Source organism: Quercus lobata, chromosome 3 (assembly GCF_001633185.2).
Source record: "Quercus lobata isolate SW786 chromosome 3, ValleyOak3.0 Primary Assembly, whole genome shotgun sequence".
NCBI classification, from domain to species: domain Eukaryota; kingdom Viridiplantae; phylum Streptophyta; class Magnoliopsida; order Fagales; family Fagaceae; genus Quercus; species Quercus lobata.
In genome coordinates this window covers 59,745,193-59,817,281 of record NC_044906.1, presented here as the reverse complement: position 1 = coordinate 59,817,281, position 72,089 = coordinate 59,745,193, and the positions used below count along the sequence as shown (strand labels likewise).

The 72,089-nt window shown below is 32.7% G+C and overlaps 4 protein-coding genes across 6 annotated transcripts; 2 read left to right on the top strand and 2 right to left on the bottom strand.

The window, feature by feature from the left end:
• The first annotated feature begins 7,650 nt into the window (after positions 1 to 7,650).
• Positions 7,651 to 14,706, top strand: LOC115981894 (type 2 DNA topoisomerase 6 subunit B-like). 3 transcript variants are annotated; one of them, XM_031104322.1, is made up of 12 exons: positions 7,651 to 7,734; positions 7,819 to 7,927; positions 8,217 to 8,300; positions 8,462 to 8,488; positions 8,943 to 9,051; positions 9,134 to 9,209; positions 9,911 to 9,931; positions 10,259 to 10,455; positions 10,683 to 10,827; positions 12,442 to 12,635; positions 12,959 to 13,085; positions 14,158 to 14,706. In XM_031104322.1, exons 1-12 carry the CDS (start codon positions 7,699 to 7,701, stop codon positions 14,464 to 14,466), a joined length of 1,434 nt encoding a protein of 477 aa, XP_030960182.1. In that variant the 5' UTR covers positions 7,651 to 7,698; the 3' UTR covers positions 14,467 to 14,706. The 3 variants fall into 3 exon arrangements, with proteins under 3 accessions (XP_030960182.1, XP_030960185.1, XP_030960184.1); XM_031104325.1 differs by lacking the exons at positions 7,651 to 7,734; positions 7,819 to 7,927 and having other exon boundaries at positions 8,213 to 8,300; positions 8,975 to 9,051; XM_031104324.1 differs by lacking the exons at positions 7,651 to 7,734; positions 7,819 to 7,927 and having other exon boundaries at positions 8,213 to 8,300; positions 8,936 to 9,051.
• Positions 14,707 to 20,907: 6,201 nt separating this feature from the next.
• LOC115982566 (galactinol synthase 1-like) lies at positions 20,908 to 23,785 on the bottom strand. Its single transcript, XM_031105189.1, has 4 exons — positions 23,293 to 23,785; positions 22,262 to 22,582; positions 21,520 to 21,654; positions 20,908 to 21,372 (listed from the first exon to the last, which is right to left on the bottom strand). Exons 1-4 carry the CDS (start codon positions 23,629 to 23,631, stop codon positions 21,154 to 21,156), a joined length of 1,014 nt encoding a protein of 337 aa, XP_030961049.1. The 5' UTR covers positions 23,632 to 23,785; the 3' UTR covers positions 20,908 to 21,153.
• Positions 23,786 to 27,555: 3,770 nt separating this feature from the next.
• On the bottom strand, positions 27,556 to 32,121 carry LOC115982565 (galactinol synthase 1-like). Its single transcript, XM_031105188.1, has 4 exons — positions 31,597 to 32,121; positions 29,903 to 30,223; positions 28,149 to 28,283; positions 27,556 to 28,000 (listed from the first exon to the last, which is right to left on the bottom strand). Exons 1-4 carry the CDS (start codon positions 31,933 to 31,935, stop codon positions 27,782 to 27,784), a joined length of 1,014 nt encoding a protein of 337 aa, XP_030961048.1. The 5' UTR covers positions 31,936 to 32,121; the 3' UTR covers positions 27,556 to 27,781.
• Positions 32,122 to 43,922: 11,801 nt separating this feature from the next.
• On the top strand, positions 43,923 to 63,948 carry LOC115981177. Its single transcript, XM_031103346.1, has 4 exons — positions 43,923 to 44,337; positions 44,429 to 45,072; positions 45,166 to 45,175; positions 63,894 to 63,948. Exons 1-4 carry the CDS (start codon positions 43,982 to 43,984, stop codon positions 63,946 to 63,948), a joined length of 1,065 nt encoding a protein of 354 aa, XP_030959206.1. The 5' UTR covers positions 43,923 to 43,981.
• Positions 63,949 to 72,089: the final 8,141 nt, after the last annotated feature.

Genomic DNA, 72,089 nt, shown 5'->3' with positions numbered 1-72,089 from the left:
TAATAGTTGAAGGTTGAAAGATTTAAACTCGAGATATTTTGGAATAAGTCAACCAAATGAGTTAAAACCTAAAATCTATTGCCAGTTGGCACCTAAAGTTTGCTAAGTGAACCTTTGCTAAAGTTTTGAATTATTTCTTTTCATAAGTGAACCAGAAATATATTATTAAACAAATAAGAGATTGGAAAAACAAAAACAAAATAAGGAACAATTGTCCGATCACGCATGCCTGGTGAGTCTTTTTCTCCTTTGGGTAAGAAAAACGTGTAGCAAAAAGATTGAAAGCCAATTCTATATAATGAGCGTTCAATAATTTTCCTATGATAAGACTGTCTATACCAACTCCTCTCCATCACATTGACTTGGGCAAAATCAAGACAGCCGAGCAAATTGAGAAAACACACTGATTCATGTGAACAGTGAACCCTTGTCTCTACTCTAATTTTACCCTCCAAAACCAAATCCAACTTCTTCTAACTTGGATCTGTTTGAGATTCGTTTATTTTGCTGAAACTGAAAACTTTTGCTGAAAATACTATAAATAAAAGTAAAAGTTAGTTGAAATAGTACAGTGAGACACATAAATAATACTAAAAGTGTAATAGAGCTCATGAATAGTAACAAAAATAAGCTGAATAGTAAAATAAACTAACTTTTTAATTTGGAGCCAAACGCACACTTGGTCAATGACATTGATTTCACGTTTCAACAAGGCATGGGTAGTTATGTAGAGTGGGCTAATACTATAATGGAAAATTATTATGTATTCTGTAAGTATATTCTTCTTTCTCATATCACGTAGATCCCATAGTAAGTGAGACGTGACCTATATGAAAAAGAGAGAATATATTATCGAAGTACATAATAACAACCCTACTATAATGAAATAAGCCGTATACAAAATTGAATGATTAATTTCTACCCTCTATCTACTACTTGATTCTCCTCCTAATTAATGTATATAAATTATTATTGTACTCTGCCTGAAATGGTTGACTTTCTTCATGTAGATCCCATAGTAAGTGAGACGTGACCTATATGAAAGAGAGAGAATATATTCTTGAAGTATATTATAACAACCCTACTATAATAAAATGACAAAACTTAGGTACAATACCTTAAGTGCAGTTCCTTAAATTCCCCTCTTAAGATTCTGACATGTGGATACTTAACTAAAAAATAAAGTTCCATCACATGATAAAAAATCCACTCGGCAAAATCTTAAGAGAGGAACCTAACAAATAGCAACTAAGTATTGTATCTAAGTCTTGCTCATAATAATAAAAAAAAAACCGTATACAAAATTGAATGATTGATTTCTACCCTCTATCTACTACCTGATTCTCCTCCTAATTAATGTATATAAATTATTGTTGTACTCTGCCTGAAATGGTTGACTTTCTTCATGTAGATCCCATAGTAAGTGAGACATAACCTATACGAAAGAGAGAGAATATATTCTCGAAGTACATAATAACAACCCTACTATAATAAAGGGCTAAAATTTAGATACAATACCTTAGGTGCAATTCCTTAGGTTTCTCTTTTTAGATTTTGACATGTGAATATTTAACTAAAAAATAAAGTTCCATCTCATAAGAAAAAATCCACATGGTAGAATCTTAAGAGGGGAATCTAATGAATAACACCTAAGTACAATATCTAAGTCTTACTCATAATAAAATAAGCCGTATACAAAATTGAATGATTGATTTCTACCCTCTATCTACTACCTGATTCTCCTCCTAATTAATGTATATAAATTATTGTTGTACTCTACTCGAAATGGTTGACTTTCTTCATATAGATCCCATAGTAAGTGAGACGTGACCTATATGAAAGAGAGAGAATACATTCTCGAAGTACATAATAAACAACCCTACTATAATAAAAGGACAAAATTTAGGTACAATACCTTAGGTGCAAGTCCTTAAATTCATCTCTTAAGATTTTGACATGTGGATACTTAACTTAAAAATAAAGTTCAATCCCATGAAAAAAAATCCACATGATAGAATCTTAAGAGGGGAACCTAATGAATAGCACTTAAGTACTATATCTAAGTCTTACTCATAATAAAATAAGCCGTATACAAAATTGAATGATTGATTTCTACCCTCTATCTACTACCTGATTCTCCTCCTAATTAATGTATATAAATTAGGCGAAAACCATATTTTCGTCCCTATATTTTCACGCGATTTCCACTTTAGTCCCTATCTTTTATTTTCACTGCTTTTAGTCCCTATTTAGAAAAACGCCTTTCATTTTAGTCCGTTCCATCAATGCCCTAACGGCAAAGTCCTACGTGGCAAATGGAACTATTAAAATAATAATAAAATATTTTATTTTGACATTAAAAAATGCCACGTCAACATCTAAATTAAAAAAAATAATTTATTAATTTAAAATAAATAAAAAATTAAAAACAAAAAATCATGTTAATTGTGATCTAAATGTATCTTGAACAAGAACAACAATAACACAAATCCAGATTTAAGAACACAAACCCATAAATTAAAATCCAAAAATTAAAAATCTCAAAATCACCATTCTCTCAAACCCAACAAAATCATCAAATCCTAAAGCCCCAAAGTACCAAATCAATCCAAAAATACAACACAACCAATCCAAACAAAAAAATCTCAAACCTAGAAAAACATATCTCAAGCAAGTTGAACCCAGCAAACCCACCTCAAGCAAGTTGGATTTTAATTAAACAGAGCCTCGCATCAAACCCACTTTGCTTAACTTCACTCGCATCCTCCACAACCTCTACAACTCCAAGCAAGACCTCAAAGCCTACACTATCCACCCTCGCCATGAAAGCACCGTCAAAGATCACGGCTTGCCCATAGTCGAAGACATCATGGCCTTCGATTGGGTCGCCCCCAATCTTCATCTAGCAATCACACCTAAACCCAAACTCGGGTTCACAATTCGAGTCAGCTTCTTCAAACTAAAGAAAGAAGAAGAGAGCAAAGATGTAAAAAAATCAGAGATACTTAGGGTTTTAAAAGAAACGAAGGATGTTTTGTTGTTGGGGCTACAAAAACAAATTAGAAAGTTGAGATAACACAGAAACACATGCTCAGAGAGAGAGAGAGAGAGAGAGAGAGGTCCTCGTGGTACCTCGGAGCCTTCATAGCGATTGAGGTTGGTGTTATTTTGCTACAACCCTAAAAACCCATTTTCAATTTCTTCTTAATTCTTCAATTTGTTTCCATTTCCGCCTTGTATTTCCATGTTTTCAATCATAAAGCTTCAATCTTGGAATTCAAAGAGTTGAATTATTTGGTTTTTATTATCTCTTTATATTTTGAGGATTTCTTTTTTACTTTTGATATTTGGGTCTTGTTGGGGATGTTAAGCCATGATATTAAGTGAGTTTGAGCTAGAAATTTTGTATAAATAAATGGGATTTGTTTTAATATGGAATTGAATTTGTCAAATTGAGTGGTAAACTCAAAGGGTTCAGGTGATCTCTCAGGCAATGGTCTTAGCATTTGGTTCAAGCGGCTACTTAGAAGTCTTTCAATCATAATTTGACCTATGTTATGTGGGTTTCAATCATAATTGTTGTTGGTTGTGTTGTATTTTTGGATTGATTTGGTACTTTGGGGTTTTAGGATTTGATGATTTTGCTACGTTTGAGAAAATGGTGATTTTGAGATTTTTAATTTTTGGATTTTAATTTCTGGGTTTGTGTTTTTAGATCTGGGTTTGTGATCTTGTTCAAGACACACTTAGATCTCAATTCATGTGATTTTTGGGTTTTAATTCTGTTTTTATTTTTTTTATTTAGTTAAAATTAATAATTTTTTTTAAAAAAATTTAAATGCTAACGTGGCATTTTTTAATAGCAAAATAAAATTCTTTATAATTATTTTAATAGTTCCATCTGCCATGTAGGACTTTGCCGTTAGGGTATTGACAAAAAGGACTAAAATGAAAGGCGTTTTTCTAAATAGGGACTAAAAGCGGTGAAAATGAAAGATAGGGACCAAAGTGAAAATCGCATGAAAATATAGGGACGAAAATGTGATTTTCGCCTATAAATTATTGTTGTACTCTGCCTGAAATGGTTGATTTTCTTCAGTGTAGTGTACTAGTGCCAGAACTCATAGTTTGACTTGGCATTTTTTCTTGAGGTAAGACCAACCGATTTGTTACTTTAGAATTAAGATAATGGTACAGAGGTTGGTAAAACAAAACTATAATATGACCAGCTTAATCAGGGAACTGCATTAAAGTTTTGGTTACGGGTAATTACATTTGGAAGGGGAAAAAATTAATATTATGCTTTGATATCCTTCTAATTTAATTATGTGACAAAATAGTATTCAAAACTATCTGTAAACATGGCACCCACAAGAGAATCAACAACAACGCCACTTTAGACATGGGTCTATCGCATCATTTTTTTTTTTGAAAAGGGGGTCTATCGCATCATTAATGGGTTGATATTGGAATTGGAAATATGACCAAAGTCAGGAATCCAATTTCCAATACTTCAAAGTACTCAGTTTCGTTTTCAATCTCATTATAGATTTATACTATATAGTCCACTTACTCTTGATTCTTAAATATACTATATATATTAATAATAAATAAATAGTCCACTTATTCTTCCATCTCCATGGAAAGCAAACCGTTGGCCCAACTAGTTTGACGTTTGACGTTGCCTTTGTTTAAAGATGGGAAAATGGAATGTGAATTCGTTCATGCGTAAGGATTGGGGAGAGAGAGAGAGGCAAACAAAGGGGAACGGGTGCGGACTTTTGATTTTTGACCGACCTATTAAATGGTGACGGAGGAAATTATTCATGTGTAGATTTTGTAGTATGACTTTATTAATTAGTCATTTGACTTTCTTAAAAAAAAAAGTGATTTGTTTTAGTATAATTACACACATATGGTCTTATAAATCATTACATAGTAGGTAGGAGGAAATTTCTCAAACTGGCCGGGAACTAATCCTTGTCTATCTAGAAATGATACTATTGATTGGACAAAGTTTGAAGAAATCTTCTTTGACTCACTATATAACGATTTATATGTATATTATTTAATCAAGTCACACAATTCATTAAAAATGTAATGAGACTAAAAATACAAGTGGATGATCAATTCAACTGCCACATAGTGGGCTAGAGAAAAATTCATTACAAAATGTATGAAGGTAAATATTTTCCTCTATGATTGGGAAAATTGCACTAGCCTCCCTTGAAGTTTTTTGTTAGTACACTCACCTCCTCTCCTCTCTACTTTGTAATAAGACACACATCTTTTCTAAAATGCAAACTATTTATATCAACTTCTCTTAAATGATTGAAAAAACATGCACTAAAAATCCTATTTAGAAAAAAAAAAAACTTTGAAATTTTCAAATTTCCTAATGGAGGGGTGTGGATGATAGTTTAAGTGGAGGGTATACTATGAAATTCAAGATTTTTTTAAGTATTTTTTTTTCTCAATTATTCGGGAGAGTTCTATTTAAATACTTTGCATTTTAAGAAATACTAGTCGTTAACCCGTGTGATGCACGAGAAAGTTTCTTAGAGGATAGGGTTAGCTTGCACGGTGGAGTCATACCATGGCTACCAGAGTTTGTTCCTAAGGTTGGACTCAAAATTGTCAAAAATGGTTGTGAGTGCGGCTCATTTTAATCACAAATACAAACATAAAAACTATTTAAAAATCAAATAGATGAACCACAATACAATGAAAAGTCAAATTCTCAAACTTTGATAAAATTGCTGTTGCTCTTGGCTTAATAATTGGTAATATTAAATTACATTAACACTTATCTTAAAATAAGTAAGTTGCTGAATTAAATAAATTCTACTCAGTTCAAGACACAACAGTAAATTTTATAGTGAGGCTAAACTGTCTGCTATACAAAAGCTAATTGGAAATTATGTTTCAAACAAAACATATGTATGCACATTTATGTTACCAATATCAACATGTAATACAAAGTTTAAAGAAAATCAAACCAACCCATCAACAAAAAAGTAAATAATCGCTATGTTTTTTCTAGAACAATTAGGTAAACAACCATTTCACTATTTCAATAAGGATGGAAAGTTTTCTATTAGATTATCCTAAATACTTCTGATACAATTTTACAGTCATTTGGAAAACAGTTATTTAAAAAGAAGAGAGAGATAGAGAGGTTCATTTGGACAATGAACACCTCTCTATCTTGCTATGATCAAATCAAGCCTGCTTCATTTAGTAAAAGCTGAAATTTCCTATTAGCACAGATGTTTCCTGTAGTAAAATTTGATATATTGAAAGGATCCAAAATTGAGGGAAAACCTATATTAGGGTTTCGAGTATTGATAAAAACCAATTCTAAATCAAAACAAAATCTGAACCAATTTCTTAAATCAAAATCAAACAAAATAGCCGAACCTATATCCTATTAAACACCCAAAATTAATATAAAAGATTTTACCTGTAGCTGTTCCAGTAGTCTAATGTTAGGTTGGTTCCTACGTATGGGTCTTGCAGTGTTTGTTGGGCTGAGTTTGTGTTTGCGTTTGAAGGAGGGACGGAAACTGAGAAATAGGTTTTTGTATCGGGTTTTGTTTAGGAGTTGAAGAGAGTAAATTTTATCGGGTTTGTTTTGGGGAGAAATAGTTATTGGGTTAGAAATAGTTACGGTGTTTAGGGTTTTAGTTATTTTTTTTTTTATTATTTTTTTTTTTTAAGCCTTGAACTTTTAAGGGTGATCATGAGAGAGAGAGAATTGGTCCTTCTCCAGTATTGGTTTGGCTGCAGGGTTGTGTAGGAATAGGAGAGGGAGGGAGATAGCTACGGTGGCAAGTAGGACAGGAGGTGTGGGAAGACAACCACTGTTGAATGCAGTTCACGTGGAAGCCATGGTTACACCTTCCTAACACACGAATCCCCTCTCCCTCCACGAACTCTGACAAGCAAATCGCACACTTTGCTTTTGTTCCAGCCAGCTTCATCCCTGTCGAAAACACCAAGCTCGAACTTACAATTAACGTATCAGCTGCCTCTTTCTCTAGCGTGCTCTTTTACTCATCATGTTGTACTTCTTGTTGATTTTGGGGTAGTGGTTGTTGGTGATTATTGCCACCATGACGACGTCGTAGGAAGCAGCAAATGGCGGAGTTGAGAACCAAAGCACATATGAGTGCGCAGAGGAGGACGATGAGGACTATGGCCACGTTTGCTTCAAAATCCCAAGAATTAGAGTACGGCTGCCAAAAATAATGCTGATGTATTAATAGTTTTATTTTTTTAGGGTTTTTTTTAATAGTTTTATTTTTTTTTTAAATAATGTTGATGTGGAAAAATGTGGGAGTTTCAAAAGTTTCGGTTTTTAAATAATACTGATGTGGAAAAATATGGGAGTTTCAAAAGGTTCGGTTTTATATATATATATATATATATATAGACAATTCTTTTATTCTATATATGAGTGTAACAAATAATAATGGAAAAACTTGGGGAAATAAGTTCAATTTACCCCTTTGTGATTGGAACTATAAACGTCCTTGCAAGTTTGGGCTGTGCGACCGCAGGCCCATTATATTTAAGTTTGAGTCAGGCCCATGTTACTCAATTCAGCCTTGTCTCTCGCCTTTTCAAAATCACCCTTCGGCTCCCAAATTTTGCTCGCAATCGCGCGGGAAAATTCCTTCACAGAGTTTCTCTCCAATGGAGTTTGCTTCAGTTCACCCAATCTGTCTGCATGTAAGTCAAATTCTCCAATCCCTAAAAAGAAATCTCCAATTTCTTCATCGATCGCAACCCATTTCTGATATCTATTGCTTACAGTTAATTTCTTCTGCGATTCAAAGATGCCGATTGTCCGAAGATTTATGCAGACTCTCTGTTGTTCTCAAATTCTCTCCAAATTCCGATCCTCTCCTTCTTCGCATTTCAAGTAACTCTCTCTCTCTCTCTCTCTCTCTCTCTCTCTCTCTCTCTATATTAATTTGATTTTACTTTGAGTATTGTGATAAATTTGCAAAATCGCTCATAGTTTCATAATGTCGCAGAGAAGGTAACAGAGGCTAAAACTACGTCGTTTTAATTCGAATATTGTCGATAAACGTTTCCTTTTTTGGCTAAGTGAATTTCTAAATTGATTCTTAAGAGATTACATTTGAGAAGGATCAGAGGTGTGTGACAAGAGGGATTTTTTTTTTTTTTTTTTCCTTCGTAATGAGCAGTTTCGGATACCGGGATTGGAAGCTGCCTGGAGGAGTTTCAGGACTTGAAGTTTCCGAGGGAAGCCGTTATTGCCGAAAAGTGGGGTAAGTAGAGAGAACTGAGGTTCAATTAATGCTAACATTGGCTGTAGTCGTTTTCGTGTTGGAAAAACTGTATAGTTATTTGAATTTGTGGGGAGAAATGCTTTTGTTTATATGTGATTGTTTGATGGGTGGTTTGATTGGTTTCTGGCATTGTGATGCAGATGGAGTGCTTTCTGTCAGAACTACTAGTAAGTTTCGTTTTCTAAGGGTAATTGTGCTTTGATGTGATATAAGAACTTTTCTGAAAACAACTACTTTTATGTACTATGAGCAAGGTTGTTTATGAATTACTTCGTGATTGTGTTTCACACACGTTTGGTTTAGGGTTATCTGTTAATTTCCATTGACCATGTGAATGAATTATAGTAATTCTTGGAACCGAGAAGGCCAGATTCTTGTGGTGCGTTTGGATAGCAGGATTTGGGCATGTGAATTTGGATTTGAGTGATTAAAATCCAAGGCATTTCAAATCTATTGATTTAAAATTCAATTCCAAATTCAAGTTTCCAAAGCAACCTTGAAAATTCTTATTTGAATTCATATATATATATATATATATATATATCTATATATATTATTTCGTTTCGTTTAAATGTTTAGCATCTATTTTAGTGTTGCTGGTGTTAATTGTGGAGATTGCAGGCATATGTGACAATGAGGTATTTAATTATCAGTTAAATCTAAAAGAAAGTGCGTCTGCGAGGAGGCTGACTAGGCTACCTTCAAACCCTAAGAATGGTGTGAAATTCAGGCATGGAAGTTAATTGAACTTTTAAGTTGTTGATTTATAGATTACCTTGTCAAAATTATTTGATGATTTTTTTTTTTCCCAGTGGGACCGAAGTATGTCTTTCCATCTCTGAAAGTCTTGATGTTTTACTGGCGGAGATCAATTGTTTCTTTCAAAAGGTCTGTTATCCCTATTCTGCAGATTCAGTTGTTTCTTTTCTGTCAAACAATGTAGGTTTATAATTGTAACTTGCTTTTGACTATCTGCAAATACCTGATCAGATTGCTTGTCAACTTTTGAATATTTATTGTTGTCTTGCAAAAAAAAAAAAAAAAAAAAAAAAAAAACACATACATGGTCTTGAAAATGATTAAAGAAAGGACTTGAGATTACAGTGATGTAGTATTGTTTATGTTGAACATCTCTCTCTCTCTCTCTCTCTAATATATTTGACAAGGCTAGCGGTTAAGTTAATGGAAGAATTTAAGATCACAGTGACTTAGTATTATTCTTGCTGGGACATAGTTCTTTTGTTTTTACATGGCTAGTAGTGGTTGAATCAAGTTAAGTGTTGGATGCACTTTTAAAGCAATTTGAGGATCCTGAAAATCTTAGTTGATTGGAATATGGTGTCTTTTGTTCTAATTGATTGATAATAAATTGCTTCACTGTTTACATTTCTTAACTCACTTTCCATACTTCTTATTTCTTAACTCACTTTCCATACTTCTCTGTCAAGTGCTTGATTGATAATAGATTGCTTCAATGTTACATTTCTTAATTAACTCACTTTCCATACTTCTTCATCAAGTGCTTGTTGAAAACCTTTTCTTCAGTTTTCTCTTTATTTACTCTAATCTGTTCCCTATTGGTTTTGCAGATGCTCGTTCTAAAGATTCCTGTGAGTCCTATTTACTATTCTTGCTTTACGTAATAAAGATTTTCATGTTATTAATTATCTAGTACTTCATGAAAAGAACTGAAGATATTTTTTACTTTTTTTTAAGGCTTAAATGTTTTTTATTTTTATTTTGGGTAAACAATGGTGACCTTTAAGAAATTGTTGATGCTGCTAGAAAATCTCCTCTTATAACTTTGAGCTTGATTAATTTTGTGTAATATTTATTTCATACTTTTAACATTCAATAAGAGAAGGATCATGCAAATTTGTCTAGTTGTGATATTCACAATGACACTAACTAATTGATAACCTTTATTTTTTGTCCAGAATGTTGCGTATGAATTGGTAGTTGAACATGATGATGCTTCTGGATTGCAATATGAAAATGTCTTTCTAGCAAATGAGTCCAATCCCTTACATTTTTCAGCCTCAAATCTTGAACGTTTGAAGTCAGGCTTTGAAGATTATATTTTAAAGCATGGAAATAGCTCAAGTAAAAAGTGTGGCTCTTGCTTTCCAAGTTTGTAAGTTCATACACCAAATTCATGCTTATGTTCCTATTTATCTTCTGGACTCCACTTGCATTGATTCGGGAGAAAAGAGGATGAATCAGGCAAGAGTTATTAATTCCATTATTGCGTGGTTAGCTTTATTCTTTGTAAAATATTGCATGCTTAATCATGTGAATATTAATTTCAATAATTTGTAAGCCTCTACTTGATGATCTATCTATTTATGAACCTCTGGTTAGGGAGCATCTCAAGGTTGGGAGTGGAATAGCATGCTGCACAGAAGGCCTTAGGAATACTGAACTGGTGATGGAAGCTGTCATTTTGATAAGTGAAATATCAGAGCCAACAAGTAGTTGCTTCAGACCATGTGGTGCTAACAGTGAGGTATATTTCTTCTCTTCAAGTTTACATTGTTTCAGCTCTTTTATAACAAAGGATAACTATGAAATATATCTTGTTAAAATGTGAAGCCTGATTGGAAATTGGATCACTTGCATTTGCTTGTATTCTGCATAAGAATCATTAAAGCCCAGCTATGTAACCTTTTTTTGCTATAGAACTTTATGATTATAAATTCATTTGCCACTGAATGCAGAAGTTGCGTGCTAGATATATTTGTAAAATGTTGTTTTTTTTACCACACCTGTTATAGCTCATGGTTTGATTTTTCTTCATAATTAATTCCTGATCGAATATATAATGACAGAAGATGTAACTTCCATGAACTTATTCAAAAAAATGTAAGTTCCATGATACGATCAGGTACAAAAGGCATAGAGTAAGATCTATGAGCACTAATTCAGAAATATTATTTTTTTGGTTCCAGAGAGCCTAAATATGTCAGTGGCAAGGATGTTATCAATCAACCTTTTTTTTTCCTTTTCATTTATATAAATGTGTCTGTGCAATAAGATGTTGAATTTTAGGATTTGTTTGTATATAGAGGCCAAACGGTTATTGAATAACAAGCAAATCAGACATTAACATATGAATCACTTTGTTGACCAGTAAGGCTCTTATGTTGTCATGACGTCACTCAAATTCAATTCCCATAATATATGCTTTAAAAATATCATCTGATCAAGTTGTAGTTTGGTTAGAGCTTTGTCATTCTCTGCTCCCACCTTGATATTGGAAAGTGGAAGGATTAAAGCCCATTCCTATTGTTGGACAACTTTCTTGGAAACTTGTGAAACAATTTACTTCCTTCATTGTCATGGATTTCACATTTCCTTTTATTTAAATTTGTCAAAGTATGCAGTAAAGTTCGTGCATTTTTTAGGCTATGCTGTCATTGGATCAATCCAAGACAGCTTTCTCATATATATGAAATTTACAAAAGCATGCGGTTGAATTTATTATGAAGTTAATCCACTGTTAACCATCTAATCTACTTTGAATTGGGCAATACAATGTCTTTAGGTATGCTAATGTGATCATATGCTGGAATGATTGATTAGTATATTAGTCCAAAGTCCAAACCATGTGCAAATGACTTTTGGGATAGCAGAAAGGTAGGTGTCTTAGGCTATACTGCCCCTGGGTCATCCAAGACAACTTTCTCATATATATGAAATTTACAAAAGATGCTGTTGAATTATTACTCAATAATCTACTGTCAAAAATATAATCTACTTTGAATTTGGTAATATACTTATACCATGTCTTTAGGTATGCTATTTTATCATATTGGAATGATGGGTTAATATAGTCCAAACCATGTGCAAATGAATTTCGGCATAGATATGATATGATGTGTTCAAATTAACTATCTGAATAAAGAATTTAAAGACCAATGAAGTTCATTAGAGGAAATATAGATTAATATCTAAGCAAACTACTTTTACTACCAGTAATGCTTGTTTTAATTAGTTTATTTGGCTGGTTCTTTTTAGTTTTTTGATAATTCAATTGTTTCGATAAGTGGGGGTGGGGGGATTTGAACCCGGGTTCTCCTCATAAAGGATTTGGATGATTGTGAATTTTTTTTGTATTCAGGTTTTGTGCTTTAAAGATTTCACGCCTTGTTCAATTCCACCATCATCTGTGAAGGCATTAACTAGCATTGACTGGAGAAGTTATGGATTGACTTTGGGTAGTATCGTGAACCAACATGGCTATGCATTGCTGGAATGGGAAGGCTTGCCACCATCTGCTCGTATTGACATTGTCCTCCACTGTTACCATAATCAATATCCAAGTTTTGTAACATAAGCTTCGGTTTCTGATATGGCTAAATGTCAACCCTTTTATGCTTTCTGATCGTAGTTCCCATTACATTTATATATGCATATATCTATGCTTTTTTGTAGGTGTGTATGAGTGTTTTTCTCTATATGTTAATATATTGGCACAGGGGGGTCAGCAGGGCCTCAGTCCCTTTACGGATTTAAAATTTTCTTTCACTGGATATCTTTTCTGTAGACTTTAAAAGAAAACAACATAGACGTGAAACTAAAAAAAGAAATTTGGACATAAGTACTGTGTACATGCCTCTTCCTTGACTTGTCACCAAAGATATGATACCATCAGCAAGGAAAACTCAACTTGACAGAAATCTTATAAAAAAATCAGTGAAACTTGCATTGGATGATTTGAAGGAAAAGCATGCAGGAGTTCTTCTTAGTGCCCACGCCCTCAAGGTAAATCTCTCTCTCACAAGTAGATGACGACTTTAAAGTTTCTACTGTAGTAGGTAAGAAAATAATGTTGATGTTTATTATGCATTAATATTTTTATGTCATGCCACTATTCTCTTCCACAATTATATGTGTTTGTGTGTGTATAGGGTTTTCTAACATGTGCGGTTATCATTATAACAATTTACTTTTTACAACAATAAATCTATGAATTTTCAAATTCCAGCAGGTCAACATTTCATTCAAGGGAGCTCCAGAAGTTCATATTTTTATATGATCAGAATCTTCCTTCAAACTAGTTTGGAGAAAATTCCATCCAACCCATTACATGACAAGTCAAATGAGCATACACATATTTTTAATCACAAATTATTTAAATAGTTATTATGATTTGTTTAGATAATTTAATTGAGTCATGTGACTAAAATACACGTGGATGATCATCTGAACTACTAAATAATGGATTGGAGGAGATTCTGCTAAATTAGTTTTTAGAGGTAAACTGTGTCCTTTTTATAATGCTCAAAATGAAAATGATTTCTCCTAATTTTCTAACACATGGATTATAAATCTAAAATTATTTTGGTTATGAGGGATTATACATTTTGTTTGTGTTGTTATATGTCATTGCCTTAGTCAAAGTCTATATAAGCGGTACATTTTTGCACATTAACAAATGGCATAATTGTGTAGCACTATAATCAACCCGTAAATTCTTGCTATTGTTGCAGGGTTTGATGCATTTACTGTCAAACAAAATCAAGAGAACTTGAAAATTGAGTTATCAAGAACATGTATTGCTTTGAGAAAAACTTTAATAAAACTAACAAATTTGTCCCCTCTTGTTGGGTTAACAAACAAGTTGCATCTCATACGGCATGAACCAGAATGTATATAACTATATATAACTCTTTCTGTTGTGAGGAAGGATTTTTTTTTTCTTGTTATTAAGGATTTTACTTGTCCGTGGACAGCGGTTCACGACTAAGTAAGCATCTTATTTTGTGCTGATCTATCAACTTGACGTACTCCTGTTGGTGAGTTTAGTCTGAACTTGGTGCTTTTCATTTTTCAGATTCGCAATTGTGCCCCTGATCTTGCAAAAACCATTGCTGGCCTAATCTTGTCCTCCAAGGATTCAAGCTTCCAAGGAGAATGCTTCTCTCTTCTTGGTTTGCAGTCTGAGGGAGTTGGAGGTGAAATTGTTGAAGATTGTATCAAGGAAAAGATTATCTCGGTTATAGAGATGAATGATAGAAAGTCCAACCAGAAAAGCGAACTTGCACCTTTTCTTTTTGAAAATGACAGCCTCCAGGTGCTAGAGTTTCAAGAAGAGGAATACGAAGAAGGTGACGACGGTCCCTTCAGTCCCTTGGATATATAGTAGTATCTTGCATCATGCATTTGACCAACCCGTATCTCTAAAGTTTTGTAACTATGGAAGTCTGTTAAGCAAGTTTTACTCGTGGTTTTTCTAATTTCTTGTATTTCAAGACCAAGGTCTAATTTCTAACCCAATATGGTTTTGGTGTTGGCTGGCGCGTTTGCTATTGCCATTTAAACCAGTTCATGTTGAGACGATTGGCTTTTCAACTGCATATTAGAAAGTCCAGCTTGGCTACCACTGTGCCTTGGCAATTGGCAATATTATAATGGGCATGGATAGACTCTAGATAGTACTCTTTTACATGCCGACTAAATAGTTAGAGCATTAGTTTTGGTGGTGTTAAAAATCTATATTACTATTTTTAGGATCACCAGTCACAAAACTGGGGCTGCAATGGTGGAGTTATAATTAAAAGATTTGGCTTGAATGAACCCACAGGGACGGGAATGAACGTAGGAAAATTAATTAAACCTTAACCAAATTAATCCTAATCTAGTTTAATAAAAATTGATTATTTGCAATTAAATAAACTAAACAAATAATTAAACTAAGCAAAGATATAATATAAGCAGTAAAGAGATGTAAACAATCTAAAGAAAGGAATTAAGGTTTTGGAATCCGTCTTGTTAATTCATATCAGCATATATTTATGATCATTAATTTTTCCCAACTACTACATGATAATCTAGAAATCAATGTTGCTATCATGGAAAATATTATCATTAAAACTTCTATTTAAATAGCTAAAGCATGCTCGTCTTCGCTTCCTAGGTATAAAATCAAATCAATTGTATCTGTTGACAAACAAATCACAAAAGATATCCAATTTTAAAATCAAGAAATAATATACCAAGCATTCAATTAATTAAGACAAATCCTAAGTCATGAGAAAAACATGATTGAACTCATATCTAGAATCTCATCTTAGTCAATTGATATGAAGCAAGAACAATTTAAATCATTAAAGAGCAACTATTGTGGGAAAAATAAAATCACATAAATATTACTGATAATCCTTAACAAGGTTTCATCTTCAACCCTAATTATAAATTTAGCTACTCATAGTAATTGAAAGAAAACACAAAAATAAAATACTAAACATTAAACTAGAAAAATAATTAAATCTAACTGTCATGGAAGAGGTAGCTGCAACTCTCTATACATTCAGCCCTCAGCCCACTAGCCTCAGCCCCCTAGCCTCAGCCCCCTCTGAATTTTGCCCTAGAGAGCCTTTAAATAGGTCAAGAAATCCTATTACAAGTTGAATTCCTGTTTGGAGAAAATCTCAGATTTTTAAGCTTCACTTGACCGACGATTTTGGCCCATTTAACGTACGAATTCGTACTTTTGGTAAACTAAAAAGTTGTAGCCCTTTAAGTTAACTTTCCAGCCCAACTTAAATCATCTCGATTGGACATCTGAGCAGAAAGTTATGCCAAAAATACTAACTGATGTGCAGACTGGAATCCTAATCCGAATTGGATTTGAATTTGGTGCAAATTTCTTTTTATTCCTTACTCCAATTGGACTTAAATTTAATTGGGTTGACCTTCTTTGACATCATCATGGCCCTTGTAAAAGTAAAGTCTATTTGCTTTATTCTTTGTACAAATCCACTTATTTAATTTCATTCTCCTATAAAAGACAAATTCACACAATCAAATTCAATTAAGCACAAAATTGATTATTCAGCATTATTTCAAAACCAAATATAAAATACATGAATTAACTCAAAATAAGTATGACAATACTTTTTAATAATGATATAAATATGTAAAATTAAGCTATTATTAATGCACATCACTTCTCAACTACAGTGTACAGCCAAAGAGGGCTGTGCATTGTAGCTTAAAGGTAAAAAAAGAAAAGAAAAAATAGTAATAAATAAATAAATAAATAAATAAATAACTATTTTATTGTAGTGTTCACACTAGTAGGAATATTTTATTCTTTTCCTTTTTTTTTCCTTCTCATTTTTCATCACGTGCCCTCTCTCTCCTTAGTCCTCCATTTTCTTCTCTACTCCTCATCGCCACATTCGCAATATTATAATGGGTATGGATAGACTCTAGATAGTACTCTTTTACATGTCGACTAAATGGTTAGAGCATTAGTAATAAATTAATAAATAGTAATAAATAAATAACTATTTTATTGTAGTGTTCACACTAGTAAGAATATTTTATTCTTTTCCTTTTTTTCCTTCTCATTTTTCATCCTGTGCCCTCTCTCCTTAGTCCTCCATTTTCTTCACTACTCCTCATCGCCACATTCACCCAGCCACCCAGAGTCGCCAATTGGCAATATTATAATAGGCATGGATAGTACTCTTTTACATGCCGACTATATGGTTAGAGCATTAGTAATAAATAAATAAATAGTAATAAATAAATAAATAACTATTTTATTGTAGTGTTCACATAAGTAGGAATTTTTTTTTTCATCCTGTGCCCTCTCTCTCCTCAGTCCTCCATTTTCTTCTCTACTCCTCGTCGCCACATTCGCCCAGCCACCCAATCGCCAATTGGCAATATTATAATGGGCATGGATAGATTCTAGATAGTACTCTTTTACATGCCGACTAAATGGTTAGAGCATTAGTATTGGTGGTATTAAAAATCTGCATTGTTATTTTTAGGACCACTAATCACAAAACTGGGGTTGCAATGGTAGAGTTATAATCAAAAGATTTGGCTTCTCAATTACAGTGCACAACCAAAGATGGCTGTGCACTATAGCTCAAAGGTTAAAAAAAAATAAAAAACTATTTTATTGTAGTGTTCACACTAGTAGGAATATTTTATTCTTTTCCTTTCTTTTTTTTTTCTTTTTTTTTTTCCTTCTCATTTTTCATCCCATGCTCTCTCTCTCCTCAGTCCTCCATTTTCTTCTCTACTTCTCGTCGCCACATTCGCCTAGCCACCTAGTCGCCACATTCGCCGACCTCGCTTGCCCAGCTCCGACCCACCTCGTCGACCCACTTTGCACAGCTCGACCCACCCCTGCCCATCGCCGATCTCGCCTTGCCTAGTCACCACTAACCCACCTCGCCTATTCTAACCCAAGTCACCGCTGCCCATCTCTCTTCTCTCTTTGCTGTGATTGGGTTTTTTGTGTGTGTTTTCATATGGGTTTGGTGGCTGTGGTGGTTAATTTTGGTTATGATAGTGGTGGTGGATGATTTTGGCTTTGGTAGTGGGTTTTGTGGATTTTGGCTATGGGTTTCGTGGTTTATGGTTGTGGTTGTGGCAGTGGCAGTGGCAGTGGGTTGTAGTTGTGATGGTTGGTTGTCATGGCTAGTGGTTGTGGTTTTGTTTTATTGTTTTTGTTTTTTTTTTTTTATTGTATATTGTTTTTTTTTGTTTTTTGTTTGTTTGTTTGTTTGTTTGTTTGTTTTTTTTTTTTGTTTTTTTTTTTTTTTTTTTTTTTCTGCGTAGTGTTGTGGTTGCCAGAGTAGAAAGGTGGTTGTGGCCATTGGTGGAGGTGGCTGTGGTGTTTGTTTTTTTATTATTTTATTATGTTGTTTATGTTATTTTATTGTGTTAAAAACTAAAATAAAACCACTGATGTTGAGTGTTTTGTAAAGTGAGAAAGTAAAATAGATAAAATAGCTTTTGGTGGAGCCAAGTAGCTAAAATTATGGCTCCACCAATGTAGATGCTTATGGATGTAAACTATATTATGGCTTGCTTTGCCTGTCCATGAAGTTTCTGAAAATTCAATAGAGCATAGCAGCATGACCTTGAGTTGGTCCAACTTTTAATTTTTTTGGTTTGGAATTGAGGTGGTTAATTTGAAAAGTATATTACACTATTGGTGGAGTGATTGTTCAGAACCAGATTGTCGACACGGCTATAGTTTAATTGTTTGTCATTGTCATTATTGGTTGACATAATGATGGTAGATCTTATTTTGGCATACTCTTTTTTTTTTTTTTTTTTGATAGGATATTTTGGCATACTCTAAATAAAGATAATGTAACAGATGATTTTTTTTTCCCAATAAAAAAAATGAAGATTGTTGTGGACCCTTCTAGACTTCTAGTGTCTTTTCTTCTAAAGTATTTTATTTATTATTATTATTATTTTTTTTTTTTGCAGGTTTTACTTACCTTCAGTACTTTTTAAAAAAGAATCTCATTTTGTTTTAATGTGAGATTGCCACATTACTTACTAACTAAATAAAACGTAAGGATTAAAACCTACTACTACTTGTCATTGTATATTTAAAATAAAAGGACATGTCTAGTTAAAAAAATAATGGAGGTAAATCAAATCTATTTTTTGCCAACTTTATTTTACTCCCTCTCTATTTCTCTCAATCCAAACAAACCATAAAAATCCTAAATTGTTCAAACAGCGGTGAATTTGGGATGTCTACTTGATTCAATCTAAAAATAAAAAAATAAAAAAAAGGTTACATGATCTCTGGCTATAAGCTTAAAGGTCATGAATTGCTCAAGCCTTAAGTTTCGTACTGGCTATAGGCTTAAAGGTCATGACTTGCCAAGCTTCATACCTTTTTTCTAATATTGCTTATAAAGTGGGGTCAAACATCGAATTTTCTTTTCTTTTCCTTCTTTTTCTTTGCCCCACTAGTTATGGCCTTTCACAAAATATTGGGGATTTGTTTCATTCTCCATGACCTACGCTTAAGTGGCTTAATGTCTCAATAAGCTACGGGTTTGCTTTGACTAATATAGTAATCATGATGTGAGTATCTATGAATGGGCTGGCTCGTTTGGGAATCTACCACCCAGCAAAAATCCAAAACAAAGGTGATTGGATGATGGAGATGGTATTTGACATAATCGTCCAAACCCATCACAAAGCTGCCACGTGTACGGTAACACAGTTCTCACTTCTCATCCATACATGGAGTATCTGTAATTTGTAAGCGAAAAAGGTATTTGCCCTTTCTTTCTATGAGAGGGGAACAAAGAAGCGGCAGGAAGTCGCCAATGCATATTGTTCGTCTCTATTGAGTTACCCTTTGTCTACACTAATAGTGACTTCGGCATCAAGTCACAGATATTGACACCCAATTTTCCTTTTTGAACAATAGAAGAATCTTCAATTCCGTGAATTCTACGTCATACCAAATTCAAGCATATCTTTTTTTCTTTTTTTGACAAAAATTCAAGCTTATCTTAAGATACTTAACTCCTGAATGTGGTCTTTTTCAATGGGTTAGCCATTTTTCCACGGGGGTAAGGAATTCTTCTATCCAGATCAACCTTTTCCTTTAAGATTTAGATAGCTTAAAAGTTTTCGGTCTAACTTTGTTAGGTCTTGATGATTTACAAAATCGTTAGTGAGTCAATTTTCCACATATGTAATGACTAGGCTAGGGGCACTTGAAAAATGAAAGGTGAAGAACCTAAAGAGAGCACTGGTGGGGTGTTGGCCAAAGACACTCCAAAGATTAAGCTAGTGACTGAATGATCTCTAATAACTCAAAGTATGAGAGTTATGAAATTTTACATACCTTGGAGAAAAAGGGGCTTAGTGCTTATATAATGATATAGAGCTAACCAAGATCCCATGAATGTAGGCTCTTTCCTTATAGGAAGAGTATGGAGATAATGACCTAAGATCCTTGTGCTTAACTTCCCATGTTTAGAGGATACAAATATGCAGAAGGATCTTTTGGCGTGATGTGCAAGTTCTTTTCATATAAAGATACTTGAGTGGAGGACATGCAAATGATGCGGAGCTAAGTATGGAGGATTTTTGGTTAAGGGAGATTTGTCAGCCACATGAAGTACCAGATGAGTAAACGTCTGACTATTGCCATTGGCATCACCAGATGCATGGGAGGCCTGATGTGCCATTGGGTGCCTGGCAATGCTATTGGGTTTGACGATGTCTTAGTCCTTGATGACACTAGGGTATGAGACAAATTTTGAAATGGTGAAAATATTACCTATCAGGTTTAAAACTAATTAAGTTACTCATGAAAATGGACTTTTTTTTTTCCACCCATTTCAAATATATATAGCTAAACCTCTATCTTCATTAATCTTAGAATCACTTGATTATCAAACAATCAACTCATACATGTGCAAAATTTTCTCCTGTATTGATTGATCACATTTTACTCCTGTCTACGCTTCCTCTCCCCCCCCCACCCCCACCCCCCCAAAAAAAAATCCAAACAAATTCTTAAGTGGAATGAATTTAATAATTATTTTAATACATTTAACTTTTGGAATGAGAATAAAACACAGATAAGATGCAATATTAGATTTGCCGACAATTGCACTTATCTAATAACCGGATGATATCCAAAGCAAGTGTGAACATGCATGTCAATGTGTCATCACAAACAGTATGTTCTAGAATTAAAGAAAAGAATAATAAAGTTGGAAAGGGAGAGAGAGAGAGAGAGAGAGAGATGCATGCATATACATCACATTCAGAATATACATGTAATTAATAAAAGTTCTTGATATACAATCAAGACAAAAGTTATACATTCTTTCAAGTTTCAAATGAAGTAGCCAAGTAGGGATACTTCTTACGATATTAATAAGGTCACATATATTAAGCAGCTTCATATATGTATTTTCTGTGATTTCTCACAACAAAGAAAGGCCAAGTAGCCTAGAAAAAGTATAAAATAGGGAAGACAAAAAAAAATGGTGGGCTCAGGCGGCAGTTCTCTCTTCTTATTAGTTAACACTCAAGCAGCAGTGGGAGCAGGAATATAGGAAATGGTGGGCTCAGGCATGGAAGCCATAATGGAAGACTTTGAGAATGTCTGTTCCTCCGAAACTGGGTTTTCACCCTTAAAATCAAGGGATTCATCGTTATAAATATCCCACCATTTTTTCACCAACATCTTGATGTCCTCCCTGTCCATGTTAACTTCCTTGCCAGTGTACCTCCATGGTTTTGATCCCTATTTAACGTGGAATATAATGGAGAAGGTTAACAAAAAATATCAAAAATCATTTATCTTATACATGCACAAGTTTTTATTTTTTAAAAATTTTATCTTATGCATGATCTTAGATTTCACAAATTATGAATGAGAAAAAGTACTTACAGCAGCACAATAGTGAGCCACCTTGACTTTCTCAACATCTATGTTCTCAGGATGGCGCCATAACATAGCAAGAACAAGGTTGAATTCCAGAGGGAGGGGCTTGAACACTTTTTCGAAGAACATATTCAGGAAATCCTGTCATGTGTGTACACAACAAGACTTTTAATAACATTTCTTTACCAAATATTTAGTGCAGTAAATAATATACATAAGTACCATATCTAGCTAGCTTTTCACTTTTCCTTGATTCTTTTTCCAAATTGATAGTGATAGTAATGATGATTGTGATATTAATATCAAATAGTACAATTGAAGTCACTGCTTCTGTTATGATAATAAAATGCATCACATGATTCACACCCCTAAGTTGCCATCATATTCTTCCTAGAGCATGAAAGCTACAAGGCGATCCATGGTTGGGAACTATTTTCCTAACAACTTTTTTAAGACTATTAACCTAGTGTATTGTGATTGCTTTATAACAAAAATGATGTTTATTTTTAATAAGCTGATATAAAAGTAATATTACTCAAATCACGACTTACTAACTTAACAAAACTTTTTTAAAAAATACACTTAATACCTTAACAAGCTAAAAAAAATTCATTGTTAAATGAGTAATATTAAAGATATCATAAATTTTACCACATATATAATAAGCTTAGCAAATCCATATATAACATGAAAAACCAACAAATTGGAAACCGATTAATGATTATAAATAAAAAATAGAAGAACTCACTTGCTCTGCGAAGGATGTAACCGGAGTGGCATAGAGGACCTCAAGAAGCTTGTCAAAAGTCGAACGGCTAGGGTTAAAAACGAACATGCCAGCATTAAAGTAGAAGGGAGGTGGAGAACCCATGTCAACAGGCCATGGCACCCTATCAGGGCACTGTTGGCAGTACCCAACTTTGAATTGCAGTGTATGGCTCCATGTCTTCTCGCAAAAACAGTCCATGCTGGCATAGAAGTAACCGTCTGGTGTGTCAAACAGATGGTCTATGTTTTCAAACACTTGAATATCAGCATCCAAATATATCATCTTCTTGTACTCCTCAAACTGCAAATTACATATCATACACAGATTTTTGTTATAATCAAATAGATATCTGTTAATGTGTACGTAGTCATATGGATGTGCAAACATGTATTGCATATGCATATGCAGTACATGAAATAGGGATTAGTGTTTTGAACCTCACTTTTTTTTTTTTTTTTTTTAATATTTTTTTTTTAACTCAAAAACAAACAAGTCAGGCTCAGTGCCTTATGATAAGCCTAGCTACATTCAAATAGAATTTTTGTCATTGATATTTCTAAAAAAAAAAAGGATTGAATAAAAAAGGTAGGCTTCATATTAATCTAACGTATGGTCTAGATTTTATTCATTTATTTATTTTCAAGAGTAAAAGTAAAACTTCTTCAATTTATTTAGGATGAAAAAAAAAAAAAAATGTATAGGAGAGCAATCAAAACCCATCATAACCCATGTATTTCGTAGTATCATCCTGACCATTCAAGAGTTTTGAATTCTTATCCTCTATTTTGAATGAGAAATTAAAGAAAGTCATAAAGCAATATTGTCTCTCAAAAAATCTCATACTACTATATATACAATTACAAACAAATTAAAAAAGGTCATAAAGCAATAGTCTCTCAAAAAATCTCATACTACTATACTAGCTAGCAACCAAAGGATGCATGACCATCATTCATTAACACTATTCATGTTAAAAGCATTTATGTAAGTAGTTTTAACATATAACTTACATTCCAAATACGAAGTTTGGAGTAGTTGATGACATAGTAAGCCATAGCAAATTGAACTTCATTCTCAGGTGGGTAAATAGGCTCGATCTCGTGGAGGATGCAACCTTGAGACCTCAAGATCTCTCGATGCTCCTCAGGTACGTCAGGTAACATTGCAACAACCAAAGGGTATGCACTTTTGACTTTGCGCAAACCCTTAGCCAAACCAACAACCCCCTTGACATAGTCCCCAGTACCAGCCAAAAATGTTATGAAAGCCCCCTTAGAGTAGCCATTGTTAAGAGCAGTAGCGACCTTGCTTGTGCCTTTGAACACATCTACAGGCACTTCAGGGGCCATTATGTGTGCTTTGTTGAGATTATGAGATTATTGGATGTGGGTTTGATTAGAAGTTTATAGAGAGAGGCTAGGAAGATTAGTGCTGAGGAGTTTTGGGAGAGTAAATTAGCAATCCTAAAGGTGCCACACTACTAACCTTTGTTCCTGAGTTCTGCAATGGTAGTCTTGGCCCCTTAAATAAGCATCAAATGAGGAATAAATGCATGACAAATGAACATCAAATGAAACTCAAATGCAATTTCTATTGTCCTTTCTTCTTTTTTATTTTTTTAATAACTTTTTTTAGGTCTACAGTGATATAATAAAATAAAAAATGAATGATATAATAAAATAAAACCACTGAGTGAGTAGGTAAATGCTTATGGATGTAAACTATATTATGGCTTGCTTTGTCTGTCCATGACGTTTCTGAAAATTCAATAGAGGATGGCAATATGACCTTGAGTTGGTCCAGCTTTTAATTTTTTTAGTTTGGAATTGAGGTGGTTAATTTGTAAAGTATATTACACTATTGGTGGAGCGATTGTTCCATATTGTCGACACGGCTATAGTTTGATTGTTGTCATTGTCATTATTGGTTGACATAATGATGGTAACAGATGATTTTTGGCATACTTTTTTTTTTTTTTTTTTTAATAGGATATTTTGGCATACGTACTCTAAATAAAGATAATGTAATAGATGATTTTTTTTTTTTTTGGATAAAAAAAATTAAGATTGTTGTGGACAATTCTAGTCTTCTCTTCTAAAGTAATTTTTTTTTACAGGTTTGGCTTTCTTTCTAGTACTTTTCAAAAAGGAATTTCATTTTGTTTTAATGTGAGATTACCACATCACCTACTAACTAAATAAAATATAAAAATTAAAACTCACTATCACTTGTCATTATTTATTTAAAACAAAATGACATATTTAGTTAAAAAAGTAATAAAGGTAAGCCAAATCCATTTTTTGCTAACTTTACTCTACTCTACTCTCTCTTCATTTCTCTCAATCCAAACAAGCCATAAAAGTCCAAAATCGTTCAAACAGTGTGAATTTGGGATGTCTACTTAATTCAAACTAAAAATAAATAAATAAAAAAGGTTACATGATCTCTGGCTATATAAGCTTATAGGTCATGAATTGCTCAAACCTCAAGTTTCGTACTGGCTATAGACCTAAAGGTCATGAATTGCCCAAGCTTCATACCTTTTTTCTAATATTGCTTATAAAGTGGGGGTCAGACATCGAATTTCCTTTTCTTTTCTTTCTTTTTCTTTGCCCCACTAATTATTGCCTTTCACAAAATATTGGGGATTTGTTTCATTACCCATGACCTACGCTCAAGTGGCTGAATGTCTCAATAAGCTATGGGTTTGCTTTGACTAATATAATAATCATGATGTGAGTATCTTGAATGGGCTGGCTCGTTTGGGAATCTATCACCTAGAAAAAATCCAATACAAAGGTGATTGGCTGATGGACATGGTATTTGGCATAATCGTCCAAACCCATCATAAAGTTGCCACGTGTATGGTAACACAGTTCTCACTTCTCATCCATACATGGAGTATTTGTAATTTGTAAGCCAAAAAAGGTATTTGCCCTTTCTTTCTCTAACTCATACCAAATTCAAGCATATCTTTTTTTTTTTCTTTCTTTTTTTGACAAAAATTCAAGCTTATCTTAAGATACTTAATTAACTCCTGAATGTGTCTTTTTCAATGGGTTGAGCCATTTTTCCACGGGTTTAAGGAATATTCTTCTATCCATATCAACCTTTTCCTTTAAGATTTAGATAGCTTAATAGTTTTTTGTCTAATTTTGACAGGTTTTGATGATGCACAAAATTGTCAGTGAGTCAATTGTTCACACACGTAGTGACTAGCTAGGCCGGGGCACTTGAAAAAAGAAAAGTGAAGAGGCTAAAGAGAGCACTGGTGGGGAGTCGGTCAAAAACTCTCCAAAGGTTAAGCAAGTGATTGAAAGATCTCCAATAACTCAAAATATGAGAGTTAGAAAATTCTACATACCTTGGAGAAGAGGGGGCGTAATGCTTATATAGTGATATAGAGTTAATCAAGATCCTATGAATGTAGGCTCTTTCCTTATGGGGTGGAGTTAATGATTTGAGATCCTTGTGCTTAACTTCCCATTTTTAGAGGATACGAATATGTAGAAGGATCTTTGGGCTTGATGTGCAAGTTCTTTTCATAAGGAGATACTTGAGTGGAGGAGTACATGTAAATGGTGAGGAGCTAAGTATGGAGGATTGTCGGTTAAGGGAGATTTGTCAGCCACATAAAGTACCAGACAAGTAAGCGTTTGATCGCTACCATTGGCATCAACAAACGCGTGGGAGGCTTAATGCTCCCTTGGGTGCCTGGCGATGCTATTGGGTTTGATGATGTCTTAGTCCTTGACGACTCTAGGGTGTGAGACAAATTTTGAGATGATGAAAATATTCTCTATTAGTTAGGGAAAAAATTAATAATAAAAAAAGATATATAAAAATGTTAATTATAAATAAATGAGAACCCTGTCAGGTTTAATACTAATTAAGTTACTCATGAAAATGGACTTTTTTTCATCCATTTCAAGTATATATAGCTAAACCTTTATCTTCAATAATCTTTGAATCACTTGATTATCAAACGATCAACTCATACATGCGCAAAATTTTCTTAATAATGATTGATCACATTTTACTCTCGTCTACTCTCTCTCTCTCTCTCTCTCTCTAAACAAATTCTTAAGCAGAATGAATTTAATAATTATTTTAATACATTTAACTTCGGGAATGAGAATAAAGCACAGATATGATGTGATATTAGATTTGCCGACAATTGTACTTATGTAATAATCAGATGATATCTGATAGGTCAAGAATGTATTGATCATTTGTGATGAATTAACAAATTAATTAGCCAAGTTAATTAATTAATTCAATTAGCATGCAATATGCGTGGTAGTACAAACAAATCACCAATTAACTAAATGCAGTGGAAATTAAATTAATAAGGTGATTTGTTTACGAATGGGGAAAACCTATACGGCAAAAACTTTATCGGGTGATTTTAAGGTCACAACTCTCAAGAATTCACTATTATCACAACAAGCGGTTACAAGTAAAAGAATCTCAATACCTTGTACAAACCTACATTTGAACCCTTACCCCAATATCCAATTGGACTTGTTCTGTAGTGACAATATCTCATTTTAATGCATGGCTCCCAATACGGGACTAACCAATAGATGTACAGATCTCAGTATGCAACTTAATCACCAACTTGAGAAAGATGTTGACTGCAAAGTTCTTCAGCAGATCTCACACGATGAAGATCATGAAGCTCCTTGGTCACAAAACCCTACGTTGTACAAACACAATAGCTTCTTCAAGAGAAAGATGAACTAGGGAAAATTCTGTCTCCGGTCACAATTTGCATGAAAAAAACTTTGCTTCACACTTGCGCAACCTTTTACGGCCCTTAAAATAACCCTTATTTATGTTTAGGTTGTGAGAAAAGAAAACCCAAATATGTACACACGGATTAGATGAAAATCAACTTTGAAAAACTGAATTTCATAAACCTCGACAGATAGGGTATCTATTGAGCTAGCTGTCGAGCATCGGGCTTCAGCAACTTATTAATCCTTGATAGATTTTAACTGTCAAGTTTTAAAATCCAGCACTTCTTTACTTGTTTTTTGGACAGATTTGCATGAATTTAACACTAGAACTTGAAATCTTGTTCCTTAAAGCATTAAACACATCATAGATCTATCCAAATAAGTAAAGTGCGTTATGTCAAAGGATTAGCCAATTCTAAATTGACATATGTTCCTAACATCAAATCACATATGTTCTAACAATATCCAAAGCACGTGTGATCATGTCATTACAAACACTACGTTCTAGAATTAAAGAAAAGAACAATAAAGTTGGAAAGGAAGAGAGAGAGATGCATGCATATACATCACATTCAGAATATACATGTAATACATGAAAGTCTCTTAATAAAAGTTCTTGATATACAATCAAGTTTCAACTAGAAGTAGAGATACTTCTTATAATATTAATAAGGTCACATATATTAAGCAGCTTCATATATGTATTTTCTGTGAAAATACTAACTTCCAACAGTTCTCTCTTCTTATTAGTTAACACTCAAGCAGCAGTGGGAGCACGAATATAGGAAATGGTGGGCTCAGGCATGGAAGCCATAATGGAAGACTTTGAGAATGTCTCTTCCTCTGAAACTGGGTTTTCACCCTTAAAATCAAGGGATTCATCGTTATAAATATCCCACCATTTTTTCACCAACATCTTGATGTCCTCCCTGTCCATGTAAAGTTCCTTGCCAGTGTACCTCCATGGTTTTGATCCCTATTTTACGTGGAATATAATGGAGAAGGTTAACAAAAAATATCAAATATCATTTATCTTATACATGCACAAGTTTTTATTTTTTTTTAAATTTTATCTTATGCATGATCTTAGATTTCACAAATTATAAATGAGAAAGAATACTTACAGTAGCACAATAGTGAGCCACCTTGAGTTTCTCAATGTCTATGTTCTCAGGATGATGCCATAACATAGCAAGAACAAGGTTGAATTCCAGAGGGAGGGGCTTGTACACTTTTTCGAAGAACATATTCAGGAAATCCTGTCATGTGTGTACACAACAAGACTTTTAATAATATTTCTTTACCAAATATTTAGAGCAGTAAATAATATATATAAGTACCATATCTAGCTAGCTTTTCACTTTTCCTTGATTCTTTTTCCAAATTGATAGTGATAGTAATGATGATTGTAATATTAATATCAAATAGTACAATTGAAGTCACTGCTACTGTTATGATAATAAAATGCATCTGCAAGCCAAAAAAAAAAAAAAAATCATAATAAAATGCACCACAAGATTCACACCCCTATAGTTGCCATCATATTCTTCCTAGAGCATGAAAGCTACAAGGTGATCCATGGTGAGAACTACTTTTATAACAAATTTTTAAAGACTATTAACCTAATTTATTGTGATTGTTGAATAACAAAAAATATGTTTGTGATAAGCTTATGTAAAACTGATGTTACTTAAATTACAATTTACTACCTTAACGAAACCTCAAAAAATACACTTAATACTTTAACAAGCTACAAAAAAATCGATTGTTAAATGAGTAATATTAAAGATATAATAAATTTTACCACATATATAATAGGCAAAAATGCAAAACTGACCCTCTAACTTTTAGCTTTTGTCATTTCAGTCTTTTAACTTTCAGTTTTGTCATTTTAGTCCTCTAAGTTTCAATTTTTGTCAATATAATATTCTGTTAGGTTTCAGTTACTGCTACCGTTAAGTTTGACTTTTAAAAAAAAAAAAAATTTGTAATTAAAAGAAAATAAAAAAAGCTGGGAAAAAAAAAAATGGAATTGGAAGGTCCCCTTCAGTCTTCATCCTCAGCCTCCCCGTTCTCTGCTGTCTCTCTCCATCATTTAACACAAACACACGCTATACAACACCACCAACAAGATTTTCATTCTTCTTTTTCTCTCCTTGAAACAACGTCGTAGTGAGAATATGAGCGACGATGAGTGGGTCAAGGAGGCTATGACCGACGACACGGTGGTGGTGGATTTTCTGTTAAGGCTCTTCCAAGCTCAGCCTCCTCTACCGAAGCCTGTTTAGGCTGTTCTTCGCCTTCGCTGGACTGTCCACCAGCGTCGTTCCAAGTCGGCATCCAGACACGGTGACTCCACCACGAAGAAGAAGGCCGAGCCTACGCGAGCTAGTCCTACCACGCCGCTGTCATGGAGCGGCGCCACCTCTGCTAGTGACGGCGCTCTCGATGGCTTTGAGGAGTCAAGCCATCTTTCCAAACCGACTAAAAGCTCGAGATCTAAGGTTTGTTGCTCTGATTTTTCCGAGCAACAAAAAAAAGAGTTCCATGTTTTCTTTTTTCTTTTTCTTTTTTCCAAGCTTTTTTTTTTATTTTCTTTTAATTACAAAAATTATTTTCAAAAAAAAAAAAAAAGGGTCGAACTTAACAGTAGTAGTAACTGAAACCTAACAGAATACTACATTGATAAAAATTGAAACTTAGAGGACTGAAATGACAAAACTGAAAGTTAGGAGACTGAAATGACAAAAGTTAAAAGTTAGAGGGTCAGTTTTGCATTTTTGCCTATATAATAAGTTTAGAAAATCCATATATAACATGAAAAACCAACAAATTGGAAAACCAATTAATGATTATTACTATAAAAATAAGAACTTACTTGCTCTGCGAAGGGTGTAACCGGAGTGGCATAGAGGACCTCAAGAAACTTGTCAAAAGTCGAACGGCTAGGGTTAAAAACGAACATGCCAGCATTAAAGTACAAGGGAGGTGGAGAACCCATGTCAACAGGCCATGGCACCCTGTCAGGGCACTGTTGGCAGTACCCAATTTTGAATTGCAGTGATTGGCTCCATAACTTCTCGCAAAAACAGTCCATGGTGGCATAGAAGTAGCCGTCTGGTGTGTCAAACAGATGATCTATGTTTTCAAACACTTGAATATCAGCATCCAAATATATCATCTTCTTGTACTCCACAAACTGCAGATTATATCATATACAACTTATGATCAAATAGATATGTGTACATAGTCATATGAATGAGCAAAAATGTATTGTATATGAAATAGGGGTTAGTGTTTTGAACCTCACTTTTTTTTTTAATTTTTAATTTTTTTTTTTTAACTCAAAAACAAACAAGTCAGGCTCAGTGCCTTATGATAAGCCTAGCTACACTCAAATAGAATTTTTGTCATCGATATTTTTTTTTTATATATATATATATATATATATATAAACAGAATTGAATAAATAAGGTAGGCTTCATAAATAACGAATATTCTAGATTTTATTCATTTATTTATTTTCAAGAGTAAGAGTAAGATTTCTTCAATTTATCTAGGATGAAAAAAAAAGTATAGGAGCAATCAAAATCCCTCATAACACATGTATTTTGTAGTATCATCCTGACCATTCAAGAGTTTTGAATTCTTATCCTCTATTTTGAATGAGATCTCTATTACACACACACAGAGGTTGCTAGTATATAAATAGGTCTTTGCTATATATACAAATACAAACAAATTAAAAAAGTCATAAATTATCAGGGACGGAACTACTCAAGGGCTGAGGGGGCGATCCCCCCCCCCCCCCCCCCCCCCCAACCCAACCTTTGAAAAAAAAATACTAGTATGTATATCAACAAAAAGAATTTTAATTCTGACTCTTAAATTTATATACTTGGTCCCCCTCCCCAAAAAAATTTACAAACTGACCCAAGAAATCCAACAAATAGATAAAAAGAGAAATCTATAAAAAATTTCACATATCCAGATAATAAGAAAATTTTTTGGACAAATCATAATCCAGTTTAAGCAAAAACAATAACAACAAATCAATTACAAATTCTAGAAAAAAAAAATCACAAAAACCCAATAACCTTTATCCTATTTCCCCCTCTCACTCGAGAGCTCTATTTTCCTTTCAAATGACTCCACCCTCATAATCACAGAGACAACTCCTATGCCACATATTGATCTCTTCATCCACACATTAGTTAGATTTTAAAAATATTAAGACATGCCAATTAACTTGCAAAACTCTTCATTATAAAATCCTATTATTATATTTTTTTCAAAAGAAAAAATACAAATCATAATTAATAAATTAATGCTAATAATGCAACTTTGTCAAACTCTAATATTGATATTCTATTTTTTTTAAATCTTTGAGCAAAGAACTTCGGACTCCTTTAAGTTTGAATCCTGGTTCTATTCCTTGTCATAAAGTAATATTGTCTCTCCAAAAATCTCTTACTACTATACTAGCTAGCAACCAAAGGATGCATGACCATCATTCATTAACACTATTCATGTTAAAAGCATTTATGTAAGTAGTTTTAACATACAACTTACATTCCAAATACGAAGTTTGGAGTAGTTGATGACAAAGTGAGCCATAGCAAATTGAACTTCATTCTCAGGTGGGTAAATAGGCTCGATCTCGCGGAGGATGCAACCTTGAGACCTCAAGATCTCACGATGCTCCTCAGGCACGTCAGGTAACATTGCAACCACTAAAGGGTATGCACTTTTCACTTTGCGCAAACCCTTAGCCAAACAAACAACCCCCTTGACATAGTCACCATTACCAGCCAAAAATGTTATGAAAGCCCCCTTAGAGTAGCCGTTGTTAAGAGCAGTAGAGACCTTGTTTGTGCCTTTGAACACATCTACAGGCACTTCAGGGGCCATTATGTGTGCTTTGTTGAGATTATGAGATTATTGGATGTGGGTTTGATTAGAAGTTTATAGAGAGAGGCTAGGAAGACTAGTGTTGAGGAGTTTTGGGAGAGTAAATTAGCAACCCTAATGATGCCACCCTACTAACCTTTGTTCCTGAGTTCTGCAATGGTAGTCTTGGCCTCGTTTTAATAACTTTTTTTTTAGGTCTACGGTGATATAATAAAATAAAAAATGAATGAACATAGTTTGTTGTTCAAACCACCGTCCATCTGGAGCCTTATCAACAAGATACACGACTGGGATTTGAAGTGAGGTCATAGTGGATTGAGGTTGATTGTCTTATAGCACATTTTTTTAAAACTTTTTTGCCAAATTCAGAATTACACCTTTTATATTTGGAGAATTGTCTCATCGCTACTTTATTATTTACCGATGGTTGAAAATTGTAGGGTACAGGGTACATTAGTGGTGCATGTTCCATGAAACGCTTTAATCCATGTCCATCTGAAATAGGATCTGTAGCCGTAAAAAGTACTAATTCTACATGTAAGATACTACGTACCTTAGTGGTGTTTGTTCCTTGGAGCACTTTAATCAATATCTATCTGATAAAATGCAACATCTTTAGTGCAACTATAAACAGTACTCATTCTATGCATTTAACTTTTGAGAGACAATACAATCTAGGCTAATGAATTAGTGTGGCCTAGACACGTGGGACAGAGAACTATCAATCAATTTTGTTGTGATAGATAAATATTTAGCGACTTACATCCACCCCTTTATTTTTACACTCTCTGTGGCATACAAGTAGTTGCTTCATACATAATAGTATACATTAGGATTCTTTTATGTTTTGATATTCTATGCTGCATGAGAGATGATTCAATATGCTAATAATTGATGTGGTATAAATTTTTTTATAATGTCTTCTTGTACATAGTCTGCCATGTTGAGGTTTGTAAAGGATAAGAGTATTGGAAACTATGACATTTTGTTGTTGTTGCATTATCCTGCTTAAAGGCATTTGATATAGTAAAATCAACATGGAGGATTGAAGGGTGTGAAGGAGATTTCAGTATACATCTTTTGTTGAATGCTTAATGTTTAGGTATGTGCGAGAATGCACTTTAGCTTCTAGTTATGATGGATAGGTAATAATTCATTTGTGTCCAAAGTTTGTCTCCTTTATGTACTCTTTCTTTATTTATTAACTTTGTTTTTGTGGATAATTACAACTACCACCCCTATGGTACAGAGGTACCCCATGGTTTGGTTTGTGATATTTCACTCCCCTATGCTTAGATCCGTTAGTCAGTTTGGTTAACTTTAGTGAAATTTGGATGTGGCAAGTGCTTAAATCCCTTGTTTTTAAGGGCATTCTATGTGGCAAGTGCCAGTTTGTTGTTTTGTGAAAAAATTTAGAACTTAAGATCAGTTTAAAAAAGGCAAGAAGATTTTCAGCTTATTAATTTTATGTTCACAATATACTGAGTATAGCTTCGTAAAGGGGGCTCTAACCACATGATCTTATATCTCATAATGCTTCTTTAGTCTTGAAGGACTTTGTTTCTGAGTGAAGAGTGAAGTATATGCTTGCTAAATTGTTTAGGGAGATACATGGCTTGGGTATTCTATGGAATTTGTATTACTTTTGTTGAGTTTGTTTCCGAGTGAAATTATAGACTCTTCCTAGTTGGTTAGAATTATAAAAAAAGAAAAGAAGAGTATGCTTAGTTGTTTAGGAAGAAACATGAATTGGGTATTCTATGAAATTTGCATTGCTTTTGAGTTTGTGGTGCTTTTGATGAGTTTGTTTCCTAGTGAAGTTCGAGTCTTCTTAGGTGATTAGAATGATAAAAGAGAAAAGAAAAGAGTTTGCTAAATTGTTTAGGAACATATAAACGCACCCACTTTAATTGTAACATAATAAACAAATTTGGGCACCAATACTTGAAAGATGCAATGTTTCACTCCCATATATTCATCCTTAATTTGTTTGCTCCAAGCCAATATCATTTCTTAGAAAACTATTGAAAGTATAGAAGCTATATAAGATCGCATTTGGTAGTGCTGAAAAGTTGTTTAACTTCACTAATCATAGCATTTAATTTTGGAAAAGTCAAGGTTTTCTTTATATGAAGTAACTTATGTTCTTCTTAGTTCTTTGCTTGGTTCGAAATAACTGACTGTTGCCTTTATATTTTTGCAGTGCCATAATGGACATACATTGTGTTTTACTTGTAAAACAAGGGTACAAAATCGATTCCCCACTTGCAGGCAAGAGCTTGGAGATGGGAAGGCACCCCTAGAAGCATCCAGGATAGCCATAGGAAGGTTAGGGATAGTCATGTGCATACCCAAGGTTTGCAGTTGAGGTATCTCAAAATCATGTGTTGATGCTTGCTGCATCTTTTTGTGTCAAATGTACCATACACTTTCCTCCATTTTGTTGCTGTATTGAACTCCATATTCCTTAAAGATTGATTGAATCAACATTGTGACAGGTTTGAGAAAATTCCAGCTTGATATTTGAGAAAATTCCGGCTTGTTATTTGTTGCATGCAACAAATAACAAGTTAGAATTTAGTGTGTGACAAGTTTCCTACAGTAGCGTTTGTAAAACTTATAGTAGTGTTTGTAAATGCATTTGCCATCTGGCCTAGAAAAAAAAAGGGTTATAGCTGTGTTTTTAAAACGCGGCTATAGGTGGCAACTAAAAACGTGGCTAAAATATGTCTCCCACACAGAAACAAGTGACCTATAGCCACGTTTATAAACGCGGCTATAGATGTCCCCTATAGCCACATTTAAAAAATGCGGCTATAGCTATCCCTTATAGCCGTGTTTGAAAAATACGGCTATAGTATGTCCTATAGTCACGTTTATAAAAACGCGGTCATTGGTCCTGGCCTATAACCGCATTTGTAAAAACGCGGCCATTAGTCCTGGCTTATAGCTGCGTTTGTAAAAACGTGGCTATAGACCCCTTAGGTCTATAGTTACGAGTTTTAGGTCACGGCTAAAAACGCGGTTGAAAAAAACATGGTTATAGGCCGAATCGTGCTATAGCCACATTTTTAGGAGCTATAGCCGCATTTTAAAAATGCAGCTATAAAAATTTGTTTTTGTAGTGAATAATAATAATAATTAAAGTAAAATTTAAGGACACAAATAAAAGTTCACCCAATCTTAAATGGTGTAATTATAGATTAGGTAAATTACAATTTACCCACGTGTAGTTTGACCGAAATTTAAATTGCCTATATGTTGTTTAAAATTTGACATTTTACCTGCTTGAAGTTAACTCAAGTAGAATTTTGCAACACCCATTGTTAAAAACAAGGCTAAATATGTAATTTTACTTCATTTTTATGCTTCTTTTCTATAAAAGCACAAAAAACATAAAAATATAAGATAAAAAAGAATCTAGTAGAACACTTGCACCATGTGATTTCAAACCACAAGTAGATAACTTAAATTTCGATCAAACCTCATGTGGGTAAAGTGTCAAATTTTAAACCACAAGTAAACAACTTAAATTTCAGAAAAACTATAGGTGGGTAAGTTATAATTTACCCTTATAGATTTGAGAATAAATTCAAAGAGGATTTGGTATAACACCTTCCTATTGACATCTAGCCACGTCATCATTCTTCAAACATCAATATACTCTCGCCGATATACCAAAAAAAAAAAAATCTCTTAAAATTTATACTTACTTTTAAAAAAGAAGTATAAAACAAAAAACATCTGAAAATCAATATTTGATTCAAAAGGAGAGAGTAGGAGAAATATCGACTACCCACTTAATTTTGAAGAGAAGGTCCGAGCGGTAGTCGCATGTGAAATTCGGCAGACCCTCTCTTCAAAATCAAGTCGGATCACTGAATTCTATAGTCTCTACTCATATTTCTCTCTCTCTTTCTCTCAATTGGGTTGTCCTTGGTTGTTTCTGTATTATAAACATAAAATTTAAAAGGAATATTGTATGTAAATGAGAATTCTTTAATGTGTAAAGAGTGATCATGTGGCGTAAATGGAGGTTGTACGTTATATTTTTATTGAATTTATCCTCTATAGGTTTTATTCTAACCTTTATTTTTTACAACATGGGAAATGAAAAGGCATTATGTATGTGGAACTCAATTTATTCGGAAGGAAACACTGGAAGGAAGGTAGCATCTACAGTGAAAATAGTCGGCTGTACGGAGATGCTGCCGAAATTCAGGGAGAATTATGCCAAAAGTTGAAAATGGTTTTCGAAGTAGTAGCTTTTTAATATTGGCCATACATATATATGATCATCAGATATGTATGTAATTGTCATTGTCAGTACATTCCACGTATGTAATTATGAGATATTAGTTAATGCCAATCAAATTGAAACAATTTAGGACCACTCTTATTACTTGAAATTCTCTCTATCACCAAATTTTAAAAAGAACCAAAAATGATGTGTGGAGAAACATTTATAGGAGTTTGCATGGCTGAGAGGTGTTCACCAAGTCGGTATCACATTAGTTTTGAATATTTTGTTTGTATTCTTTTATTTATGTAGTTAAGTTAATAATAGCAGCATTACTTTTATCGACATCATCTAACTTTTTAATTTAATCCTTGTGCTAGAAAGTCTAAACATCTTATCTTATATATAATTGTTATTAATTAGTCCATCCGCTCTTATCCCTTACACTGATATTTTCAAAAGGGGGGAAGATTATCATTTGATTATATATATATATATATATATATATATTAATATTAATTAAAATAATGATTTTTTTGTTGTGAATTGTGATGAATAATGAAAAATAATTGTAGAAATTAACTAGGAAAATAAAGCTTCTTCTAAGATTATGATATGAACCCCTTACATATATGGTTAGAAGTATGTGTACATCTAGAACCGATTTTATCCTCCAATGAAGTGAATTTCCAAGAAAGCAGGTATATATACCTAAAAAGTGGCATAAATCTTCTTCAATGGAGTTGTTCTCTATCCCCAGGCAAAGTAAAAGTAATCAAACATCAAAAGAAACTTCAAGTTCAAACCGTAACTAGAAGAATTTCTGTAGTTCAGTCTTTTCTTTTCTTTTCGTTGTTTAGCTTTATTAATTTTAAATTTTCTCTTTATCTTTTTGGCTTTTACTGTGTACACTCCACAATGTCCCTTCGGGTGGATTTTTTTGGGCTCCACTGTATCTATTCATCCATATGGTAGACTCTCTCTCTCTCTCTCTCTCTCTCTCTCTCTCTCTCTCTCTCTCTCTCTCTCTAACTTTTGTAAAGGTTATAAACTATAATTCTATAAAGAAACGTAAAGGTTATTATAAACAAACACCTTAAAAATCACAACACACAACAGTTGAGATTTTAATTACCTTAAAAAATCTAATCCGTGATCTGCGCAAGTTGCTTATTAGAATAATGAAAAATTTATTTTATTAATACTGTATCTATTAAATAATCATGGTGTCCCAATTTCAATAGCCCTCTTGCTTTCCTTGTTAAAGTTAATCCACTGAAGGCAATTACTATATTAGAGAAAAACCTACATTGGTTGTGTAGCATATTATTGTTGAAAAATATTAGTTGCTTCAAGCATAAACAACAATCTTATCTTATGATGGTATAACTTAATCTTATGATGTTATAACTTATAGTATTTTAAAGCTAGCGCTTGAATGATGGGAATAGCATTCTCAAAAAAAAAAAAAAAGGAAAAGAAAAGAATGATGGGAATAGGACACGTTGTATCTATATTAGGAAAAAATATTTTATATCTAATGATATTACGTTATCTATATTAAAATTCAATAAATAAGAAATATGCGTGCAAAAATAACTACCCACTAATGCATGTTAGTTTTTGCTGACATGTCTCACACTTATTGGAGCTTTTTGCTTAACGCGTCTACAACTCTACCTACATGCATGATCCCGAATTACTGCTCCCATACCTGAGGCTTGCTGTTGCTGAAAAACAGCCCATAGTATTGACTTTATACCAAGAAGGCTTCGGATTGATCCACCTTTCGCGATTGCTTAATTTTATATATATACTTATGTTGTAGTTGGTGGCATTCCAATGATTCATAATTATGGCTAATTAACTTTGGTAAAAAGAAACATGCATCACAGTTTAGTTTAAAACATATTTAAAAGAATAATTTTATATAAAAGAAAATAATTACTAGTAAAGCTGATATGATGTTGTGTAGCCGGTACAAGACAAGTTAGAGTTGATATAGCAAACTTTTAATATTAAAAAAAGCCCTGATAAAGCAATTACTCGATTATCACGTGTGCAATTATATTCATCATGTATGGGCACTTGTTATTAAAGTTTTTGAAAAAAAATAGGTGGTGTAGCTAAATAAAGTTTCCTTCCTTAATGATTAGTCATATGAATAGTAAGATCAGGGTTTTTGTAAATTTTGTACTATTAATCTTATAAATTTTAAATGCAAGATAAAAATAATTAAAATTTTATTTAATATGTACTTATGTAGTTGATATGACACTAATCATAATCTTTATCAATAATTTTGTAGTAAAATCAGTACTATTTTCAGCATTTTTCAAAATATCAAAACTCAAGTAATGTTAAGGATATACATACTTATGATTGGTGATTTGCTACTTGCACATAAGTCTAAGCTTACACTATTTTTATTATATACAAATTATAACATACTATCTTAATAGTTGTGAAACCTTTTGGATAACTACCTCTTTTTTTTTTTTTTTGGAGAGAAAGAGTTTCAATTTATGACGTCTGCTTTTGATGATGGTTTTTTATCATCAGATCAAGACATCAATTAGTTTTTGGTGTATGCGGGGATTAAATCTCAGATCTTTTATTAAACTATTAGAGATTTTATCAGTTGCGCTAACTGGAACCCATGATAATTAATTTATTGAATTCTTTAAGAACAAAATGTTACCCAACATTATCTAAGTAATTAAAAAAAAAAATTCACTTTCAGCTAACTATAATCTTCTATATATAAATAAATTATATTATCAGATTTCCGCAAGCGTTTGAAAGGATAAACATTAGGGGGTGAATAAAATATAAATATAAAAAAGAAGAGGATAAATTAAGAAATTCACTAAGGATGATGATTAATTTATCGTACTATACTAAATAATTGTTATTACTTATTCCTACTTCACTTTGTGGAATATTACTAATTTAACAGACTCGCATGTGGACTCCGTACAATTACCGACAAACTATGGTTTGTGGAATAGTACTGTTGATTGCACGCTGCAAGCTAAAGGCGTTTATTCACCAAAAGCATTAAGTGGGTGGCGATTTTCTCAAGTTGGCATTATTTATTTATTTATTTTGGTGGAGAATGTGTTAGACTAATGGCTCATATTCTGACATGTCTGCAGCAAAACATGGTTGCCTTTGGAATTATACCCTATCGTCCATCCCAAAGATCAACATCAATCTTTGATCTTATTCAATTTGCCCCACTCTTGTCTTTCTCAAATGATTTTGTTATTTTTCAATTGGCCAATAGATATAATCAGAGTCGCCTCCAAGTTGGAGGCTCCAACAAAGACCAATATATGCTATCACCCTTTGGGATGTGATGTATGGTGCGTGGGTGAGAGTAAGAGTCTTGGACTGGCATCACATGATGCTGGTAGGTGTGCTGGTTTGAGTCATACGTTGTGCTGTGACGTGGATAAATGGCCGACCTGGATAAATAGCCCTAACGTACCCAAAGATGCCTCATGCCATATTAAATTTGAGTTAAACTGGGTAAGGTTGAGGACCACACGTGTGAGAACATTTTTTTAGTTTATAAAAAAAAACAAAGACCAATACTATCATTCTCCAATTTCAGGATAAACAAAATTTAGTTACAAAACTGGTTATAGTTTTAGACTACAATTTTACTCAATAAAATAAATATTACAACAAATTTTAAAAATCTAACCGTTGAATTGCATGTTCTTTACGTTCTTAATACACATGTCAAATTTTGTGTCAATTGGATATTATTTACTATATGATCTATAAGTTTATATTTTATGTATAATTTTAAATTACAAAAAGTTTCAATTTAAACAATTTACTGATGACATAATTATTGATCTTTAATTTTCTAAAAATTTTGCAAGCATGAATTATATAAGAAGAAATGTAATCCAGTGGTAGATTTGTTAAAATTCATATCCAATAAAAAGATAGTGAGTAAGGTTGTAGCATAAAGGTATAATCAATTTTATAGCTAAATTTTGTCCTTCTAGGATTATTGCTTATGTAAAGTTGTGATTTACAGTTATATTTTATGTTGGCTTTATTCCATGACAAAAAGTGTTGTAATTGTTTTAATTTTTTTCATTGTATTTTGTAGGATTTTATTGTATTGGGTTTAGTATTAAGTTGGTGAAGAATCGAGTTGAAAATGAAAATCAATGCATTTCGCGACTAGCTCGTGAGAAGTTCATGAGAAGGGTTCCTGCGAAAAGGGCATGTGAGAAGCACATGATTGAAAGCTGAAGAGTCGTGCCAGGATGTCAATTTTGCGAGTATTTCGCGGGTAAGCCTTCCCATGAGATACCCGTGAGACTTTTTGTTTGGAGGATTTTTAAGTGTGACTTTCTTACTCTTCACCCATACTATTTGTACCCTCATTATCCACAAATTGAAAGGAGGTCATTTAGAGAAAAAAATCCTAGATAGGTTTTCTACAACACACACACCCATCTTTTAGAGAGAGAGAGAGAGAGAAAGAGAGAGAGCTACTAATTCTTAGTGAGAAATCATTCTAGCATCTTCTCCATCCCTCTCCCATTGTCATACTTTGAGAGGAGATTTGTATCCAAATACAATCCACACATTTTCAGAGTGTAGAGAGTGTTTTGGAAACTTTGGGGATTTGCTAAAAGAAGCCAATGAGGCTTGGCGGATGTAATCAGGTGTATTGTGGGATCCGGAAAGCTAGACAAGACACGGTTCCGAGAAGCCATGTTGAAGTAGGAGCTTGGAGGGCTTAGATGCATTGGGTAGATTAGACTTGGAGGGTCTAGTGGATCGAGTTACCGCTTGGAGGGTGGTGAAGAGGTTTTTTGCCGAGTTCTTCAGTTTTCTCTTTGATAACACATCAACGTGTTATCTTGAGTTTGCATTCTCTCTTCCCTTACTCTTGTGCTTTACTTTTATTATTTGTTGTTCATACTTATGCACTAGAGTAGTTTTATTGGTTTATTGCACTTCATTTACTCTTGTTCCTCACTTAGATAAGTTAGAGTAAAAGCAATCTAGCTGTAATTTTTAATTGGGGGTCTAAACAAGCTCTTGTGTTTTCACACATAATCGAGCTTTCAGCTTATAATACGTACTCAGAATAATATATCATACTACAGGTTGAAAAGAAGTGCAAAAACCATCTCACAGCCTGAGCTTGAAGAGCGCCTCTGGCTTATGCATGAGCACCAAAGTCAGCACTGAGGCCTTAGCACCATATTTAAAAAGAATCTTATTATAGAAATCTGCAATTAGCTGCCGAGAATCCCAACCATAATAGGGGAACTACACTCTTCATTATAGGCCATTATGACCACAATAGATAGACGAGATGTTAGGTCAACAAAAATTCACAACAATATCTCATTGTTCTAACACCTTACACGAGGTATTAAAAAACAAATTGCAAATTGTGATAGGTACAAGTGTAAGGTGATAGTTAAGTTAGATGTTTATTATAGATGATAATTAAAACAAGAGAAACATAAACGCAACTGTAAATTATGTAATTTAAGTTAATGGATAGGTATTAATTTTTTTTTCTTTGATTTTCACTAAATTTACAACACATCTCTTTAACTTAAATAGATCTGTGTCACTCCAAAATCTTTCTATTTTTGGCAAGTTTTTATTTGTGTTGGAAGGGGGACTCTTTGAGCTAGGAAGAACGCAAAAATCATGATTTATTTTTTACTGCTGTCTGCATAAACACTAACAGAGTTTGATGTGAAATTAGTTTATTAGGAAAGCACCGACGCGGCTATAGGGGTGTTGCACCGGCGTCCGACGCGGCCCGATACGGGGTGCGGCAAGCGACGCTGCTACCCGCGCATCGGTGCCGCGTTGAATTTTTTTTTTTTCTTTTTCCGGATATGGGTCGATTTACACCAACCCAGGCCGATTCGTGTCAACTTGGGCCGAATCAGGTTGTATTAGCCGAAATCGTTGAAACAAGCTGATTTAGGCTGAAACAAACCAATTCAGGTCGTACCGGCACTGATACCGGCCGATTCAGGTTGAAATTCAAGTAAAAAAAGAAAAGAAAAAAGGTACAAAATGCACCATTTGAACTTAAGCTTTAAACAAAAAAACCTAAACTCTCTCATTCATTTTTTTTCTCACTCTCTGCTCTCCGTCTCCCCTCTTGGATCTCTATTCTCTGTCTCCCCTCTCTGCTTTCCATCTCCCCTCTCTCACAGACTCACTCCCTAAGACACAATCTCACAGTCTCACAGCCTCTGCCACTCACTATCTCCATCTCTAGTCTATTCTTTGCCTCTCTTGGTCTCAAATCTCCACCATCACTCGATTTCAACTCTCAAGCTCACCAACCCAACTCTCAACTCAGGTATCAAAGCTTTCATTCTCAGTTTCTCATCGTCCATTAGACTCTCACATGCTCTATTACTCATTGTGATTTGATTTTTTTTAATTTTTCTATATAAGCTATAATGTTGTGACTTGGGTTTGATTTTTTATTTAGTTGTTATATATTTGTCAAATTATTTGTAGGTTAAATTGAAATTATTGATTGAAAAATGGATGAAGCTACTAGCACAAAAACTTCACCTTTATTAGATGGAGAAGAAGTGCCAAAGGCTGAAGCTCTCTTTGGCAGTATGTGACTAAATTGGAAAAACCACCTGGTTCTACTTCTAAATCAGGTGGAAACACACAATTTAAGTGCAACTATTGTGGTGAAATTTTTTTGGGATCCTATTCTAGGGTTAAGGCTCATTTATTAAAAATTAGTAATAAAGATATTAGAGCATGCATTAAAGTGACACCGAGCCATACTATATCAGAGAATGCATGATCATGGTGAGAATGATAAGTTAGAGAGAGAACACAGAAGTCAAATTCCCTTACCCCCACCTCTCCCAGGCCGTGGGCCTATTCCTTCATTCTAGAAACAGGAAGAGAGTGGTAGTACAGATCCGGTTGATGGTAAGAGGAGGAAGGTGACTGCAAATTCTCCATTGGAGAGATCATTCCAAAATAATGCTAGACACGAATTGGATAGTAGAATTGCTAGGATGTTTTATATCGGTGGACTTCCATTTCACTTTGCAAGGAACCCAAATTATCGTAGTTCTTATGCATATGCTGTTAACCATAACATTCCGGGTTATGTTTCTCCTGGATACAATGCCTTAAGAACAACACTTTTGCAAAAAGAAAGAGCAAATGTTGAAAGACTTTTAAAACCAATTAAGGACTCTTGGCTTGCAAATGGTGTAAGTATAGTTTTTAATGGATGGTCAGATCTACAAAGGAGGCCTCTTGTTAATATAACAGTTGCATCAAATGGGGGTCCAGTGTTTATAAAGGCAATTGATGGGTCAGATGAGTTCAAAGACAAGCATTTTATTGCTAGGGTGTTGAAGGATGCTATAAAAAAGATTGGACATTAAAAAGTTGTCCAAGTCATCACTAATAATGCTAGAGTGATGAAGTCTGCTGGAGCTCTTATTGAAGGTGAGTATCCCAAAATATTTTGGACACCATGTGTTGTCCATACTCTCAATCTAGCTTTGAAGAATATTTTTCCAGCAAAAAACATTGAAAAAAAATGAAGTTACATATAGGGAATGTAGTTGGATTACACGTATTGTTGATGATGCATCCTTCATATGTGTTTTTATCGTGAACTATTCAATGAGGTTGGCAATGTTTAATGAATTTTGTCCATTAAAACTACTCCAAGTTGCTGATACTAGATTTGTTTCGGTTGTTGTAATATTGAAACGGTTGAAGTTGATAAAAATATGCCTTCAAGCCATGACTATTAGTGACCAATGGGCTTCTTATAGGGAGGATGATGTTAGAAAAGCTCAAAAGGTGAAAGATATGATTCTAAGTGATTGTTGGTGGGATGTTGTTGATTATATCCTTGAATTCACAACACCTATTTATGATATGCTACGAGCAGCTGACACAGATAGACCTTGTCTTCATCTTGTTTATGAAATGTGGGATTCAATGATAGAGAAGGTGAAGGCAGTAATATATCGGCATGAAGGCTTGGAAGATGATGAGTATAGCTCATTTTTTAATGTGGTGTATGATATACTCATTGATCGATGGACTAAAAATTGTACACCACTACATTGCTTGGCTCATTCCTTAAATCCCAAGTAAGTACTTTCATTTTCTATTTTCCTTAGTTCTCCCTTCTAGTAAAACACATGTTTCATCATCTATATTTTCCTTTTTATCTTTAATTAGGTATTACTCCATTAAATGGCTTTCGAAGAATCCAAAGCGCATTGCTCCACATCAAGATCATGAAATTTCTATGGAAAGGAGCAAGTGTTTGGAGCGATACTTTGAAGATGAGAATGAAATAAGGGTGATGAAAGTTGAGTTTGCTGCATTTTCAGGAGGGAGGTTTCCTTCACCAGATGCCTTGACAGATAAGTGGGCCTTACAACCTTTGGTTTGGTGGCAATACCATGGCTCCTCATTACCAACACTTCTAACCCTTGCCCTTAAACTTCTTGGACAACCTTGTTCATCCTCATATACTGAGAGGAATTGGAGCACATACAAATTCATTCATTCATTAAAAAGAAACAAAATGACTCCTGCATGTGCTGAGGATTTGGTATATGTGCATTCTGATCTTCGACACTTGTCAAGGCACAATGAGGAGTATGTAAATGTAGCAACAGAGATGTGGGATATTGCAGGAGACTCTTGGAATGACAGTGACATACATGGAGGAGTTAGAATTCTTAAGAATGCTACCCTTACACTTGATGAGCCAGAGTTGGAGGCCATGGTTATTGGGAATGCTAGCACTATTGTTACTACTAGTGAAAGTGAAGTTCGAAGTGAAGCTATTGATCTTGATGATGATGATGAGGGTTGTATTTGATTGTCTTGTTGATTGTCTTTTATTTTGTTTTAGTTTCAAACTTGTGGGTTGTATTCTAATTTCTGAATATCATGGAATGTTTTAGTTTCAAACTTGTGGGTTATATTTAATTTATGAACATCATGTTTTAGTTATTATCTACTATTACTCTTAAATTTGGTATATGTTTATATAATGTGAAAAAGTATGCTTAGCAATATATAGAAAATATAAATAAAAATATTTTTATTAATTTTTTAATCGCTGCACCCTGCCACACCCACATCCTATTTTTTCAAAAATTGCCAAGTCCCACACCCACACTTGTACTTGAATCCAGAAACGTACCTGTGCTTCATATTCCTGAAAAATTCACTAGAGAGTTGGGGACACTGATGATAAAGTCAATTAGAGATTTTTTGGAATGAAATTGTAATTTTTTTAGTATAATTTTTTTAATACAAGATATAAATCTACTTTAGCCTAATCTAAGTGTATATATGTGTGAAACTTCCTCCTAAAAACTTGACTCTGGCCCTTATCCCTCCCACCCCACAAGCATTTATACTTGCGGAATGACTATCACGCCAAAAATGTGCGGTGGTTTTTTTAGTATAATTAATTGCTCCTAGTTGGTGTATTTTATACTCATGGAAGGCATTTCTCTCTCTTCCCAAGATCTGAGTCTTAAAACCTGAAATTTTTTTTTTTTTTTTTTGTTGATTTAATGCGTGTCATTCCAATTTGGCGACATCTAGGAATGATTGGGCAACTGAACATTTTGACCTGCTTTAGGAGGGGGATGGTCATCAGGGAGAATATATGACATCGAATTAAACACAATGAGAGGTTATTAGGGCACAATAAATGCGAAGACAACAACTATTCTACATTGCTGACGCTTCTTTCCAGGCAAAGAATTTGATGATATGATAAGACCGGCGGGACAATCTCCCTTAATCATGCCTTATCCAAACTAAGGCAACCCACCATTGCTGGTGACTCTGGCTAACCCAGCTGCTCTTCTTGCCATTGCCATTGATATATCAATCCATTATATAATCAGCTGCTTCATCATCAATTGCCTTTTTCACTTTTAACGTACTGTAACACCATGGATAACATTTGCAAATTCCGTGCACCCGCCCAGCAGTGCAAATTGGACCCATATGGCCAAGAAGAAATACATAGAAATAGAATAGACACTTTGAGCCAAGAAGAACAAAAAAAAAAAGAGAAAGAAAATGCTTTGATCTTTTTCCTAGATGCTTCTAAACTAGTACACGTATTTAAATTTCCACAAAATTTTAATACGTGTACTAGTAAAGAGTAATTACATCTTCCTTTAAGAAGGGATGGTTTATATTATTTATTTCAATAGGTTTAACTTCAATTTTGTCGATGGGGATATATCATATATCCTCATATATAGAGTCATTTTCCAGGCACGTCTCAAGATGCTCACCTTTCAGCTTAGGAAGGGATTGTTTATATTATTTTATTTAATAAACAAGCCTCAACTCAAAAACTCAGATTTAAGTTCAATTATTAAACAAGTCAATCTCAAATATGATACTAATGTGTTATAAACAAAGCTAGTGCAAGAAATCGATTAAAGTATATACTTATATAGATTCAGTATTAAATTATTCTTATTTATTAATAACTTAAATAGTCTATTTGTAAAAATATATAAATGATTTTAAACAAAAACAAATAATTTTTATAAGTTCATATATGATAATTTATATACCTAATTAACTCAGATAATATCATCTCAACCATAATTTAATCATTAATCATTAGTGTACATTTGTAAGGGGGTGGATCTTAGTTATAATACCTGCTTCATCAGAGGAAAAAATAACTAAATTACGTTAACTTATGATAACTCTTGTGCTTAAACATGAAATTTAGCTTGTTGATGAGTTCGAATTTTATTCTCATTTTAAATAAAATAAAAAAATAATCTTAAGTTTTTACTTTTTATAGTTCACTCATTTCGGTTTTGTTGAAATTTCGGTTTTTGCTAACCCGTGGGTGCAATCTCTCATTCTTTTAAGGTTTAAAAATCTCTCTAATTTCAATTATTGAAAGCTAAATTGGCTCTAATATAAGATGAAACATGTAATATTATTAAGTAATATTAAATATGAGATAAATACAAATATTATGAAGTAATATATTATAATAATCATAATGTGCTCTTACATTTAGTTTAATAAGTATTACAAAAGAATCCGTGCGATGCACAGGAATGCTACTAATTTTTTTAATTAAAAATAAGTAAAAATTATATCCATAATTGAAGGACATGAAATATCATTACTATCCCAAAAGATGATACATACACCACAGAATGCTTGTTTAGTCAATCAAATAGCAAGCCATTCTTGGACAAGTTACTTGATTGTGTTACTATTGGACCAACTAGGTACACTGGTCTTTTTAATACATAAGCAAATAGTTTATCATCTCTGAAAGCCGCAACTGTTTTAGGATGAAGCTCCTCCCAACAGTTTTTTATTTGCACATATTGGGCAAATGTCCCAATACTATGTATTTTTGCTATGGCTTTTTTTTTCTTTTTTTTTCAATTTCATTTATTTCATGACTTCTACTAAATATTCAATGTATTCATTATATTTAAAAAAACATTGAAGTAAAGCTGTATCCTCAAATAACTAAATATAAGAGTTTAATTCCTCTTTGTTTTAATTTAAAACCAAATTGTGCATAAAGGCAAAAAAATTTCCTTTGTTCCTATATGTCTTTAGTACCAAAATCACAAATCCATTAAAACCAAATTGTGGATAGAAAATCTTAGAGATTCAAATACAACTTTAAAGTGTTTTTTGTATCTTCTTCCTTTGTTGCTTTGTAGTAGTTCCTGAATATGCCCTTTTGTTTCCCTTGAGTACAGATGTTGGTGTGAGTTGTACATTGCTTTGAACATTAAGTTTTTGAAATTTTGTACAATCACCATCTTCTTTAGTTGATAAGTTGTTGCATAGAAAGTAGACTCCATGCTTGGGGAATAAACTAAAAGCAAAGCATTCACAAAATTTTAATTCATAAATATAATTACATAGCAAAAACATATATTACAAATTAACAATTATATGTTATAGAAAGGGGAAAAATTGAAGAAAAAATATAGCATTCACGTACTAACTTCAGAATTTAAAAAAAAAAATCATAAAAACTTGATTATTTGATAAAATACAAATTGTACATAGAAGTAATTAAAGCAATGGAAATCTTGAGATGAAACAATTAAACCAAACATAAAACCAAGTTTAAGATAACCAAGAAACTTAAATATGCAATCATATTCCAATTTCAAATTCTTTCTACAAACATATTACCAATAAATATGCAATAAACAGTACAGAATAAAGGAATGACTGGTAAATACCTGACTTTCCTTGTCTTGTAGTTGTATTACCAAATAAGCCAGATATCAAATTGCTATGCTAAATCCCTACATGCAAAATAGCAAGAATCCAATTTTTAGCCAAGAAACATTAATAGAAGGGAAATAGTGCAATGTAGAAAGTTTGAAACAGTTCAGTGTAGTGCAAATTTTAATGATACAATGCAATGTAGTGCAAATTTTGCTTTTTTAATCTCCTTCATATCATCAAACAATATTCAAATCTGAAAAACTAAACAACATTGTGCTCAAGGCCATTTCTATAATTTTAACAATGTTAAGCTACACTCTACAATTTTCTATTTGTGTTGAAAAAAGTTTTAAACACTTGGGTCACACCAATTTCGCTAAGGTAGCATAGCATTCTCAACATATAAAATATTTATACATAATAAGTTACAATTGAAATTGAGTTTCATGAGTTCTTTAAATGTAAACAGAACACTACAATATACTATAATATTAAAACTCCAAGCATAAAAGCAGATTTAAAACAACAACCATATATTTGTTGTAACTATTAAACATACATAGAGGAAATAAAAAAAAATACTATATTATTAGATAGATAAATATTTATAAGGTTAAAATAAGATATTAAAACTCCAAGAATATTTTTAGAGAAGAAAAAAAAAAAAGAAAAAAGAAAAAAAAAAGAGACATATAATTCAATATGAACAATGTAATGAATAACTAACCTCAACGTACTCCACCTCACACAATTTCTTCTAAACAAATTCAAACCCATAGCTCAGTTTCCACACAAAAAAAAAAATCAAATTGATTATCACCATTTTAATATCTATTTAAAATATTGAAGATGAACTCACTTCAAAAAATATTGTACAAACCATCAATAAGATAATTACATTCACTTCAATGGACAATATATCAAACAAAAGCAATTTTGATTGCCACCTAATTTGATATGGCACATATTTTTTAGTTACAATAATCTATAGTCCACACTACCACATCTGTCATCCATGGACTCATAAAATCTAATGACTTGAAATTGGAGTTGAGAACATGAGAAAGAGTTCCAAACCTAAGACTTACCTAAACCTACCAGCTGTATTTTTTTTTTGCACAAACTAATATAACTACACTAAAATTTGAGTTTCATGAGTTCTTTACAATTCAAATTGAGAGAACACTAAAATAGTTAGAAATTAAATGTACATAGATTATCACAGAGGCAAACGAATACCATACCTTAACCCTGATTCAAATGGAGGAAAAGAATGAAGAGAAAGAAAATAAGAATAAAGCTAAAAATTGAACAACCGTGAAAAAAAGAAAAAAGAAAAAAAAAAAAGGACCAATAAGAATCAACTATTTATAAGATAATAGTTAGCGTCCTAATAGTGATAGAGTTCGGACTCAAAAAAATAAATAATATTAGAGTTCTAATTAAATTAGTTTATTAGTAACCTTTGGGCCGGTCTCGACGAGTTGGGTTTGGTGTATTGCCGACCGACATAGTTGATGGGCCATGGGCTGGATGAGACCCGGCCATGGTAAATGGGGTGCCGTTTCTGTTCTGAGGAAGAGAACTGAGCAAGGTGGATATAGGTATGGTGGGATATATGGCCATGGGCTTGATGAGACCCACGGCAAATGGGGCGCTGTTTTTGGGTTGTAGAGGGTGGATGTGGGTGGTTTGTGGCAAATCGGTGGTTTGAAGAAGGAGATATCGGTGGTTTGAGGAAAGAGATCGATGGTCTGAGGAAAATTGATGGTTTGAGGAAGGAGATATCGATGGTTTGAGGAAAGCGATCGATGGTCTGAAGAAGGTGTCTGTTGGGTCTTTAGATGCGATGGTGGGTATGGTGGATCTTTACATGTGATGCGATGCCGTGGTTGGTGGTCTGAGGAAGGAGATCGATGGTGTAAAGAAGGTGTATGTTGGGTATTTAGATGAGATGGTGGGAAAGGCAAAGGATCATGAGGCAGAGCTTCATGAAAAGCATCGTGAAAGGGAAGAGATGGTTTATTATGTTTTTTGGGTTTATTACGTTTTTGTGTTGGCTTTAATTAATTTTTATTTTAATATTGTGCTGATGTGGAAAATTGTGGGAGGTTCAGAAGCTTCGATTATATATATATAGATTATTATAGAATTTGAAATGCATTTTATCCTTACACCCATTAAAAAATATTTGGGTTCAATTATGAGTATTTATACTCAACTCGAACTTGACTCGCTCAAGTTGGGTGGAAGAAGACAAGACCTGTAGCCGACCGCCAACTACCATGGGTTGAGTTAGATCGGGCTCTAGCGGATGATCGGTCGGCTCGGTTGAAACCTATGAAGGAGCAATGATGAGTGGAGGAGAGTAGATCTTCACCAAATTTGAGCAAAGGTGATCAAAATTTGGCTAAATCTGAACAAAGAAGAGTAATAAGTTGTTGAGTTTGAGTTACAAAGGGCCAAACTTGACAGGATTTGAGCCAAAACACTGTAAAATTTGAGCGGATTTGAACAAATATGGTTGGATCCGAGTGTGGGAAGGTCTAACATGGCCCAATCTGAGTAGAAGAGAGTGAAATTGTCACTAGATCTGGGTAGATCAGCCTTGTTTGAAGCCTTTTTCAGTCGGATTGGGTGGCTTGAGTTTTAAAGGAGGAAACATGCCATTTGACCCACCGGAGTCAGTTTTTAAGAATTGGGAATCACAACCAAATGCCGGAGGGATTGAATTAGGTCGTTGATGGTTAGTTCCAGTTGATTTGGTTGGTTTCGTTGGGTGGTTGGGTTGCTAGCTGGAATAACCAAACACAAGTTGAAATACATAAAAAGAATGTTTGAGCCTGTAGAGGTAGGCAAAATAATTAAGCCTTAAATGTTTAAATTGATTTGAAATTATTTGATTGTTAGGATTTAATTTAAAATTCTAATTTATTTCAATGAAATTTATATTGATTATTGAGAAAATTTAATATTTAGTATTTGAATATTAAATTTCATAATTTAATATTATATTAATTTAATTTTTGACAAGTACAGTTAAATTCTTTATTACTTAGTATAAAATTCATATTAGGTTATTAAGTTTCAAAATATAAATGTATATTCTTAAAAAATTTTGAAATTTATTTTATTTTTTAAAACAAATTATGGACACATTTCTTTAGATAGAAGAAGGAAAAAAAACACAACCAAACACCAAATTGTGCATCTATTGTGTATTTGCTTATCAAAATTAGCCTTGGTTTTAGCATATCAAGTTGTCAACTCTAATTGTAAAAAGGATTTTTTTTTATATTTTTTTTTATACAGTAAATATTGTAAAGAATTAGCTATATAACCGAATGGGAAATTCTGGGATGAATGAATGCTTTTGCAATAACATATATTGAGTGATGCTTTTGATAGCATTTAGAATTAGGTAATCATGCAATGATAGCAAAACTCATTCGAGGACAATTATAATGATTCATTGAATACAATTGAAACCTTAAAAAAAAAAAAAAAATCAAATTAATGCGTGTATATATATATATATTGTGGGTACCTAAGGCATGCTTGGTAACGTCCTAGGCATGCATGCAAAGTCCTAGTCATCCCACATCGAATAGAAATTCCCCCACTTTCTACCTTATAAGCTTTGAAGCTGGGGAATTTCTATTCGATGTGGGACGACTAGGACTTTGCATGCATGCCGAGGACGGCCAAGGATATTGCCAAGCATGCCGAGGACGTTGCAAAGCATGCTGAGGACGTTGCAAGGCATGCCGAGGACGGCCAAGGATGTTGCATGCATGCCTAGGACGTTGCCAAGCATACCTTAGGTACCCACATATATATATATATATATATTAATTTTGTTAGAATTTGCACTAATTATATATATATATATATATATATATAAATAAAAATCTTAACTCCTTCGAGTCAATATTCCCTCTCATTAAATCCTCAAATTCTCTCTCATATTTTTATTTAGATGTAAAACATGTGGTATTTTAAAATCAAATACATGTCAGGTTATACTTACCTGGACGGGGTAAATGGGTGATAAAAAAAAAAAATACATGTCAGGTGTCGCATATCAAGACCTAATTAAAGATAAGCATATATAGATATAATGGAATTGCCAAAACCAACCAACAAAATCGAATCCATTCGATTTTGACACATAGTTTGGTCAGCAATTGGTTTTGTGCACCAAAACCTGATCAGTATGGATCGAGTGTAGGCTTAGGCTTCCGATGATTATTCAAGCCAAATTGACTGCTACCTCAACCCTTTCTTTCTTTGTCACTGATGGCCCATTATTTCTATTAGGCGACCATTTGATGTTCAAATTTACAAATATAATGGCATGTTCTCTAAATTTGCAAGTCTAACCCTAGTTCAGATATATATTTCCATGAATTTCTCATCAACTATAATTCGTTGGTTGTTGGAGTTTGCCAATAGTCTTGTACCTCAATTATCTCAATTATCATCACTAGCTTTAACACCACCGTTGTCTCTACCACCAATGCACCTGTATCTATATAAAAAATATATATATATATATATATATATATATTAATGATGTTTCATTCAAGACAAAAAGAAAGAAAGAAAGATATTTCTTCTTAATCTAATGATCTATCCCTTTCTTTAAAAAAAATAAAGAGTCATTTGATCATTAATCTATGACACCTATACCAATAAGTAGTTAAGTACCAGTCATGTAACTGATTTTTCTCAAATAAGAAAACAAATTTATTGAAAGCTCGAATTTGTGTAAAAACACAATAGCTGTTTAGACCCCTAAATTAAAAACTGCAACTCGGTTGATTTTACTCTAGCTTAAACTAAGTGCAGAATAGAGTAAATGCGAGCGGATAAACATTATAACTACTTTAAGCCATATTCATCAAATCATAGCAGTAAAATGAAAGCTAAAAGAGTAAGGAAGAGGAATGTAAACACAAGATAAAATGTCGATGTGTTATCGAAGAGAAAACCGAAGTACTCGGCGAAAACCTCTCGACCGCCCTCCAAACGGTAAATCGATCCACTAGAGAATAAGTTGGAGTACACAAATAACAAAAGACCCTCCAAGCCTAATCTACCCCATGTACTCGAACTCTCCAAGCTCTTACTACCAACTAACTTCGGCAAGCCTTGTCTTCTCTAGCTCTTCGGATCACGCAATTCAACCCGATTGCATCCACCAAACAAATGGCTTCTTCCAATACTTCCCAGCAGCACCAAAATCTCACTTTACACTCAGAATGGGTGTGATAAGTATTTGGGCTATTAATCTCTCAAGGATTTGGAAATGGAGAGGTAGGAGTTGAGAAAAACCACAGTGGATCATGTAGAGAATTGTGGGTATGACAATCTCTAACTCTCAAAGGTTTTATGGCTGGGTTTTCTCACTGAAAAACACTCCTCAACATATGTGGGTAATGATGGTATATATAGTGTGGGTGAGGATGTAGTGAAGCAGATATGACAAAATAGCAAAACAGAATGTTTCGTTGGTATCTCATGGGAAGGCCTTACCTGTAAGACACTTGCGAAAACCAACTGTCACCATCTTGTCATGACTTTTCACATTCCAGTCATGAGCTAAGAACATTCTGAGCTAAGCACATACTTCACTTCGCGAGAAGGCTACTTGCGAGCTACCTGCGAAAACATCTTTGGTCTTCACACTCTCTCAGATACACAACCTTACAATAAAATCCCACAAACAATATAGGGTACAAAAGATTGAACAAAATTACAATCAAATTTGGCACAGAATTAAAGCCAACACAAAATAGTTGTAAATCACAACTTTACATTTATTTTCAATTGTTTTTCCAATTCTCAAATATATATATAGATTGAGAAGACACAAATCTATATTAATAATTAACAACTAAGTTATTGTTGAAATTATATTAAGCATATATAACGATTTTCTTGTATGAACTTGAAAATAAAAATTAGATTTACCAATCTTATATTATTAAATATTGTATATAATTTTTTATTTAAAAATTGATTATTTATATTATTAATTTCAATAATAATTTAATATCATATAAACATATTTACAAACTTACCCAATCTAATATCTTTTATACACACAAAATCTACTTTCAAGACTATATAATTTTTTTTTTTTGTCAAGAGTCTTTTAGCTCAACTAACACATCCTAATATTTTCAATTGAGACACAAATCTTCTTTCCCATTGTAAATATCAAATTTTATATATTTAAAGTGAATGTTCAAAATGTGTGTAAAACACCATTGAACGTTTAGACCCCCAAATTATAAATTGCCAATTCAAGCTTATCAACAAATAATGTATGTGCGGAAAATGTAAATAAGCTACAATAGAATTGATAACATAATCTAAACCAAATAAAATTACATCCACAGTAGAAATTAAATGGCAAAGATTAAGGGAAGATAGATGCAAACACAAAAACAACACAACGATGTGTTATCAAAAAGGAAACTGAAGTCCTCAGCGTAAAACCTCTCCGCCGCCCCCCAAGCGGTAAATAATCCACTAGAGAATCAAGTTGGGATACATGAACAGCAAAAGACCCTCAAAGCCTAATCTACCCAGTGTACCTAAGCCCTCCAAACTCCTACTCCAATGAGGTTACGTCGAACCTTTGTTTTCTCTAGCTTACCAAATTCCGCTATAGCCCATAGCATCAACCAATATCAATTGGTCCCTTCCTAACTGCTTTCTAAGCACCAAAAAGCCTTCTCACAAATATGGGTATAGTGAGAACAGGATTTGGCTAATGAACCTCTCAAGGATGTAACAATGTAGAGGGTGAGAGTTGAAGAATTTGAAGAGTCACTATGTAAAGATTGTGGATGAGTCAATCTTGTTTTTCTCTAGGGTTTCTTTTTCAAAATTCTCTCTAGAAGCTCTCCATATTTCGTGGGTATAAGGGGTATTTATACTGGAGTGAGAAAGAAATGCGAAGAGTCAGTTTTTCCAAAACATATTGGACTAATGACTTGACTGAGTTGAGAGTCCAAGCCGCGAGCTAACTAAATGGCCAGTCTGGACTTTTTTTCCTGTAGTGCTACAGTTGGCATGACGGTTCAGCTTCCATGAAGGATCAACTTCTTTGCATGCTCCACTCGTGTACATCATCTGGCGGCTAGCCAATCGCGAGCCACTCGCGAGATCCAGTCGCGAGTCCCTGCTTCAGTGCACATTCTTGAGCATTTCTTCACACTCTCTCACACACTACCCTTATATGATTCCCACCTAAATATAGGGTTTCTAAGTGCTGAATTACAAGCAAATTGGCACGGAATAAAGCCAACAAAATGGTTGATTAAATTCAACCTTACATAAATAGTATATTTTTATACATATATACATTTAAAAATATATTCTTTATATATATATATATATATATTTATATATATATATATATATAATTAAACATGTAGTTATATATATACTTAAATTGAGGCTCATATGTTTATAAGCTTGTTCACAAATGCAATATCATGTTTGAACTTGACTTTTTTTGTAAATAAACAAATATAAACAAGTCTTTTTCCAAACTAAACTCAAATTGTTTATAAAAAGATCTCTTCTTTTAGAGCCATACTTATTAGAATTATCAAATATTTATAATATTGGAGTTGTTTTAAAGAACACATTGTAAGAATAAGGCAATTAGAAGGGAAGACAAGATTTTGAATGTCAAATTGGGGGAAAGAAATCAATGCCTTTTTGTTTTTGTTTTTCTTATATTTTATTTTGTTTTTCCTTTTCAATTTTTAAGCTTTGAGTATTAGTGATTGACTCAAAGCACAATATTTTTTCATTGTGGAAAAGTCAATACTACCTATGACAATTATGATAAGACATACATCATTGCAAGGATCTTTACCATTACTGCAAGGATATTACCATCATTGTCCATTGTATTCTGGCAAAGTTCGTTTGAAGATAACAGCATTTTCCTGGATCCCTGCACTCATATATATTTTTGAAATAAGGTCTATAGTTACAAATTAATCATAAGGATAAATAAATAAACTATTATTATGTGTATGGCATTGCATGTAGTAAAATAACTTCTTCTTTTTTTGATAATTCAATATTTACAGTGGGAAAGGGGGAATTTGAACCTTGAATGTCTTGAAAACACCATGAAATGCTAATTAGTTGAGCTACAAGGCTCTTATCAAATCTTTTGTGATGTATTTGGATACTCCTAGCTCCTAAATCCTAAATCCTAAGTCTTAATAGTATTGTAAGCTACTTATTGGCACATGCTTAGGATGTTCGTTATTCAATATTTTTTGTTCTTAATTTAAGTTTCCTTGTCATCCAAAAGAATCGTACTAACAATATTCATCCAAAGTAGACAATAATAACAATAACAATAACAATAACAATTGTTTACATTTGAATTAAATAAATAAATAAGAAAGACCGCAATTGATTAATTCACCTTGGAAGCCTTGGGGGAAAAGAAATCAATTCCTTTTTGCCATTTTTCTTTCTTATATTTTATGTAGTTTTTCCTTTTCAATTTCTAAGCTTAGAATAATAGTGATTGACTCAAAACACATGAAATTTTTTCATTATGTAAAAGCCAATACTTCCTATGACAATTATGATAATGAAACTCATGGCAAGCAACTTTACCATTATTATGCATTAAGGGGGGTGGAATCATGTATAATTTCCTGGCGTATTTTTGCAAAATCATTGGCACTTCAAGATTGTTTTTCTACCAATTTTTTCCGATCAAGTAAGTATCGAATATCATGGTAATTAAAAGGTGATTACTGTCGTGCCATACTCGCATTCTTTATCAATTCCGGCATTTCTCCATTGCTTCTTTCTTTGGTACGTAATATTCTGTGCTCCTACAGATTAAGACACTAATATGGGTATTAGCCCACCAATCAAAGCTCTTTTGAATAATTTGCTTTTGACAGTGAAATTCCATACTTTTTTTAATGGTTTTGAGGATAATTTTTTCTTGATCATTAATGAGTTTTGAGTTTCTCATACTCTTCCTCTACTTCCTTAACTAGGATCACCCTTTTTATGATTCCTTGTTTAGCACCTGAATCTTTGCCCTTCAAAAAAAGATTATAAAATAAAATTAATCAAGCTATTCAATATAAGTTTGTGGTCTTCAAAAAAAAAAAAATATATATATATATATATATAAGTTTGCACAATTATCTACCACTATCAACTGTCACATAACTTTTTGTATAAATTCTTATTATTATTTATGAAATAAGGACTACAATTACAAATTCATCATAAGGATATATATAAATAAATTATTGTTGTAAGTATGTCATTACATATGGTAAAATAGTTTTTTTATAATTCAATAGTAAAAAATTTATCATAAGGATAAATAAATAAACTATTTTTGTAAGTATGGCATTGCTGCATTGCATATAGTAAAATAAATTTTTTTTATTTATTTATAATTTAATAGTTACAACTGGAGAGGGGGGATTTAAACCTTGGATATCTTAGAAAGACCATGAAATGCTAACTAGTTGAGTTACAAGACTCTAAGCGAATCTTTTGTGATGCATTTGGATACACTTACCTCCTAAATCCTAAGTCTTAATAGTATTGTAAGCTAGTTATTGGCACATGCTTGCGATGTTAGCTAATCCCTATTTTTTGTTCTTAGTTTAAGTTTCCTTGACATCAAAAAATAATTGTACTGACAATATTCATCCAGAAAATAGTAGGCAACAATAACAATAACAATAACAGTAACAATAACAATTGTGTTAGGTTCTAAGTACTTAAGAACTAATGTATTAAAACTCTAATTTGTATTGTTGGCAAACCATGATCAAAACAGGTTTTTAGTCTTGTTTTAGACTTGCTCAAAGTATGTGTTTTATGTAAAGTTGGAATCGAGCTGCTGTAGAATTCATTGTGCAATTCGGTTTGGCTTGATCGATCGAGATTTAGACTCAACATATTGAAAGTCGGGCAGAATGTTTTTTCTGCAGAATTTCCAACTCAGCCCTAAGCCCATATAACGTGTAGGGTTTTATGTTTTGCCTTAGGTATAAAAGGGAAACCCTAGCCACGTTTTTGAAGTAGCTCTATTTTGCTCTGTGTGTGAATCTCTTGTGAGATCTGAGAGGTGGTTGCCTTCACACATGCTTAGGATTATCAAGAAGGAGATTTCATTAAGAGCTTGATGATCATTCAATTGCTACAATAAAAACTTAAAGATACACAAGCGGGAGTGCTTGTACTTGCTGGGAATCCAAGAAAGAAGGAGTCCGTGGTCTCGGAGCTGTCACGTGGTCGTGGTAGTAAGTTTTCTACATGAGGTAGCAATAGGATGTTAGTGGTCTAAGTCGCTATTGTAAAATTTTGATTCTTTTATAGTGGATTCAGTTTACCTTGAGGATAGCTAGATTAAATCCTCCCCAAGTTTTTACCGGTGTGGTTTCCTGGGTCATCATATTTTTGTGTTCTTTATATTCTGCACTTTACGTTGATATGATTATATGATTGTGTTAACCTAAATCTGAAATTTGGACTAAGTAATCACTTGGCTAATTAACTATAGTTAGGTTAATCCAATTGTGTTTTAAGGGGTTTAAAAACAAACAAATTGTTTTAAGTTTAAATTAAATAAATAAATAAGACCACAATTGATTAATTTACCTTGGAAGCCTTGGTGGAGGTGGGGGTTTATCATTTTCATATATTCTTCCTTACATAAGCATCGATATCCGCAGACAAACTAAAATACCAATCATCAATTGACGGGTCAATGTGAAGATTTATAGTTGACATATTGAGCAAAGGTGGATCCATTAAGAATGTATAAATTCATGAAATAGTACTATGCGAATCATCACTTTTATCGTTTAAGCCCTCAAGAGTAATATTTAACGTTTTGAGGTTCTTGAGAGAGTTTGAGTTTGGTAGCATTCAAAAGTTGAGCAAGAGTCATCATCCGAATTGCTCTCATTGTAGCTGCTGGACAAGGAGAAACAACTCACTGCCAATTTGTTGTTAAAGTCATTCATGAATGCCAAGGTATTACCACTAAGAGCTATAAACTTGTTTCAAGAATTGTAGACAAAAATGTTTTCATATGAGGAAAGGTAGTACGGTTGCAAACGATCATTATAGCTAGGCTCATTATTTGCATAGTTGGGGCATCAATCCTGACAGGGTAAGGAATAATAACATCCCCACTTGTATCATATTTGAAAGAGCACTGAAATTGATTTTGAACCCCCCAAAATTTCGTCTAATTGTCAATTTTAAGGTTAATCACACAATTAAGCCTTATTAATTAATTTGCCATTTGATTAAATGCATGGATATATACAAAAAATCCCACAAGCACATGCTCCCAAACATGAAGACATGTTTACAGAGAGAAAACTCATAACGGATAAAAAACTTTTTAGAGCCTATAGCACCAACCAATCTACGCATAAAAAACTTTACAAAACCCTTATTTGTGCTCCTCGCTCGTGCTAGCAAACCAATTGCACCAATCCTTTCTCCTTACTAGCTTTTGGCTTTGTAAGTTGAGCTGCCAACCATAAGACTAGGCATCCTTGGTCACTTCAAGGCAAGGGAGTCAATCTCGTACCGAAAGTTGTATCGGTTTTATCAGTGGAACGATATATTTCGGTACTGTTCAATACTGGTGTACCGTTTCGGGTTTACCGCTATTATATATTTATTTATATATATATATATATATATTATAATAAAAATAAAAATTTACCATAAAATATTACCTCAATTCAGAACAAATTATTCATGGTTTTAGACTTTAGACTTTAGCATACTAAGAAAACAAATAATACTAACTAGTCGCTAACCCGTGCGATGCACGGGATAGTTAATCTTGGAACACACGTGTAGTTTTTGATACTATCTCAATCCCTCAACAATCTTTACCCTTCTAGCAAAATATATATATATATATATATTTATATATTTCTTATCCTCAAACCAAACCTATTTAGCGCATCTTCTTTTTATTTGCTTCAAAATAAAGCATAACATTAATCTACCATGTGCTTCTACCAGTTTTGCAATAATAATTCCCCATGTATAATCATTCCCATTCAAAATATTAGCATACAAAACAAAACTCCCCAATCAAAGCATTGAAACGTAAGAATATATGGAAAATGCTAAAGGTACTACCAATTTTACAACAAAAAGCTTACGCAACTTACATCAATAAAAAAATAAAATAAAAAAATTTAAAGTGGGCGCATTTCATGAATTAGCCCATCCATTACAGTGATGACTCCAATTTTTCTAAAGCGCCTCATCTGATATGTTGGATTTATGAATGTAGTATTATGCAAACTATGAACATTTCCAATTAACAGGAAACCAAACAGGTTCAAGAGATACACCTAAAAAGGGAAACATTAAAAGAAAAAATTGTCAGCTCAAATTTTATTTGCTTTAGTCAAATGAATTCCATAGCAGCACATTGCTAGCATCATAACTCATTTAGTTCATAAATACAATAATAGAATACAAACAGAATAAATTGCTGGCATCATAACTCAACTAAATGGTATAATCACATAATACATCAATTTATGAACTTAAAATAAAATATGAGGCAAGAAAATCCATTGAGAAAAAAAAAGTACTCACATTTTATATAAGCCTATGCACCATAGAACTATGTTAACCTCAATATCAAATTACAATGGCTACAATACAACTTAAGAAATGAATGCAACATAAAGAAAAGAAACTAAATAAGAATTGAATAGGTAGATTCAAGATACCACCATATGCACTGAAACTTTTTTTCAAGAGAAAGCAAAAGCAATCACCTTTAAATCAATATCTACAAACATTATTTCATTATACTATTATACGAAGGACATAAGCAGTAAGCCTGAACCCAAAATATTCTTATATACCTTTTTCTATATACCCATAATACAGTAATTCAAAATAAAGCTTATTTCAGCATCAAACTTAGCAAAGCACAATAAAATCAAGTTTATAGCATAATTTTAACAATTATAGCAGAAATATCAGCTATAAATCAAAATGGCAATCAAGAATATATATGTACATTTCAAAGTGGCAAGGATCAAAACATGTGCATATCTCTAATTTTAACATGATTATATGGATTAAACAAACACAGTAAGGATAAAATATATACACACACTCACATTAAATCATTAAAATCACTATTATTTCCATGGACGTAATTCACTCTACCATTAAACTCAAGTCCAGAGGATTTTTAATGAGCCTTATGGACTTATGGTTATCTACAGGAATTGGTAACCATCATCGAGGAAAAAAATATCTAGAGTCTTCCAAACTTAAAGATTGTCACCATTCCCATCTCTTAAGAAAAAGGAAAAGAAAGGCATGATTGTGTTTCTTTTTCTCTATTTTAAAAACATCATTGAAAAATACCCAAAACCCATTAACCCAAATACTCTAAACAAAAAAGCAAACCAAATGTGACACAAATATCCTAAAGATAGCAAATTCTAACCAAATACCTTTATCAAAACAAAATCTAACCTAGAAATAAAAATCAAAGATTTAAAATCAATTCGACCAGAATACCCAAAACTCATCATATTTAATGCCATTTTTGAAAGACCATAAGTTCAAAATCAATCCAACCAAAATACCTGTTTTAGATGGTGTTTTTGGGAGCAAAAATTATGTTGGTTTGGAATTTTGTTGCAGTGGAAGGCCAGACAAAGTCTTTTATAGATCATATGTAAATCGTGTTTGAAATAGTACTGAAACCTAAATCACCTGGATTAACTACATTTGAAATTACCTAAATTCTTTCTATCTTTCTCACGATGTCAAAAATCTTCTTAAGTACCTCTTTGTTAGATTTTTGATGCACTTACAAAGACAAAATGACATTGAGTATTTAGTAATTCACCCAGTGAACGATTTTTAAAATTCAGATTTTTTTTTTTTTTAAGTTGAAATCTTACAAACATGAGAATGTACTTGGTGAATCTAGTGGACTTGCACAACATGACCAAATAAAGGGTTGTTCAAATAGTTCATATTGTTAATCTCATGCCATAAAGGAAACAACAATTTCTGAAAAATTTATTGACTCAGTTCTTTTAACAAACAGGCAAAGCACATCATTAAACAAAAAATTGAAATAAATAGATATTGAGACTTGAAGCTCAAATATTTGACATACTAAAGTAGAAATGGAAATCCAATTCAGATGCAAAGTTTGCATTATTAGCCTCGTTGATCAAATATGACAAAACTCATCTCTAACATTACAGTGTGTGTGTGTATACTAACGAAATACAATTTAATAATAAAATTGACCTACTCATTGTGATATGTGAACAACATGGCCTTTATATCATAACCCAGGAAAAACTTTAGAAAAATATATACTGAAAAAACTTGACAACAATGGTAGAAAAGAAACATGGGAAATGAAAATATAAAGAAGGGAATATATTTCAACAAAAAAATTAAAAACGGCATAAATGAAATGGCAAACAGAGCTTTATTTTTTGGTAACATGAATCTATGTTCTTCAGAACTAAATCAATCCATGAAGATCTCCAGAGATTTCTCTTTGGAGCCAAGACATACTCAAAACAAATTTAACCCAAATATCCAAAAGAAATACCAAATCTAACACAGATAACTGATATTAAAAACAATTCTAACCCAAATTTCTTACTCAAACCGAATCTAAGCCAAAACCTGAATGCAATCCAATCCAATCCAATCCAATCAAAATACCCAGACCTAAATCATATCTAAACCCAAATTTAAAGAACCTAAACCAAAACACAATACAATTCCATTTCATTTGAGGTTTAAGATAGGCCACAACATATACATCTTAAATATCATATTTGTAAGCAGCTGAGATTATAGTATTCCTCAAATATAGTCATGCATACAATGTACAATTATTTGACAATTGACATGTGAAGTGTGACCATCATGCAGGACCAATCATGAAAAAAAAAATCATGTGATATATCTGGGTGAGTTATGGCTGTTTTGACTTCCCAAATTGGATTTGTTGTTATTTATGAATATTGCTATTTTTTTTGAAGTTGTTTTTACCCTAAAAGGTAAAATTATATTGTATTTAGACACTACTATTTTAAGAGAATTCTGGAAATAGAATCTGGGCTCTGAATTTGGGAAGGAATATTGACAATAAATTAATAAAAGTACTTCAATTAACTGGGAAAAGAGCATGACCAGTTCAATGACAATTATGTTTAAACTCAGAACTTTTAATCTATAATAAAAAAAAATTAAAAAAAAAAGAAATACAAAATACAAAACCAAGCAAAACCCATCATAAAAAACTGAAAAGCCTATCAGGATCAATCAAATTTTGATATCATTCCATCTGTGTTGGCAGAATTTGTGATATTGAATTGGAAGCTGGAGTTGTAACTGGTAAAGATGGTGCTTAGGCTGGTGTTCATGTCAGTGGAATTTTCATTCCTTCTCTCTTTGTTTTGGGATTGGAGAAGTTCAAAGCAAGTGAAAATTTGATGAACATAGATGCAAAATGAGCAGTACAAATAACATATGAATCCAACAGCAACTACAATCAGAAATGAAGTCCTACTTGCTGTGAAAATCATTTATCCTCTGAATATTTAGACTCAAGGCTTAGTTTGTTAGATAAACCCCTAAACCCTTTAATTTACAAAAGTAAAGCAAGCTGAAGAGTAAAAATTAAATTTAAAGCATAAGTTTGAGCAGTACATGCAGTTTTTGCATTTTATATAGCAAATACTTCTGGTAATAAGCTATAATACTTCAAAATCCAAATAGAGCCATAGTATTACATATACAATTTAGATTAAACTTAAATAAACCAATAATGATATTAAAAATAAATAAAAAATCCCACAGATGTGTATGTAATTAGGTGTAGAATTAGAACATGTCATAATCCCCAGTATTGTTAATCAAGTTAACCTGGTATAAATAAGAAGATTTGAGAACCAAGGTTCTTAATGCTCATGTTTTAAATACTACCAATCATATATGTTTGCTGTTTCAGGGCTTTCCCTATCTTCCTGGTCACTTACTTAAGATTTCATAGTAAAAAGACTTAGAACTTGGAGATTCAGCTATTATGAAATCTGCCCCCTAGGGCAGGATGGTTAATGTGCTCCTGTCAGTTCTAGCTTTAAAACATTCAAGTTAAGTCTATAAAAATAAAACTCCAGAAGATACAACAATGCAATTGTTTATAGGTAAAGCACACATATAATCAACATGATCATTAAAATAGAGTAAAATTCAACCAACCTTCATGACACTTTTACAATTTTATTTGGATTGTGTGTCTCAACAGCATACCAATGCAATTATTAATTACTAAAAATTCAAAAAAAAAAAATTATTTATACATGATAAGTACCAATTCAAATTGAGTTTCATGAGTTCTTTAAATGTAAAGAGAACACTACAATATTTAGAAATTAGATGTACATAGACAAATAGTTAACCCTATACTAAAAAAAATTCAGAAATTTAGTACAGAGGCAAACGAATACCATACCTTTAACCTTGATTCGAATGGAGGAAAAGACTAAAGAGAAAGGCAACAAAAAAGCAGAAATTAATCAGGAATATTAAATCTAAATAAAAGTGAATGGAAGACCAAAAATTAAGAATGAAACCTGCTTTGTTGTTGCAAGGAAGGAACAACACAAAAATAAACATGAAGGTTTGAAAAAAAAAAAAAATAGGGGACTGAGTGGAGACAAAGAAGGCTGACGTTTTAGGTGCCCAAATAATTATTTAATCAAATATACGATTAAGCTAAGCTAAATCAGATGTGCTAAAAAACCTAGATAGCAAAATAAAGCAAAACTTGAAAGTAAAGCAAAACCTGTAGGATTGTTGTCAAATTTTAACAGTTGGGAGCCTCTTCAATACTATCTCCACTTTCTTACAAAACTTGTAGAATTTAATTTTCTATGAGTGTTTCCCTGACTTCAACAAAAATGAATGGAGAGAAAAAGGGATTAGGAATTGAAATCCCTAAATTGACAGAAAAACCTAATTAAAAACGAAATCCTTAAATTGACAGAAAAACCATTATGCACCTAGGCTATCAAATCCTTATGGGGGGAGGAGTCAAAATCATGGGCAAACTAATAGCTTGAATTTTACTTGGCTTCTGGAATTTCATCTCAATTTATAAATCCTTCAGCAATTCTTTTGACAAATTCAACTATACATATGTGTTTCTGCATTCATGTTCCAAGTAACATAATAATAGGAATTAAAACTATAGAACACTATATCTCTTGCCACATTGTATAAGCATCAAAACAAAAATTAATATCAATGATAAAGATTCAAAACCCTAATTAGGATCTCAAACTATAATCAAAATCAGTACTTTATTATATTTTAACCAAAAGTAGCAGCAAAGGTATTGAGTTGATCGAAACCCTAATTAGGATCAGGCAAATAAAGAAATTCAAATCAGGATCTCAAACTATAATCAAAATCAGTACTTTATTATATTTTAACAAAAAGTAGCAGCAAAGGTATTGAGTTGATCGAAACCCTAATTAGGATCAGGGAAATAAAGAAATTCAAATCTTGGTGATGTGAGAGATTGATGGTACCGCAGTGATTTGAGCGTTTTGGTGTCGTCGATGGTTAAGGCCTCGACGTTGAGTTCAGCGGCGACTTTGTCCTGCTGTAGCTGTGTCCTCCAAAGGCTCGTCGTCTTCTTCGTCACCCAGCGTTTCATCTCCGTCTTTGGAACAGGGATTTCTTGTGGCGATGGCGACGACGGAGCAGCAGCTGCCGCCGTGGTGTTTTCTTGAGACAGTGGCACTGTCGTGGTGGTGGTAGCAGTGGCGTTGTCAGCCATTGTGTGAGAGAGAGAGAGATCGATAGAAAAACTTAAAGTTGCTTATTAATAGATGGAGACTATATATATATATATATATATATATTATAAAAAGAATAAAACCATATTTAAAAATTAAAAAAAAAAATGCTGACGTGGAAAATTGTGGAGCTAGCAAAGACTTCGGTTTTATATATATATAGACTAGTCGCTAACCCGTGCGATGCACGAGAAATGTATTGATTACAATATATAATTTAATCTTTGTTTATTTTACTACAACACCAAAATTGAATTTGTAAAATAAAATCATATAGCTAAAACAGTTGTTAACAGCTATACGTTTCAGACATTTATTAAACTATATTATTATTATTATTATTATTATTATTATTATTATTATTATTATTATTATTATTATTATTATTATTATTATTATTATTATTATTATTATCAACTTAACAGTATTTTAATATATGATACCAACATGCTTCAAGAAAATGTCCAACACTGAAAACAATTTCGAAAACAAACTCAACTAAACAGTTTGATGAATAAATATATTACAATCTATAATATAAGCCAAGAAATAAACTTTGAAACCAATATGAACAAAATCCACGTCAAATAAAACCATTTCGATCATTAAGAATATGACTCACTAAAGTCATGAAAAACACAGGATTCATTACAAAAGAAAAAAAAAAAATGAAGCATCTTTAGTCTTTATAGATTTTGCCTAAGTACCCAGATACGATGACACATACTCACAAAAATCATTAAAGAAAGAATCAAAGAACATACACAACATGTACATACGCTATGAAAGTAAAAATAAGAAAAACAAAAGAGACGTAAACACGGACAATTAAAGAAAAAATATAGGAAAAAAAAGTTAGGAATAGAAATATAAGATAAAGATGGGTTACCCTCAAAAAGAATAATCCATGGATATTCATTGAAATCTTCTAGATAATTTCTGATAATAGAAAAAATAAAACCCAAAAGTTATGATGTTAAAACTTCCAAAAGGCCAAAAAAAAATTTTTTTTTTTTAAATCAGAAGATTCAAAGCTTCAAAAGTATTGAAATAAAACAATATATATATATATATATATATACACATAATTACGCAATAGAGAAATACAATAGAAAGAAGGGAATCCATGATTATAGCTTTTCCACTTATGTATTGGACTCCTCTCCTTCTTCGGTCAATGCATCAAGGTTAGGGTTATTTGATTTGTTCAATAAAAATTTGAAGATTTAATTAAAAGATTCAGGCCCAGCAATTAAATAAACAAAACAACAATTGACAAACTTATAAGAAAAAGCAACAAATCTAATATTATTATTATTAGATTCGGTTTTATATACTTCTCCCTTAAAATTATTATTATTTGCTAGTCAGGTTGTTGGTTGCAAGATCTTGAACCAAAGTATATATTTTAAGCCCATATGCATTTCCTTTTAGAATAACTAAAACTAATTAATATTTACGTTATAGAGACATTGCATACCTGGATTGTTTGCCACAAATCTAATGGCAAGCCATCCTTCCTTAGGAACTCCGAAAGTATTCACTTCAACCGGATCAGCCAGATTAAAACTTTTTGGGTCGGTTACATTGTCATAGATCCCAGGACCTGATCCAACCACATAGAAGCTATGCCCATGCGAATGCATTGGATGAAGCCCTGCGCCTTCCACCAAATTGGTACTTTGAAAAACCATCTCAACTGCTTCATTATAATTCAACACCTTCACTTTGGTCCCAAGTTCTGTTAAGGTATATGGAAAATCATCTCCTGTGAAGTTAAAATAAGATGTTAAAAGATTCAGGCCCAGCAATTAAATAAACAAAACAACAATTGACAAACTTATAAGAAAAAGCAACAAATCTATAATTTTTATTGAACAAATCAAATAACCCTAACCTTGATGCATTGACCGAAGAAGGAGAGGAGTCCAATACATAAGTGGAATATGTGAATTGTGAAGCATGAGCCGCCCTCAAAAAAAATCTTGAAGAAAAATAAGTTTTAAGGAGAAAATTGTGTTGCGGAAAATTGTGTTGCGGCAAAAATAAGTTTTTGGGGCTTAGGTTTTCTACGCAAGCAATTCTTAAATAGGAGAGAGTAGAGGCGGTGGGAGAGTGTCCTTATTTGGCTAGAAGTCTAATTTGCATTGGAAAAGGAAAACAGTGATGAGGTGGAAAATTTAATTTAATTTAAATTTAATTTAAATATTGTGCTGACGTGGAAAATTGTGGGAGCTTCAAAAGTTTCGGTTTTATATATATATATATAGATTAGTTAATACAAGTAAGTTACCATTCTGCCCTTACAAAAATTGAAAAAAAAAAAAACAAAACAAAACAAAAAAAGCTTATTTCTGTACCGGCTGGGACGCCGGATACCAACCGAAACGCCTAAAATCGGCTGGTACATGGCCGGTACGGCCGGTATTAAAACCAGTACAAAACATTGATGTTTCGATACCGGTGCATATACTAGTACAGTACATACTGGCGGTACCAGCCGGTACAGTACAGTATCAACCACCTTGCTTTAAGGCATCTTAAGGATTTCTAGGGATTAGTCCTGTGATTTTCAGGACCAAGTTTCCATAAAAATCATAATAACTATTTGTGTAAGGCTTAAGTCTCCTCTCTAAGCACATAGCAATTTGAGAGGGCGGAGGTGGAGACTACAATGAGTTTTTCTCCCAAGGAAAATGGGTAGCTCTCTCACTTTTCAATCTCATAATTTTAGGGTAAATTTGTAGGTATAGTAAGATATATAAAAGGGGTAATTCAATTGAGGCAATTTGAGAGGGCGGAGGTGGACACTACAATGAGTTTTTCTCCCAAGGAAAATGGGTAGCTCTCTCACTTTTCAATCTCATAATTTTTAGGGTAAATTTGTAGGTATAGTAAGATATATAAAAGGGGTAATTCAATTGAGACTGTAGGGAAGAAAAGTAACAACTTCTCTCAAGTGGCAATTTTCACTTGATATAAAATCAAGTGAGTTTCATGCAAAACTCTTTGCTAACGATATTTTCAAATTTTACAACACGCTCAAAATTCACCTGATATTCCATTTTTGCTTGAGCTAAATTGCTACGGCAATAACTATTAATCTTCCAACAAATGCCCCTCTCATGACTCATTTCAAATACAATACAACCCAAAAGTGTACAAAATACATCAAATTGATTGTAAAACAATACAATGAAATTGGTACGGAATATGCCAACACTAAAAATCCTTATAATAACAATATATATTAATAAGCAAAACTTAGAGAAAATTCAATTAGAATTTGAAATTAGAATCTAATTTTGCGTCATATATCCAAATTTATGTGAAGACCACACCATAATTATCTACTTAAGTTTGTGTCATATGTCCACTTAAGTTTTTTAATCTTTGTGCCCAGTGAGTTAATGAGTGCAAAATACTAAGAATATAATATTAATGAACTATAAAATTAAAAAAAAAAAAAAAAAAAAAAAAAAAAAAAAAGACAATCACATACACTCAATAAAAATCACCACATGTTCTATCTTATTAAAAATTAGAAAAAAAAATGATCATAAGTAGTATTAAATTTAGGTAAGAATTTTAATATGTGACTAATTATGTTTACTTTTTTAAAAAAAAGAAAAATTGACTAATTATTTATATTTTTATGATAGAAATTGTGTTTGATTTTAAAAGTATCTATATGTATGCATTAATGCATGTGTTGCATGCTATTTTTTTAAAATAAATTGACTAATTATTTATATTTTTATTATAAAAATTTTGTTTAATTTTAAATAGATCCATGCATTTGCATGATTTACATGCTAATTTATGCTAATGTGCGTTTGAACCTTGTTTGCATTATCTCATTTTAAAAGTTGGAATCCTACATGTTAGTCTCCACTTATTAAGAGGAGTTTGAACTTGCACACAAAGAGGTGTATTAAAATTATAATTTAGTGATTAAATTCATTAATTTTTAATAATTTTAACTTTAAGAATTATCAGTAATTTTCACATCTCTCCACTAGCACCACATATAGATACTAAGATACATTAAAAATCGGTGATTGTTTATATTTTAAACTATATATTTCTTCCAAGAGTATAATTAAATTCAAGATTGCTCGAGGGAAACATTAAAGTAGAAAAAAGCTTCATGAGTCATTCGCTTCACTCTCGCTTGAGTGAAATCATACAAAATTTGATTATGCGGGCAATCCAAACACCAATATTCACCTCTCGAGCAATCTTGAACTTAACTTGAGCAAATTTGCATTTCTCCGAATTCTTTTGATGGTATTTTAACAAACTTTCTTACTCAAAACCTAGCTAAAATATATTGAAAACAATTATTTTTTTGGCATGGAATTTACGAACGAAAACCCTAAGTAGGAAATGAAGAGAGAAAGAGAAGTTGTTCTCCTGCCTAGTTTATAAAGTCTCACATCAAATAGTTAATGCCTTGAAGGATCACATATATTACAAATTTCAACAATATAAAAAATATTTATGAGTAGGAGTCTTTACCAAATGGAGCTCTAATTTTTAAGTTTGATCTCATGTTCTATTAAGCAGTTTTTTTTTTTTTTTTTTTTTTTTTTTGGCAAAAGGAATGACATAATTCCAAAGCTCGAATTTGATTCTCAATTTAAATAAAACAAAACGAATCCTAAAGTTTTTATACTTCAATCATTTCGGTTTTGTTACATCACAAAGGGGTCGGTGGCAGAGACACATATTGTTGACTGTTGAGTGGGTGGAGTCTCAAATCTTGAACACAATATAGGGTATATTTAAAATTTTAGAGAATTTAAAATTCTTTTTATCATTACACCCATTATAATAGTTTAGGATTTTCCTCTTATTATTTATTTAGTTTAATTTAAAATTCTAATTTATATAAATGAATTGATATTGATTATTTAGGAATTTTAAAAATTAGTATTTGAATAATGAATCTCATAATTTAATATTATACTTTAATTTAAGTTAAGTTTTCATTCCACAGCGAAACTACTTAATTTAAGTTTTGACAAGTTAAATTTAATTCTTTATTAGTTAGTACAAACTTCATATTAGGTCATTAAGTTCCAAAATATAGATTTATATTCTTAAAAACAATTTGGCATTTATTTTAATTTTTTGATAAAGTATGGATACTTTTCTCTAAATAAAAAATAAATAAAAAACAACCAAATACCAATATTGTGCATCTATTAGTATATTTGCGTATAAAATTAAGCTTGATTTTAGCGTATCAACTTTAATTGTAAAAAGTTCTATCAAAAAAAAAAAAAAAAACGTTAATTGTAAAAAGGATTTTTTTTTTTTTTTTTTTTTTTTTTTACAGTAAATATTGTAAAGAATTAGGCGAATAACCGAATGGGAAATGCTTGGATGAATTGTTTGCAATATATATTGAAAGATGCTTTTGATAGCATTTCGAATTAGGTAATCATGCAATGATTTCAGAATAGCAAAATGATTCATTGATTTAAATAGTAACTTTTTTATAAAATAATACCAAAATAACTTATTAATTATTTTTTATTTAGTTACAACTTACACAAATTGAAGAAAAATTTTAACTCCCTCGAGTCATGATTCAAAAGGAGGAAACTGTATGGGATAAAATCCCCACTCCTATTAAATCCTCCAATTCTCTCTAATTTTTATCTAGATGTAAGACAAGA

Excerpts from the sequence above, each read along its gene's own strand:
- LOC115982566 (XM_031105189.1), bottom strand. The coding sequence starts at position 23,631 with ATGGCCCCTGAAGTGCCTGTAGATGTGTTCAAAGGCACAAGCAAGGTC. Across the intron at positions 21,655-22,261 it reads TTACATCCTTCGCAGAGCAA|GATTTCCTGAATATGTTCTT; the intron begins GTGAGTTCTTCT and ends CACACATGACAG. Across the intron at positions 21,373-21,519 it reads TGGCTCACTATTGTGCTGCT|GGATCAAAACCATGGAGGTA; the intron begins GTAAGTACTTTT and ends CACGTTAAATAG.
- LOC115981894 (XM_031104322.1), top strand. The coding sequence starts at position 7,699 with ATGGAGTTTGCTTCAGTTCACCCAATCTGTCTGCAT. Across the intron at positions 7,735-7,818 it reads TTCACCCAATCTGTCTGCAT|TTAATTTCTTCTGCGATTCA; the intron begins GTAAGTCAAATT and ends TATTGCTTACAG. Across the intron at positions 9,052-9,133 it reads AAGAATGGTGTGAAATTCAG|TGGGACCGAAGTATGTCTTT; the intron begins GCATGGAAGTTA and ends TTTTTTTCCCAG.
- LOC115981177 (XM_031103346.1), top strand. The coding sequence starts at position 43,982 with ATGACTATTAGTGACCAATGGGCTTCTTATAGGGAGGATGATGTTAGA. Across the intron at positions 44,338-44,428 it reads GCTCATTCCTTAAATCCCAA|GTATTACTCCATTAAATGGC; the intron begins GTAAGTACTTTC and ends ATCTTTAATTAG.
- LOC115982565 (XM_031105188.1), bottom strand. The coding sequence starts at position 31,935 with ATGGCCCCTGAAGTGCCTGTAGATGTGTTCAAAGGCACAAACAAGGTC. Across the intron at positions 28,284-29,902 it reads TTACACCCTTCGCAGAGCAA|GATTTCCTGAATATGTTCTT; the intron begins GTAAGTTCTTAT and ends CACACATGACAG. Across the intron at positions 28,001-28,148 it reads TGGCTCACTATTGTGCTACT|GGATCAAAACCATGGAGGTA; the intron begins GTAAGTATTCTT and ends CACGTAAAATAG.